The sequence below is a fragment of the Boleophthalmus pectinirostris genome, unplaced genomic scaffold (genome assembly GCF_026225935.1).
Source record: "Boleophthalmus pectinirostris isolate CB_2022bp ecotype Guang Dong unplaced genomic scaffold, ASM2622593v1 HiC_scaffold_10, whole genome shotgun sequence".
NCBI classification, from domain to species: Eukaryota; Metazoa; Chordata; class Actinopteri; order Gobiiformes; family Gobiidae; genus Boleophthalmus; species Boleophthalmus pectinirostris.
The window spans coordinates 27,863,140-27,935,228 of NW_026570971.1; the positions used below are offsets into that span (position 1 = coordinate 27,863,140).

The 72,089-nt window shown below is 37.2% G+C and overlaps 2 protein-coding genes across 4 annotated transcripts in view; both read left to right on the forward strand.

The window, feature by feature from the left end:
* Positions 1–16,259, forward strand: part of clmna (calmin a) — a 57,049-nt gene extending 40,790 nt beyond the window's left edge. The window contains exons 3-13 of the mRNA XM_055155387.1: positions 2,185–2,280; positions 2,383–2,466; positions 5,121–5,213; positions 6,891–7,084; positions 8,011–8,204; positions 9,278–9,360; positions 9,472–11,454; positions 13,077–13,228; positions 14,030–14,123; positions 14,213–14,268; positions 15,992–16,259. Of these exons, the coding sequence (XP_055011362.1) occupies positions 2,185–2,280; positions 2,383–2,466; positions 5,121–5,213; positions 6,891–7,084; positions 8,011–8,204; positions 9,278–9,360; positions 9,472–11,454; positions 13,077–13,228; positions 14,030–14,123; positions 14,213–14,268; positions 15,992–16,115 (3,153 nt within the window). The 3' untranslated portion in view covers positions 16,116–16,259. The remainder of the gene's footprint in view (positions 1–2,184; positions 2,281–2,382; positions 2,467–5,120; positions 5,214–6,890; positions 7,085–8,010; positions 8,205–9,277; positions 9,361–9,471; positions 11,455–13,076; positions 13,229–14,029; positions 14,124–14,212; positions 14,269–15,991) is intronic.
* A 5,697-nt stretch (positions 16,260–21,956) lies between these two features.
* On the forward strand, positions 21,957–52,307 carry dicer1 (dicer 1, ribonuclease type III). 3 transcript variants are annotated; one of them, XM_020930692.2, is made up of 31 exons: positions 21,957–22,096; positions 23,585–23,634; positions 24,257–24,355; positions 24,444–24,636; positions 25,099–25,261; positions 25,372–25,502; positions 26,600–26,734; positions 28,186–28,343; positions 29,135–29,303; positions 30,277–30,749; positions 31,613–31,745; positions 32,231–32,473; positions 32,878–33,032; positions 33,130–33,262; positions 33,371–33,446; positions 33,533–33,672; positions 34,034–34,213; positions 34,515–34,728; positions 35,038–35,191; positions 35,563–35,745; positions 35,817–35,922; positions 36,212–36,387; positions 36,538–37,183; positions 37,259–37,411; positions 38,503–38,654; positions 39,388–39,844; positions 40,932–41,196; positions 42,988–43,256; positions 44,616–44,778; positions 44,891–44,966; positions 46,428–52,307. In XM_020930692.2, exons 4-31 carry the CDS (start codon positions 24,523–24,525, stop codon positions 46,591–46,593), a joined length of 5,583 nt encoding a protein of 1,860 aa, XP_020786351.1. In that variant the 5' UTR covers positions 21,957–22,096; positions 23,585–23,634; positions 24,257–24,355; positions 24,444–24,522; the 3' UTR covers positions 46,594–52,307. The 3 variants fall into 3 exon arrangements, with proteins under 3 accessions (XP_020786351.1, XP_055012139.1, XP_055012131.1); XM_055156156.1 differs by lacking the exon at positions 21,957–22,096 and adding an exon at positions 22,240–22,302; XM_055156164.1 differs by lacking the exons at positions 31,613–31,745; positions 32,231–32,473; positions 32,878–33,032; ... (16 more) ...; positions 44,891–44,966; positions 46,428–52,307 and having other exon boundaries at positions 30,277–30,753.
* Positions 52,308–72,089: the final 19,782 nt, after the last annotated feature.

Consider the following 72,089-nt stretch of genomic DNA (forward strand, 5'->3'; position numbering starts at 1 on the left):
CTAAAAATATAATAAACCCATACATCCATACCTATACTAACCCTGGACTAACCCTAAACTAAACCTGGACTAAGCCTGCACTAAATCTGGAATAAATCTGGACTCAACCTGGACTAAACCTGGACTAAACCTGGACTAAACCTGGACTAAAACCTGGACTAAACCTGGACTAAACCTGGACTAAACCTGGACTAAACCTGGACTAAACCTGGACCAAAGACTAACACAAGACTCAATCTGGATTACGTCTGAACTAAAAATATAATAAACCCGTACATCTGCACCTATACCAAACCTGGACCCAACCTGGACCCAACCTGGACCCAACCTGGACCTGGACCCAACCTGGACCCAACCTGGACTCAACCTGGACCCAACCTGGACCCAACCTGGACCCAACCTGGACTCAACCTGGACCCAACCTGGACCCAACCTGGACTCAACCTGGACTCAACCTGGAAACAAAGCCAGAACTCAATAAGTACCAATTATTACGTCTATAGTGAAATAACCAATAACTTCATAGTGCCTTAATCTCCTCTTGTCCTTCCCTGTGTTTGACATGTAAATGAGCTGCCAGTGTCTCCCTCAAACAGTTCTGCAGATGATATATGGGAGCTGTTTGCCCCGGCATTAGGGTTATTACAGTCTGACGGGGGATAATAGCGGTCAATGCCCTGACAGGTAGTTTGATCAGCAGTGACAGCCCACAGCACCGGTGTATGAAGAGGATCTGTTAAAATGTATTTTTAGATGCTCACTTAATAATAATAATATTAAAGTTGGGCTGTGCATGGTGGTTGCGTGGGAAAAATGGGGCAGTTTGGGTAAACAAAAGGATAGAAAAGTAGCTAATTTTATTGAGACTTACGTTGGTATTTCAACATACACAAGTTTTAGAACAAAAGTTTTAGAACACCATAATATTTCCAGTTATTTATTGTAATTCAAGTCGTGCAAGTCCAATGAAGAGCTTGAAATGGTACAAAGGTAAGAACTGAACAGCCAGAGGTAAAAAAAAAAAAAAAAAGAAAAAAGAGAGATTACAAAACACAAGTCCAAGCTCTGCCAGAACTACCTCAGGAAAAAAGAACAAGATGGTAAACTTGAAAACATGGAGTGTCCTGCACAGTCTGCAGACTTAAACCCCATCGAGCTGGTTTGGGATGAACTGGACAGAAGAGTGAAGCAACCTACAAGTGCCTCACATTTATGAGAACTTCTGCACCAGACTTGGGAAGAACTTTCTGAAGAATATTTGATTTCTGTTGTAAAAAGAACGAGCCACGAGTGTGTCCAGCTGTTCAACTGCGAAAAGTGGACACTTTCTTGAATCAAAAGTTTAGAATATGTTTTGGTAAAAAACTAGAAAAAGTTTGGTGTTCTAAAACTGTTGACCGGTAGTGTATGTGTGTAGCTTTTCTGGTGGATTGTCCGTCAAATGCTTTTCTCCGTGCAGGTGTTATTTATCACTTTGTCTGGAATGTTTCGTAGTATGGTATTAAACCTTTCTATCTTCATGGTGACCAAACCAGACCAAGTGACAGGTCAGATCTGTGGAGGGGCAACCCCGCTCACAGTCAGAATGCCTGTTTTTCTAGGTATTTTTGAGCTATAAAACCACCTGTAACTGAATAAATGCAAGGTAGATCTGTTTAATGTCATACTGTGAAACATTCAAGGCAGATCAGTGGCGTACCCATAGAAACAAGCACGTGATGGACCCCCAACCAAAAAGTTACACAGTGCACCAAAAATATACTAATCAAATACAAGAAATACTAAAAAGTTAAATGTCCAAAGTGTCAAAAAATACTAGTTTGAACAAGTATCAATACTGGAAATATTGCTATACTGGACAAATATGAACTTTGTACCCGATTTTTTTCTATGTGTTTGAGCACAATTTGTCTTTATCTCAAATTATCGGCTATAAAACAGCTCTTGAGGTTAAAATAAGTGTGTTATGTACTATCTGTCCATCCAGTTTAAAGCGTTTTATTTTAAATTGTGTAAGAATGGTCTTTTATTTATCTTTGTCACTAATCTGCTGTCAAAACAATGGAACAATACTTAATCACAAAAGTGAAATAATAAAAAAAATATCTCAGTGTATAAAAGAAATACTGGATGGAATTTGGAAATAATTCTCAAAGCTTTATCATTGTTCTTCCTGTATTTTAGTGTAATCCTCCAATTGAAGTCCAAGATCTCTTCCGGGACATTCAAGATGGACACATCCTCATGGCTCTGCTGGAGGAGCTCTCCGGCTGCAAACTGGTACGATTTTTTATAATTTGGATGATTGAATTTTATTATTTCTAGCAACATAATTTATAAGGTTGCTCAGCTCGTAAATGTGCTTGTAAATTTGTGTTGCAGCTGCATGGATTCAAAAAGTCCTCCCATCGAATTTTCCGACTCAACAACATCGCCAAGGTCCTGTCATTCCTGGAGGAGAGAAATGTGAGTAAATACATAAAAGTTAGTGACACCTGAATGGCTACTGTTGAAGGGGAATAAATAAGGCTAGTGTAATCATCACCATGGCAACCTACAGGAAGAGACACGTAGTTCCAGCAGCCATGTTCTGACTGTAAAAATAACTCATGGGTTCTCTGCATTACCATGACAGCAAAACTGTCACTGTTATAATGATGTTTTCTTATCAAAAAATAGTGTGAGTTGTGTTTTGTTTCATTTACACATTAACACACAAACCCTGCACAAACCCTTCACTCAAACTGAAAACACTCTGTTCCACCTTGTGATGTCATGTGGTAATACAACTTTTTAACAGTCTTGATATTTACTAATATTTGGGTTTTCATACCTGCATGTTTGCCTCCACCCAACAATGTAAAAATATCATCAACTATTTCTATTTTTGCTTAGAAGGCCCATATTGCAATATTGTCTGATATACTAGTAGCTATGTTATAATGTTGTTTCATTGTCATAAACATGGAGTTGTGTTTTGTTTTAACACAAAAACCCTGCACATTTAGGCTGAGCTCTTCTCTCTTCCACCTTGTGATGTCATGTGGTGTTACAGGAAGTGCTCCACTGTGTTTTAAACTCCAATCACCTTCACTAGAATCACTTGGATAATTTCAGCCCTGGAATTGCAAATCTGTACTGAACAAAAGATAAAAGTTAGCTGACTTCCACTTCATGACATCATAAGGTGGAACAGAGCACTCTGAGCTTTGGAGATGTAGACAGACTAATAATAAAGGCTTACTCAAGCATGTGTGAATGGAACAAAACACAACTCCAGGTATGTTTTTAATGAGGTAACAACATTCTAACACGGTTTAAAGCTCACATGAATGCAGTTGGTGTAATACACGATCTTTAAAGGGACAGTTTGGAATTTTGGACATAGGGCCTCATTTCCTAGTTAGCCAGAGAGTTGGAGATGTGTGGAGACACTTTAAAAAAAATTCAATCCAGTTCTTGTATTTGCAGAGGTCACTGGTGCTAGACTAGCACATGTCAATGGCCATTAATGCCACTAAAAACAGTCTTACCCACTCCACAAAACACCCGAAGCAAATCTATTATTACACCAGACTGTCGATGTAAATGTCTGTATTGACAGAATAATGTTTGAAATAAAACTAACCTTGCATCACATGAATCGTCGCATGTTGAGGGACTATTTTCTCATATATCAATCCGCCGCTGCCAAGTTTTCTATCAAGAAGTACAACTCACTGCTGCTGCTCAGACAGAAATCCTTCAAATCCAAGTTTGGTTTTACTTCTAAAATTATTCTATCAGCACAGACGTTCACATTGACAGTCTGGCGTTCAGGTGTTTTGTGGAGTGGGTAAGGCAGGATAACTATGACCATTGACATGCACTAGCCTAGCACCAGTGACCTCTACAAATACAAGGACTGGATAGAATTTTGAAAAAAGCGTCTCCACACGTCTCTAACTCTCTTGCTCACTAGGAAATGAGGTCCTATGTCCAAAATTCCGAACTGTCCCTTTAAGGCTTTTTATCAATGACATTTCTGGCATTAACTTTATGAGACAGACTAATGACTTGCTGCTTGAAATATTCTGCAGTCATCATTTTGTTAGAAGGGAGGGGATTCTGTAATGGTGGGAGTTATGCAGTATTTCCAAAAATGAGTTCTTTTTCCATAATCCAAAATGAACTTGAAAAACTAGTTTGTCGTGTTTTGTGGTTCATATAAGCCATGTAGTCCCAGGCAAAAATAGATTTGTCCTTTCCATTTGAAATGCCACTGGGACAACCTATAAGGAGCAGCAGGCGATAATGCTGTACCCAGGGACCCTTCTCCCCTCACACACACACACACACACACACACATACACACACAGAGGGCATATAGACTATAACATTATACTAAATACCTAATTAACCCAAATTGACTATCTGGAGGATTAGCTTACTTTGCATGTTTAAAGTTGAAGGGGAAGCTGGAATATCCAAATAGGATTAGCAGAGTCGCCGTATTACCTGCACGTCATTTACGATTTACGATTTACGATTTACGATTTTTAAACTTGATTGGATAATTCTGGACATAAGACAAGGATTACAAACCAAGTCTAAACCCGGGATTTAACCAAGACTGAAATAGCACTAGCCTTGGACTTACTAAAACTGCCAAAACAGACACAAGGAAAGCACAAAAGGCCTCATTGTATTCTAATCAGACCTTTTGAATGTGAGATAAACCTCTAATCTTACAGCGTTTTGCTTAAAGGTGCACTATGTAACTTTTTGGTTGGGGGTCCATCACCTGCCTCTGTCTACGGATATGCCATTGCTCTGCCTGGAATGTTCCACTGTATGACATTGAACAGCTCAACCTTACAGTTTTTTCAGTTACAGGTGGTTTTATAGCTCAAAAATACCTTACATAACAGGTATTCTGACTGTGAGTGGGTCGCCTCTCCACAGATCTGACCTGTCACTTGGTCCGATTTGGTTTCCATGAAGATAGAAAGGTTTAATATATTCTCTAAAACATTCCAGACAAAGCAATAACATCTCCACTTTGAATAGCATTTGACAGACCCTCCACCAGAAAAGTTACACAATGCACCTTTAATAAATGTCTGTGTTTTTGTGTTCAGGTGAAACTGGTGAGCATCGATGCGGCTGACGTTGCCGACGGAAACGCCTCCATCATCCTTGGCCTCATCTGGAACATCATCCTCTTCTTCCAGGTAAATCGCATTTTCCAAACGCTCTTTTCATCCGACTTTAACTTCAGCCTTCTCCTCTAATCCTCTCTGTGAGCTCGGAGGAAGTGTCTGCACTGCACTGCAAAAAATTACTTTAAAATTAATACAGTTCAAGATATTTTATTGAGTAATTTTGAGTTGTTAAATTTATTTAGTTGATGGGCTTGATTAGGCTTCTGACATGGCTTGTTTTATATATATGACGTATATTACACAAAATTGACTCTTTAAGATTTAAGTCATTTTATAATGTCCTCAAAAACATACCTGGAGTTGTTTTTTGCTTCATTCACACATGCTGAAATAATCCTTTATTATTAGTCTGTCTACATCTTCAAAGCTCATAATGCTGTTCTCCTTTGTGATGTCATGAAGGAGTAATTTTCCAGTTAACAGCTACCTTTTACCTTACCAGTTCAGCAGAAATAGGCAATTCCAGGTCTGAAATTATCAAAATTATTCTGTTTGAGAGAACAACTCGGGGGTGCAGGGTTTGTGTGATAAACATGTGTGAATGAAACAAAACACAATTATGTTTTTGATGAGGAAACACGAAAAAACATCATAACATAGATAAAAAAAATAATACCGTAATATGGGACCTTTAAATCCAGTCAAAATCCACGTTCATTTTCGGAAATTGAAGTAATTTAACCAAGACTAGATGTAGACATTTTTGCAGTGTTTTCTTATCAGGCCAAATGAGGTCAAGTATTAGAGAAAGTATCTAATTCTCAGAATGTGTGTTTCATTCACATCAAAGCACAGTGTATTGGGTAATTGATGTAATTCCTCATATGGTTCACTGCTTCAAGCTAAGACCTCTCCACAGCAATTTATAATGGAATAGATTGGTTTTCATCCCAAATTAGGCCCAGGGCTGGTACTAGTAGGCTGTATTGATTTTGTAGCATCAGCCTTTTTGTTACTATCTCTGCGCTGCTACACATATTAAGACACGCATGAATGAACTTTGAAAAGGCAAGAAGCACTGGACATAAACTTATCCAATCACAGTTGAGTGTAAAATGACTTTAAAAAGTTATCTTGAACGGTGCGGTATAATATTTCTGATGTGGGTCAACTCCTTGGAGATCTTATGTTCAACAAGATAAACCATGACCACTTTCATCTCACATTTCATTCACACACTGTAACTCATTTGCAGTGTTTTATTGCTCAAGAATGCATTGAAGAAGTTTATCATTTTATATAGATTTTTAAAATAATTTTAATCCCATTCTGTGGAACATTCCAGGCAAGATAACAGTTTCTCCTTGGAGACAAGCAGGTGACGGACATCAAAGAGAAAATTTATTATTAAATTGTCTTTGGCAAACTTAAAACTTGAAAAACACATTCTTGCATTCTTACTGTGAGCAGAGATGCTGCACCACAGATCTGACCTGTAACCTAGCCCAGTTGTGTCACTTCCTTTTCTCAATGAAAATCGTGTAATGCCATAAAGTGGAATATTTCAGACAGAGAAATAGCATGTTTTTTGGAGACGAACAAGTGCTGCAATTTTCATCAGCCAAAAATGCATAGTGCATTGTTAAGTTTAGGCTGCATATAAATGGTTGATTGTATATTGATATATCAGGTATACAGTATGTGTTGTTTGTACTATTCATCTCTGATCACATGATGTTTCCTCAGATTAAGGAACTGACTGGAAACATCAGGAGCCAGTTCCCGTCCTGTTCCAGCCTGTCGTCTCTTCCCAACAGCTCAGACTCGGACACGTCCTCGAGCACCCCCTCAGAGGAGAGGCAGCCCCCTGCTCACCCAATGCGCGAGCACAGCAAAGCCATCAAGAAACTACTGCAGTGGGTGCAGAGGCGGACGCGCAAGTGAGTGTGGACTCGAATACTTAAACGACCGAGGCTGTGTTCACCAAAAGGAGCCCAATTTATAATGTTAAACTTCAGAAACTTCATATTTTATTCCTCAAGAGGAATTTATTAGTGTGTAAACTTCAGTGGCAGCACATTGAAGCTACTGAAAAAATCTTGGATTTGAAGTTTTAACAGCTTAGAAGGAGCAATTTAGCACTTATGGTGATAGATTCAAAACAGAAACAAATCATATTTTAAATCTGGTCAACAGATAAACAAATGGAGAAAGAAAAGTAAGAATTATACCAGCGTTATAATACTGTATGTTGAGGACACAGGGAGAGCAGTTAAAGCAGTTATAGCCGGAAGATTGGAATTCAACCCCAGTAGCCAAAAGTGCATTATGTTGTTGTGTCCTTGTGCAAGACACTTGTGTGAATGGTTATTGGTGCTGTTCACAATTTTTAGACTGTTCTCTAAAATGTTCTATTTTATAATGGAATATTCAACACATGAGGGTAGTTTAAATATAGAAACAAACAAAGCCAATCTTATAAGTTAAAATGCCTTTATTTATTATGGCATGTCTGAATAGAACTGAGCCCCAACATGTTCCAGCTTACTAGCCTTCATCAAGGGGACAAAACACCCCACAGAGTGTCTTGTTTTTTCTGTATTTTTACTATAACGGTGCCTTTATCAAAGAGCTCCATTATGACCATATGGATGTAGATTATGACCACTGTAAAACTATTCAGGAAAGATGTAAGTTTTTATTTATGTAATTTTTGTTTTCAGTACTGATACTTGTCCAAAGGGGTATCTAGTTTCAACTTTAGCTTCCAAGATTTTTTTTTAACCCTGCTCCACCCATCACCACATACTCTGACCAAGCTATTACCTGATAGACCCTCTTATAAAATATGTCTTTATTTTCTCAGGTATGGAGTGGCTGTACAGGACTTTGGTAAGAGTTGGACTAGTGGTCTGGCCTTCCTGGCTGTGATTAAATCCATAGACTCCAGTTTGGTGGACATGAGGAAGGCCCTGCTCCGAACGCCCAGGGAGAATCTGGAGGATGCTTTCCGGATAGCTCACTACAGCCTGGGCATCCCGAGACTCCTGGAGCCAGAGGGTACGATATCTGCTGCTACATCAGTAACATCTGAATGGGGTTTAATTTTTTATGCAGTCTCATTGGTGGAGTCATTTCTGCATAATCACTATTGGATTTAGCCCGGAGAAATAATTAGGACTTTATGAGGTGTGAATCCGCAGTAATCGTTTGCATTGCCCGGATCAAAATATTAGATTCGTGATCTTTGCTCAGGGGTAAAAATATAAATGAAAAGCTTTGAGCGTCAGGTCCCGATTTGTAGTAGAATGAGAGATATTAAAGTACGCATTTAATACTTTGCAGCTCACGTCATCAACATTCCCTTGGGGTGTGATGCTAACTGTAGACTCTACTCTGTCTGAGGCTTTATTAAGACTATAATCTGAGCTTTTTTTTAACACAATCTTACCACAAAGAAGCTGAAACTGAAACTATAACTAAAAAAAAGCTTGTGTTAATCACAGGCTCCTGAAAAAGTGCTATTTAAATCACTTTTATATTTTTTCTCAAGTTTTCAGACTATCTTAAAAACTTTTTTGACTGGTCGCTAATGTGTACATTGTGTCACCATGGTAACTGCTAAACATTTCACCATTAGAGATAAACGCAGAACACCCCCAGCATGATGTCACTGCAAATGATCAATTAGTGAGAATTGTTTGGAGTTCTATTAATCGGTTCAGCCACTTGCTTGTATCCATGGATTTGCTATTTTTTTGTATCTTTGTAACAATTTGTTTGGGGGTCCATCGCCAGCTTGTTTCTATGGATATGTCATTGCTCTGCTTGGAATGTTCCACAGTATGACATTAAACAGATTACCTTGCATTTATTCAATTACATGTGGTTTTATAGTTCAAAATTACCTAGAAAAACAGGCTTTCTGACTGTGAGTGGGGTTGCTTCTTCACAGATCCGACCTTTAACTTGGGCCTGGTTTGGTCTCCATGATGATAGAAAGGTTTAATGCCATCCTGTGAAACCTTTCAGACAAAGCAATAACATATCCATAGAGAAAAGCATTTGACAGAGCCTCCGCCATAAAGGTTACACAATGCACTTTGTAAATAAAATGCCTTTTGTCTGTCTAGATGTGACTTTGAACACGCCAGATGAGCAGTCCATTATAATGTACGTGTCTCAATTCCTGGAGCACTTTCCCGGCATCGAGGAGGTAGGAGTAGTAAAAACGCGAGCATGACTCATATCCACCTACTAGCTTCATTTGAAAAAGCCCTTGTATTTTCAACTGTATTTTTCTGTTTTCTTTCTTTGTCTCTCTTAGCCTGAAGAGCCTCTCCAAGTGATCGAACGCAGCATCTCAATGGGGAGACTGAACTTCAGAGAAACTGATGCAGACCACTTCAGGAATAGGGGAGGGAGAGTACGGGAGAGGTCCTATATGTTTCAAAAGGACAGCTCCGCGCCCCCTCCCAAAATTTTGATCTCTTCTGTATCCGAAGATAGAGGCATTGTATCGCCACCGTTCAGACAAGCTGCTACGCGATCCTGGTCTACAGAAGAGTTTTTATCCAACTCCTCGAATGTAGAAGAGAAAAGTGACAGCAAAACAGAAGATAAAACTGAAGACAAAATCGAAGACGGCTCTAGCAACGTTGTGAGTGAACCCCAAAAAGACACAATTGAAGAACTAAGCAACTCGGAAATAAGCAGCTCGGAATTGCAATGTTCCGAACTACGCGATAGCAATTCCCCGACTGATTCCGCCTTACCTGAATCGGTAATCGGAGATTCGGCTGTAAGCTCGCCGGATTCCTGGATGGAAAGCGAATACAATGTTACGCCAGAGAAGTTTTCCGAAATCCACAGCGATGGTTCTTTGTTTGATAGTGGAACCGCGTGGGATATTTACCGCGCTACGCCGGTGGAGATTACGAATAGCGATGAGGGACTGGCGCCGAGCGAAGATCGACTTTCGGACGAGCAGCAAGAATCGTACATCGACGAAGGAATTTGTTCGTTAAGTTCCTTAGAAAGTGCGCAAGAAAGGGTTGACGTACAAGAGATGAAGCAAAAAGAAGGGGTGAAAGAAACAGGAAATGAGAGCCAGGGAGTAAAATTGGAACAGTTAGATCACAATGAAGAGATAGCACAGATTGACAGAAAAGTTGGCGAGACTGAAAAAGCAAGTGAGTCAAATGGGCTTGACAATGATGGAAAAGTTATTGATTCAGTAAAGCAGCCAGAAACAGAGGAACAGACTATAAGTGTCACAGAAGTTAAAATGGAAGTCAAAGCAACTGCATTTGATGTTGATGGAGAAAATGGGCAGTCAAATGTTGAAAATGACACTGAAGTGAAAAGCAACTCCCAAGTAGCCCAAAATGAACGCCCCAAATTGGATTCGGAAGGTATAGAAGAGGTTAAGCAAGATGATGCAAGTGTTGAAAGTTCTGAAATTGTGGAACATGTTGAGCCGCCAAGTGATTTTAAAGATGATTTAGAACTTTGCGATGACGCTGAAAATGCACCGAGCACCAGCCAGGAATCTACCCCGAATTTGGCACCTATAGCGAGCATGACAATACCACTTATTTCAATTTCTAGCGAACCAGATGACCAGTGTCTGTCAGGGTCAGATTTAGAGGAAAATTTCGGAAGTGACTCAGAAATTAAGGAGCCCGAAGCTAGTGCTGAAAACGAATTTGAAAACCACGGCGTGATCGCGTCTTGTTTCATAACTGAGAACATAGACTTGATAGCGTCAGAGGAGACTTCAGATTTTAAACGTGAAAATTTGAATGAAGAATTTGAGATTGTGGAAGAATATGTGGAGATAATCGAAGATGTAGTTTCTCAAAATGTTGCTAAAAATGAATTGGCTTGTTCAAATTTGCAATCAGATGAGCCAGAGATGGTCATATTGGTTAGTGATCAACCAGGAGAACTTCGCAACACCATTTCTGCATCTGGAGAATCAAACACACAAGAAATATCAATGGGTACACTTACGTCCAATGGCAGTGCTGTTTCTATAACTAATGACTCTGCCAATACGCCTGGAAGCGATTTGTATAAAGATTATAAAGAGGAGCTTGTGGATCTAGAGCCTATGGACTTGTTCTATCCTGACAAAGACGTGCCCCCATATTTAGAACCAACGGAGGATGTCCAAAGCTGGCCTTCTGTTTTGAGTGTATCGCCCTTGCAGCCTGCCCCAGCCTCTCAGGACCCATCAGAGGAACAGACTTTCACCCAGCCAGACGAATACTGGAGCGGGGAACACGGGAAGACTGAAACGGCGCAGGTAATTTCTGTTTCAGACGAGTTTATTAATCCCAACAGGGGGCAGTTAGTTTGAGCAGTAAAAAACACAACCAAACATAAAACACAGTGCTGTTATTCGGAACAAAAGGGAGCTCATGGGGTCAATAAATAGCAAGCTATAGAAGGCTGTTGCGTTTACATTATCACAGAATTGAAATTGAAAGGCAAACAGCAGTAGGAATAAAAGACTGTTTGTTTTAGAATAGGGAACTACATAGCGACGGTCTGATGGCAGTAAAGAAAACTCACTTTCTAACTTACTTAAAATATGACCCTGTGAGCCAAGAATAACTTGTACTTGTAAATGTATATCACATTTTAAAGGTGCAATATGTAACTTGTCATTCTGTGGAACGTTCAGATATTATATTCTTATCTATCTCTGTGGAGACCAGCTGCACACAGATGTGATTGTATTTTTAGCAATTAAAATGAGCTAGATAAATTCATATTAAATTTCTAAACCTTTATCAGTTTGGTGTGTCTATGTCAATTACTGTGCACCAAGGAGCAGATGTTTTGATTTGATTTTCCACATAAGGAAAAATGTAAAAATAAATGAAGACACTAGACCAGAAATGTCATGTCATGTCTTGGAAAATGAAAGGATGTCTAATGTCTGCTGAACCATAATCACACACAGTGATTAGTACAGACAGTTCTTTTGACAGATCCAGATTCACAGTTTGAATACAGCAGTTCTGTCTGTGACAATGTCCAGTGACACAAAGGAGATTCATGTTTTACAGATTCACAGCTCAGACCTGCAGACTTTCACAAGAACAATGGTGTGTCACTGAACGCGTCTGGACTGTCTCATTTGCCCCTAATTATGTTCTTTAAATACTATCAAGACAAAAGAACAAAAGTATTATTCTTTTTTTCTGAATGAAGAACAGCTAAGATGTTATTTATAAAGTGAATCAAACTTCAACAGTGGAAAAGACATAAATGATTCTTAAGCTGCCAATTTCAGGATATTTTAGTTAGTCTGATCTTGGATAGTGAATAAGTAAAGGTGCACTATGTAACTTTTCCAGTGGAGTCCCCACCTTCTTCTGGGAGATGTCATTGCTTTGCCTGTAATATTCCACAAGCATTGAACTTATTTAATTTACTTACTGTGAGCGGATCACTTTCTACATATCTCATCTCTAACTTTACCTGGGTTCGTCACCTGGTTGTTCTAGTGGATATAGATAAGTTAAATGCCACACTGCGGAACATTCTAGATAAAGTACCTCAATGAAAACAAGCAGGTGGTGACCCTCCACCAGAAATGTTACACTGTGCACAAAAGTCCAAACACTGGAGAAGTCATATTTGGTATATACTTTAGTTATCAGGATATGTTAGTTTTGTATGAATTACTATTAATGTTGCATGTTTTCATTTATTCATTTCTTCCTAATGTTTACCTGACCTGATGTGTTTTGCTAATACAGTACTTAAAATGATGGCATTTTTTGAATTACCATGAATAATTATCAGAAATAATTCCAAACAAACAAATTCATGTTCTGTTTGCACCAACAGTATAATGTGTCCCACATTCTTTTTGTGAGGTCTGTTTACACCATTGATCTTCTTGTCCTCTTTTAGATGCCCTCAGAAACCCAGGTTCAAGTGCCTGACCCGACCTTTGACCCTCAGGACTGGTTTGGTGATGTCTCTGTTAAACCTGAGTCTAATGAAGAAGACATCATTGATCTGAGAACAGCTCCTTCTGCCCGAGAGACCACAGACCCCATGAGGTATCAATCTATTCTTATCTCTCTCTCTTTCTTTCTCTCTCTTTCTTTCTGTCTTTCTCCTTCTCCTCCCCCTCCAGCTCTCTTCCTCCCTGCTCCCTGGTCCTGTGAGAAACATACTGTACCCACCGGGAGCTGCCCTGACCTGGCCTCTCACTCCAATACGCCCGACATCTCCTTAAATGTACAGCCCGTTTCTCTATAAAAAGGTTTTATAAGATGAGAGAGAGCTCTAAAGTACACTGTGATTAATTTGACTTTATTTGGAAATAAAGTGATTTGATTGCGACTCTCGTGTGGTGACATTTTGAACTAAATGTCAAGCTTACTGCACTGAAAAAAACACCTGTAACTGTAACTTTATATTCAAGAGATAATTATGTCATGGAGTTATATAACACCTTTACTGTTACTTATTTCATTCACACATTGTCTGTCTATATCTCCAAAGCTCAAAATGCTCTGTTCCACCTTGTGATGTCATGAAGCAGTAGTTTTTAAGTTAACAGCTAATAATAATATCGGCCCCTTAACCACATTTTCTTTTACAATTATTTGTTATGATGGTCACATGTTAATTTTTTGTGACAAAGTTACAGTGAAATTGCTATTCAGTTGTACGAAAAGTATTGATTGTAATATTACCCGCAGATATCGACTCAATGCATATTTTTTACTTGTACATTTTTGTTCAGATTTTCAGCACTTTGATCAGGAGTTTGTAAAAAAGTGCATAAGCCAGCTCGTCCTGTACTTCCCTTGATCCGAGTTAAATCTAAATTATTTATCTTTTTCCCCTTTTAGAAGTTACATTAATAGCTGCAGCACCGGACTGGATGGAAACCAGATCCCTACAGTTCTCCGCCACAGAAAGGGACTGTGCTCCTCACAACACACGGTCAGTTTGAAGTTGTATTTCAGTTTCTTTCAACAATTTACGGTAAATATTGTGGCTAAAAGTCTGTGTATTTGTTTTGTTTTTCTCAGGACAATCAGAGGAGCACTACATCAGCTGCCAGCAGAGACCACATCTCTGATTATGGGTATACACTCTTTCTATTTTTGAAGCTGTTTTGAGTTAGTTCAGTCTTGATTTTAATTTTACCGTTTTTGGGCCACTTGATCTTTTGGTAAACGTGAGTTGGACCTTTTACAATGTTGTGATGCCAAGGCTGATATAACTGTACTTTAACCTTCTGATACATCCCATTTCACTAAGAACAATATAACATAAAATCAATTACATAAAATCTATTAGGAATAGCTTGAAGTATAAATATATTTTTAACTTGAGTTAATAATATATTTATACTTGACTATTAACTTGATAGTCTCGATATTTACCAATATTTGGGTTTCGATACCTGCCAGTGTCCTACCACCCACAAAAGTAGTAATACCATCAAACAATTTCTACCCATATTACACTATTGTCTGATATAATACTATGTTATAATGTTGTTTCCTCATCAAAAATATACCTGGACTTGTGTTTTTTTTCATTTGCACATGTTTAACACAAAAATACCTGCATATTTAGGCTGAATTCTTCTCTCAAACAGAATACACTCCACCTTGTGATGTCATGTGGTGATACAGGAAGTGCTTCACTGTGTTTTTAAACTCTATACACCTTAACTAGAATCATTTTGTATAATTTCAGACCTGGAATTGCTAATCACCACTGAAATAAAGGTAAACGTTAACTTGAAAAGTGACATCACAAGGTGGAACAGAGCATTTTGAGATTTCGAGATGTAAGACTAATAAACAGGGATTACCCAAACATGTGTGAATGAAAAAAAAAACACAACTCCTGGTATGTTTTTGAGGAAGTAACGGCATTAACATGGCTTAAAGCTCACAAGAGTCAATTTGGGGTAATATAGGACCTTTAAAACAAAACAAACAAACAAATATTTAGAATTTCAACTTTTTTGATTGTCCTTTTAAATCTAACCTTTGGTGTTCATGTCTAAAACAGATTGCCAAGATGCTCTGGTGAATTAGGACACCTCTCCCAAAATAAAACATCATGAATATTTAACTCACTGTCCAAGTTAAAAATCTGCTCATTTTCAAATACACCCTCAGTCTGTTCATACTATTCACCCTTACATTTCAGCAGGTACACTGTGCAACTAGGGGGGAAGCAACAGCTGTTTGTCGTCATGGAAATGTTAATTGCCTGGAATGTTCCATAGTTTGTCATTAAGATAATCTTACATGTATTCAACTATAGATGTTTTATTGATACCTTGAAAAACATTCTTACAGTGAGTGGGGCCATCTCTCCACAGATCTGACTTGTAACTTGGCTTGATGGAGTCGCCTGTTTTTCCATGAAAGTAAATGAGTGTAATGCCATACTGTGGAACATTCTAGTCATCGCAATAATACATCTATGGAGACGAGAACAGTATAGCGACAGTAGCTCAGTTGGTAGAGTGTCCACTGATCCGTTAGTTGGCGGTTCGACTCCCACTCTCAACATAAACATTATTGTCGTTGTGTCCTTGGGCAAGACACTTACCTCACCTCACTTTTAGTGGCTGCGTACACTAGTTTATGAATGTGTGTGTGAATGGATGAGTGGTTTCTTGATGTAAAGCGCATTGAGTGCCTTGAAAGTGGAAAAGTGCTATATAAAGATACAACAATTTACCAAGAAGATGACACACCCTGCACCAGAAAAGTAACACTGCGCGTCTTTAAATTGCCTTCATTTTACCCATTGTAATCTGTCTCTATCTCCTTTTGTTTCAGGCTCGGGGACAGCTGGGAGCCATATGTTCTGCTGCTGCTGTGGCTGCTGCTCTATTGCTTCTGGGTTTTGCCGCAGTTGGACCTGAAAGCAGTGCCCAGTCTGTTCTTCAACATCAGACACTAGACAACACACTGTAAAAATAAAGAAATCTACATGAGTTAAAGGTTCCAAATTACACTATTTTCTGATCTCTGTCATAATGTTGTTTCCTCATCAAAAACATACCCAGAGTTCTGTTTTGTTTGATTGACTCATGTAGAAGACACAAATCCTGCATATATGGTTCTATTTGAGTTCATCTCTCAAATACAAAACACTGTTGCACCTCGTGATGTAATGCGGTACAGGAAGTGCTCCACTTTCACTAGAATCATTTGGAGAATTTTAACCCTGGACTTGGCAATCTTTACTGAACTAAAGGTACAAAACATCTGTTAACCTGCAGCTTCATGACATCACAAGGTGGAACAGAGCATTTTGAGGAGACTAAGAATAAAGGATTAGTCAAGCATGCGTGAATGAAACAAAACACTATGTATGTATGTGTGTTTTTGAGGACGTAACAACATTATAACATGACTCAAAGCTCACAAGAATTCATTTTGTGTAATATAGGACCTTTTCAAATTTGGCTTCTGAATATTAAACTAGACTTGTGTAGTTTTGATTTTAATATAAAATCAGTAGAAATGGATTCAGGACCCTCCTTCGACCTATCATGGCAAGACATGGCATAAATTTGAATTTTATTGCAATAAACCACACAAACATTGACCACTGTTAAGTAAAAAGAGTATTTCCTCACCAAGTTCTGTTGATTCAGGCTTCGATCAAAGAGCAGTCTAGTTACATTACATATTTGGTTGTTTTCAGTATAATTTAGCGTGAAATAAGAAACTAAATCTGCCAATGTTTTTATTGGCAGACCATTTTGCTTGAATTAAAGGTAAAATTTGAAAGGTAAATTGCTGTCTATTGCGCCTTTAACTGTTTCCATCACTATTTTAAATTCAAAATCACAAAACATTACAAATAACATTACAAATGACAAATAAATATATATGGATTCACTGTAATTTGTAAGTAATTAAAATATTATTAAAAATCCTTCAAATAAATAAACCTGAACTAGTCAAAACTACACAAATCAAACTTAATATGTTTCATTCCAGTACATCACCTCATGTAGATTACTTTTTGCAGTACATGTTACTACATTACTGCAGTACATTCACTCACAACTGAACTGCCAGCCTCTTGTCCTCGTCGCTTCCTCTGCACCAAGTGAAGACATTAATTTACCTTGTATATTTCAGCTTTTTAGATTTCGCTCATTTGAAAGTAACTGTGGTTTAAAAAGATCTGTGTGGGTGTTAATGAAGGTCACTGCTGAGAATATACAAGTCTGTATTACATAATCATTATCCTTAAGTGTTGGTTAAATTTGAGTGCAAGTCTTCTCTACAAATTTGAGCAGACATTGCACTTAATGGTGAAATCTTTTTTTTTTTTTTTTTTTTTTTTTTTAGTTAAAGGTGCGGGGGCAGCAGTCTGAGTCCCTGCTTAGACTGCTGCCCCCGCGACCCGGTCCTGGATAAGCGGAAGAAAATGGATGGATGGAGTTAAAGGTGCACTGTGTCACTTTTCTGGCAGAGGGCCCGTCAAATGCTTTTCTCCATGGAGATGTTATTTTATTGTCTGGAATGTTTCACAGTATGGTAAACCTTTCTATCTTCATGGAGACCAAACCAGGCCAAGTTACAGGTCACATCTGTGGAGAGGCAACCCTGCTCACAGTCAGAATGCCTGTTTTTCTAGGTATTTTTGAGCTATAAAACCGTCTGTAATTGGATAAATGTAAAGTTGTTTAGTGTTATACTGTGGAACATTCCAGGCAGGTCAATGACATCTCTGTAGAAACAAGCAGGTGACGGACACTCAACCAGAAAAGTTAACGTCTGCCATTTTTCACAAAGTAATTTCTAATAAATCAGCTTACAACTGTAATACAAATTTGACGACATACTGTATATTAGTAACTTGTATTACACACATTGAACAGTGCAGAGTAGAATAAAAAAACAGTCTTTTTTGACTGTCACAGCAAAATGTCTGCCATCTCCAAATATACATATACGATTTGGGTTTTAGTTTAATTCAGATGCCATTCTAGCCACAACCATTTGTATTTATGAGCGTATACTGACATGCATAGTAGTAGTAGTAGTAGTGAGTATACCCCAAGTGTAGTTTATAGTTTAGGTCATTACATATCTTTGACTGTAGTTATTATGTTATCCAGTTTCAGACGCCATTTTGAAGACCTGTTTAGCATTGTTAATCGCTATGGCAGCAGTATGTATTTTTCATCACTCTAAACCCCACAGATTAGCACAGACCTTTCCTTCTCCAAGCAGTGTCCCTCATTTTCATTTTCACAGATTTTGCTCCTATTTATAGACATAATACATGAGTTGTGTTTTAATGCTGTATAAAGCTGATTAAATATTATTCTAACCTATACACAAATGTACAGGCCACACTAACCTGTAGATATAGATGTATACTGGATTACGAATGCACAGTTGCCTATTCAAAAAGCCATTTTGCCCAGCTGAAAGAGATGTTGTATTTTCAAAGTGCTATGGGTGTCAATGCAGGTAGTTAGAAATATAGTATATGATTATTGCTTTAGATCTGTTTAAATGAAGGTTAAGAAATTGCACTTTTAAAATGTATAGGTAAATAAACTGCCAAAGATAGATGCGCTATATTGCAGAATGAACTCATCGTGACTAACATAGAAACACATGCTACATTCAGCCCTTCATTATGTAAAATAGTAAAGTCTATTTGTAATATTTTGTCTGATAAAGTATATGAATGGATTTTTGTATAAAGGTTTTATGAGAAATTCTATAAAATGTTGCTTAAGCTTGCCCACGCCTGCCTGTAATAAGAGAATGCGTTACAGCTCTATTATATTTCTATGTTTTATTTTTTGCAGTGTCTTAATGAAGCACTATGACTGACACATACACACAGCTTTACCGTGCAAAGGTTTTAGGCAGGTTTGAAAAAAAAAACTTACGGCAATTTTTATTGTTAGAAAATTGTTGTTTGAAGCTCACTACATTATACATTTTTGGTGTGTTTTTAACTTTAATATATTGCCAACTATGACCAGTCAGTGGTGAATAAAGTACATCATTTTGAGCCCTGATGAAGACTAAGTAGTCGAAATACATTGGCATGACTATCAATAAATACACCGCAAATCAGAGTGTCTCTGCCATCCTTTTTTCTACTCCACAAGAATTTAAGCCCTCCAATTTGATGAGCACCTGTATGCGCAAGTTTTTGATCCAGTGCAGCACTCCAATATTGTTATTTTTTACAAAATTTAGTTACTTAAGTAAAAGTACAGATACAGGGGCAAAATAATACTCAAGAAATACTCATGAAAAAAGATCTGCTTAACCAAAACTATTCAAGTACCTGTTTAAAAATATATTTTAAGAGTAAAAAGTATTTTGCTGAGATTTTTAGAACAATTAAAGCATCAAATGATTTGAAGTGATTCAGTTGATCTCTTATTTTTTCTAGCTGTGTATTTGTTTTGCTCAAAGTTGGTACGTTAACTCAAATTAAATATACTAAAATAAGTCTCATTTCAGCAAGTCTCAAACCATACAGAAAAGTACTTTTTCTTTTGCGTCTTAGAATCGAGTAGTGGAGTAGAAAGTATAGAAACCTGCTCTCAAATGTAATAAAGTAAAATTAAAAAGTACCCACAGAAATTGTACTTACTTTATTGATGCACAAGGGAAACTGCCCAAAGTTTTAAGTAGTATTAAAACCATCAAACATTAAATCACAACAATAAAATACATACATCTTGAGATTCTTAAAAATAGTAGGATATTGTATTTTTTTGTGTCTTAAAGGTGCACTTTGTAATTTTTTTTGATAGGGGGTCCACCACCTGCTTTCTCCATGGAGATGTGATTGTTTTGCCTGGGATGTTCCACAGTATGGCATTAAACGTGCCTGTTTTGCATTTATTCCATTACAGATGTTTTTACTGATTAAATATACCAAGAAAAACAACCATTCTTATGAGACGCCTCTCCATAGATCTGACCTGTTTCTTGGCCTAGTTAAGTTTTTAATGCTTCATTGTGGAACATTCCAGGCAAATCAAGAACAGCTCGATGGAGACAAGCAAATGGCAGACGCTCCACAAGCAAAGTTACACAACGGAGGACAGATTTTTATTCATGTATTAATTAGGCAAAAACTGAAATTTAATCCAGACCTCTTTTTTTTTAGATGTATATTAAACAGTTTTTGTCAACAGCTTTTCTTAAAATCCTGCCTTAACTCTTTGCACAGTATTCCAATCAATACCCATCCATAAGCACAAACAGGGGTCATCGCTGTCCAAATTGGGTTAAGCTACTGTTTACTGTTCATAATACAGACTTCCTCCAACCACAACACTGAATCCATTCTTTCCAGTTCGGTTCAAACTCAATGGCCGTAGGATAAGTGTCCAAGAGTGGATGAGTTTTGTCCCTTAATCCTTGTGAGAACTGCAAGAGCTGTGTCCCACTTCTATGCCAGCGTATGCAAAGTAATGCTAAATAGCCAATTAAATTCGATCAAACCATGACATGAACTGCTAACAATGTAATTCTGTGTAAAATCAACAAGACCCTGTTGAAATTGTATGTCCCAGTTGTTCTATTGTGTACACTGCAGCATGCGTACCAAGGGTCAGTTGTCATTCTTGGTTAAAAAGGACTGTATAGTTGGCCTTCACAGTTTAAAATAGGAACAAGTGGAGATAGAAAGCAGTTCAATGTATTTTCAAGGATGTATTTGAATGTGTGATTGTCAGTGTCTGCAATTATTTTAAGACCACTGAATAAAACTATTGACAAATACCCCCATTGAACACTACAAGGACTGACTGACCTAGCAAAGTATATTGTTTTTTGTATCTCAAATCGCAAATGTTTTGATTGTTTAACAGCACCGCCAAGTGCAATAAATGACTTAATTGAATTGCTTTGGTCTGTGTCATTTTTTATCATATATTTCCTAATGCATAACAGTGTAATTGGAGAATCAATAAAACATTTATTACTTTGTTTATTCCACTGAGAAGTATCACCAACACATGACTGATGTTAATAATGTTATAATGATAAAGCGCACATTTAACTACACTGTGTTTTTTCCATTTCAACTTGCTAGTTTATGTTATCTGAATAGATCCATGACCTATTGACTCTGTAAATCCAGGCTCAAAATAATTCTGTTTAGCTGTGGATATGACTGAAAGGTTTTCATTCTGCTACTGCTTACTCTCTCATTTAATGTCTGTCTCTCTTTTTAATATTATGATGATTATATATGTTTTGATTTGTTCATATTGTGATTTTATTAATGCATTTCTTATTCTGTAAAGCACTTTGAATTACTTAAAATAACTTGCCTTGCCTTACTTGTGTGGTAATGCTGTCACCTAGTGGACACAGTGTGGAAGTGTCCCTGTAATTAAATAAGGGGGACAAACTTTATTTTGAAATTTGTGAATAAATATATGCATTGGCATTGTTATTCAGGAAAATACACATTTGGTTGAATTTAATCTAGCCGAAATAACCTACATTTAAGATATTTACTGTTGAAATATATATAAAATATGCTTGTTTTTTTAACTGATAAGAATTATTTGAATGTCTAGTAAAAATAAAACAATTTCCAAGCAATTAAAGTTCAATAAGTGTATAAAATGGGAAGTATTTGGTTTCTATTTCAACGAGGTCAGTGACAGATGACCACTGCACATTTCTTAGCCTTGGTATTCACAAAGAAAATGATTTTACACGTGCGTTACGGCTTTCAACGTGAACAAGCCGGCGCTACGCAAGTTACGTAGCTGTTTTTGCGTAGCGGAGGCCCAGGTGAAAGGAAGTGGTCCCACCGTGCAGCAGTGAGAAAAACGGGACAGCCTCAGTGAATGGCAGCGAGCAGATCCACGAATGTATTTATTCCTATTCACCCAAGACGATCAATTAAACAGCGAACGTAAGGTAGGAGCGTGTTTCGACGTATATAATTTGAGTTTCCCTTATTTCTGCAGCATGTGTTGGCCTAGCGTGCTGTTAGCTCTGAGGCTAGTTGGCTGAGTGACATGATGGTGCATGGTAGCTTCCCATTACGCGCCGTAAATTTCAACCAAAGCCGCGGTTTTTACTGGTCTATCCTCGATCACAGCATAAGAATCAGACCGACTTGGGTAAAAATACGAGCGTTTGGACCTTGATGTTTGGTTTAACTGAATAAATGAATTAAAACGAGCTGATTTTGGTTTAACATTAGCTGTCTATGCTAAGTCTTGTATTTGCAGGACGATCAGTAGACGTCTGGCTTACTTACTGAGTGTAATAGGTTGTAATTTGATCATTTTACATTGGGGAATATCAGTGTTTGCTTATTTATAGCCTGTTTTGTCGTAACAATATCAAATGCTAGGTTTATCCATTGGTATGTTGTGTTCCTGCTGCAATTATTCTTAGGCCAAAGGATACTGGACCTCATAATCTTTTCACAGTAGTGGCTAGATATTGTTCTATGCCTGGTCATATTACTTGTGTTCATTCATTGTATTCTCATCTGCTTGCTATAAGTGGGTAGCTTTATGAAAAGTCCTATATATATAAAGCTATACACAAAATTAACTCTTGTGAGCTTTAAGCCATGTTGCAATGCTGTTACCTTAAAAACCGAGCTGGAGTTGTGTTTGGTTTCATTCACACATGTTTGAGTAATCCTTTATTATTAGTCTGTCTACATCTCCAAAGCTCAAAGTGCTCTGTTCCTCCATGTGATGTCATGTAGTGGTAAGTTTCACGTTGACATGTACCTTTTACCTTTTGTTCAGCATGTCCAGGGCTGAAATGATCCAAATGATTCTAGTGAAGGTGTATGGAGTTTAAAAACACAGGGGAGCACTCACAAGGTGGAGCAGAGTCTTTGAGAGAAGATCTGAGCCTGAATATGCAGGGTTTGTGTGTTAAACATGTGTGAGTGAAACAAAACACAACTCCAAGTATGTTTTGATAAGGAAACAACATTATGACGTAGAAAATTGCATAATACGGGACTTTAAACACACCACTGAAGCTCCAGTTGTTGGAACTGTAGACATTTCCCATGTTACTGGCTGGTGCTGAGGTCAGGTTGATAAGTTATCAGGTGCTGTGTCTGGCTGGAATGCACTTATTGACCTAAAGGCAGTTATTTAACTTCTCAAGCTCAATGTCAACACTATGTGAAAAGCAGGCAGGTGTGTCTATGTTAGTTGTTAAATTATATTTATAGTTGTACAATTAATTACGTTTTAATTGAGTTCCATGTTCAGTCATTTCCAATTGTCAATAATCATCTCACTGTCAGTATACGCATGTTCTTTATCTTCAGAATAGTAGTATATTGGAAGCAATTTTATGCTTTTAATGAGACAAAAAAAGTAAAATAAAATCAATATGAGTTGTAATAATGTTCTTTCTATTTTGCAGAGCTGTTGAAGCCATTCACTATCCACGCCACATATGATTTGTTATAGGAGGTGAGCCCTTTGAGCTTATAACACAGTTATTTTGTAATGAAATACATAATTTACAGACCAACCTAAAACTTGTTAGTTCAGTCCCATCTCTGACAAGTGCTGTTGGTGTGCTCTTCGGCAATACACTTCATCCATCTTGTTTGTGGTGTTTGTCAGTGGAGGATGGTGTAGTATTTGGCAGCCTTATTTCTGTCAGTCTGCCCTAGGTCATGGGGCTGTACGATTTGGGAAAAATATCATTTTCAAAATTTTCTGAAAACATTGCAATTGTGATTAGTTTTGTTCACAGAAGAATTGACAAAAAGACTGAAATCTGAACTGCTAAATCTTACACTAAGAATCACTTTTCAGAACATGTTTGTACAGCTCTAAGGCGCAGGGTTTTTATGTCGAATAAGACAGGATATTTTGTTTGTGGAGGAAATCATGGTACTTTGTGATTTGCTAATTGCATCCCTTCTAGAACAGATACACAGAAATATCTTACCATCATTTAATGTAGAGAGAATAAATAATGCATGAAATTGTAAACAGACTTTGAGTGTCTGGATAGATTCTATATGCGACTAATGCATTGTTATTAGTTATTATGTAATTGATTTAATACATTTTGTGTTTGTAGGTTTCATCCCAATCTAATGTCTAATGTGCTAAAGAGACATTAATCATGGAGTGCAGATTCTGTGTTCTCTGCTCTCCCAGGAAGCCTCTGTCATATTCTGTGAGTATTTATCAGTAGTAAAGGATAATAATTAGCATGTGTATTATTAAAATTTCTAATAAAAAATAATGTTTATATTTGACACCAGTGAACTTCTCCAAAGAGGTGCACGATGAAATGAGATAGAGTGGCCGATTGGAGGAGCACCTCACCTCCAGAGTTTGATCATGGCCGGCCTTCAGCTGGTCACTCCCGCCTCCTCACCCATGGGGCCGTTCTTTGGGTTGCCATGGCAGCAGGAGGCTATCCATGATAACATCTACACACCAAGGAAATATCAGGTGAGATCAATGACAGAAGGGAAGGCACAAAGTCAAACTTTACTCTAATGTTGTCATTGTATGCTACAAAAGTAACATCTCAGGAATATATATATAACATTGTGCTGCAATGTGATTCATTCATAGATACAATGGATGAATATGATTTGGGACAAAATGTACATGTTTCATAGACAGTAATATTGTGATCCAAATATATAAAATTTTCATAACAGCATTTCAATTGTCCCTTCATCAGCATTAATTACTGTTATATTAAATATTGTGATGTCTCAGTCTTCAATTTCGTGTCTACTTGTGAAAAAAAAAAAATCTAAAGTCTCAATTCTTATGTGTCCTGTTGTCAATAGAAAATATGATTTTTAGATCCCTAACTGACAAAAGGGGCCTGTCTATAGAAAGTCCAAATAATGAATAAAGTAACTTTGTGTACTGATAATGTGTCTGTTTTGTATTTTCCAGGTAGAACTTCTTGAAGCAGCTCTTGAACATAATACTATCGTCTGCTTGAATTCTGGCTCAGGGAAGACGTTTATTGCAGTACTTTTAACAAAGGAGCTCTCCCACCAAATCCGTGGACACTATGATGAAAATGCAAAGAGGACCGTTTTTCTTGTGAACTCAGGTATTGCTACACAAGAGAAACGGTTTCACAATGGGAGATTATAGTGCTTGTTATCAGGATTTTTTTCTTTAAAATTTAGTCATATTTTTAAACTGATTTCTGTTTTCCAGCCGCATCTGTGATTCACCAGGCAGCGGCAGTCCGAACGCACTCTGACCTCCAGGTGGGAGAGTATATTGATGTGGAGCAGACCTCAGAGTGGAGCGATGAGCGATGGAGACAGGAGATCAGAGAGAATCAGGTGGGTGCAATAAGCCTGTAGTTAGAGCCAGATCCAGATATTAAAGGGCCCAAGATACAATATTTTCAAATATATTATGATGATGTTTTCTCATCAAGAACATGGCTGGAGTTGTATTCTATTTTATTCACAATGTTTAATTCAGAAATCCTACTTGTTTAGCGTTCTTCTCTCAAACAGAAAACTCTCAATTCCACCTTGTAATGTCATGTGGGAATTGTCTACAGGAATACAGGCTTACAAGAATTGTCAATCTGCCAAACTTAAGATAAAAGTTAGCTGTTAAGTTGAAAAGTGCATGACAAGGTGGAGAGAGCATTTTGAGTGTTGGAGATTTAAACAGCCTAATAATTCAGGATTAATCAAATAAATGAAACAAAATACAACTCTGGGTATATTTTTAATGAGGTAACAACATTCTAACACGGCTTTGAGCTTTTAATGTATTTTCTACATATTATCAATTGGAGTTAAGTAAAAGTTTGCTGTATTCACATAGCTATTTCCATTTGAATACTCTTAGCAGCTTGATTTGTCTGCTAGTTTCTCCATATCTCCCACCAGGACTAGTTATAATTAATTGAGTGATTTTTGAAAATATGTCATATGTTTTGAGAAATTACGCAATATACTCTTCTAAAATTTTCTGAAAATGCATACAAAAATGGGCATTTAACATATAAAATAAATGCAGATATTGTCAGCCAGATATGTTTTGGTGTGAGATTTCTGCCTTTCCCAAACCTGAAGTAACATAAACTTTTGGTCTAGAGTTTACAAACGTTCAGCGATCAGGTTAAAATTGTAGGCTTCCCCTTTAAATGTTTCTTTTTGAGGAGCGAGGAGGTGTGGCTAAATCTATTTGACCCGCCCCCTCCTGTAATGATGTATTTCCCTCAGGTGAGCCAGCCTCTGCATGGTCCACAAGTATTGGGTTTATGCTCATACACTGCTTACAATATATAAAGCGTTTTATTGTTTGTTTAGATTTTTTTTTTAGTACTTGAATCAATTTTTAAGATCCCTCCTCTGATTGTCACTCTTTTTAAATAAATTTAGTTTTATTTTTTAAATATGTTTTGTTTTATTTTTATCAGGTGCTGGTGATGACATGTCATATATTCCTGCACATCTTAAAAAACAAAATCTTACCGCTGTCAAAAATCAATTTGGTTGTATTTGATGACTGTCACCTGGCTATCACAGAGCACCCATACTGTGAGGTGATGAAGGTAAGGCTCTATCTAGTGTTTTATTCTGTTTAGAGTATTTGAATAGATTTTGTTCAAACTATGATGCAACAAATATTTTCTTTCATACAATTTGGAATTTTAATGTCTGTTATGTATGCCTGTATTTCATATTTTAACTCTTTCCCCCCTGGACGCCTACTAGGAACAACCCATACATATGTTACTAGGGCTACCCATAGAGCATAATTGCATAAAAGAAAACAGACTTCCACGAGTGATTATAAATGATTTTTACACTCATGAACTTAATTGTAACACAGACATATTTGGTATGTCTGGAAACCTTAGACTCTGAACTCTTCATTTATGGATGTTTAAATGTGATTCAACTCATTTATAGGTGTATAACAGCTCACTGAAAATGAGAGTTTACCTGGTCAGGTGCAAACTCGAAAACAAAAAACTACATTCAGCATCTGATATCTGCATGTTCTGAGTACTATATTCATAAAAAAATAAAAAATATACTTTGTCAAAGTATTTAAACAGATTTCATATCACCAGATACAGTATAGCCAAGTGTACACCTGTTTTTACCTGTTGTACACCTGTGTGCACCCAATATTTTTTTTTTCCATTTAACTTATTCAACTCATTTAGCTTATTCAACTTATTTTATTTATTCAACTCATTTAGCTTATTCAACTAATTTAGCTTATTATAATATGATAATATAATAATAAAACTCTTCCCCGTCAGTGTGTGTCCAGTATTTGTCATCTTGGCTATTTTCTCGTGCGCAGAGCTCCGCATAAGCGTTTTTTCTGTAGCGATTCTGTTATACATCGCATCTTGGGAAAAAAAGACTGAAATATTTTAAAGGACTAGCCTGGGCAACATCCAGATTTCAGGGCAATTTTGGTTCATAATCGAGTATAAAGCTCAGATAGTTTGTTCGGATATCGCAGGACTCCACACAGACGCATCAGCGGCATTCTCATCTTCTCCCCGAAGGTCCGTCGCTATCGCTGTTTTCCACTTTATAATCAACTTCAACATCATCACTTTGAAATCTATAAAAGTCACTTTCTCTAAACTTATCCATAAAATACGTCCGCTCCTCATTATTTCTAAAACTGTGCGCCGCAGCGCCGCGATCTTTCCATTGCTCGTGTTTTGTGTTGTGTTTTTTTCCGGAAGCTACCATCGTCACTATTTCGATTAACTTCGGAAAAAATCGGCGAAAACATATCCTTGAATCCTATTGGTCAGTCTACTGTCGGTTGTAGTGGCCCCCACCTATCACAGTCTCTGTTTAAATGTGAAAAACCGAGCCATTTCTAAAGGTCGTCAAATCTCGTCTTTAGTGATACGGCGGAGGTGTCAAAAGTCGTCATTAAGGGTTCAGGGGGGTCGTCAAATGTCGTCTTCATGGGGGAAAGAGTTAAGGTACATTATGTAACTCTTTGTATCCTTTATTTTGTTTTTAGCTTTTTGAAGGCTGTGGAAGCCCTCGTGTCCTGGGTCTAACAGCCTCTATTCTCAATGGGAAATGTGACCCACTGGAGCTCGAGCACAAAATACAGAATTTGGAGCAAATCCTCAAAAGCAACGCTGAAACTGCCACAGACCTTGTTGTCTTGGACCGGTACTACATTTTATAGTTATAAGCGCTATGTTTGTGTAAAAAAAAAAAAAAAACTTCTGCGAATCTATACTAAAAGTAGTCTGTTGTTTCATGTATCTCGTTTTTAATGCATGCCCTTATTTGTATTTTTATTTTATCATAGTGTTTATTACTAATATTATTCATTGTTTTATGTTGCACCAAACGCCAAGTTCTGAGTGTGGATTTTATTCACTGACAATGGCAATAAAATTGATTTTGATTCTCAATAGTCGTTTGAACAAGTCTTGATACTTGATAAAATATATTATTTAAAGGTGCACTCTTTTCGGTTTAACTTTTCGGTTGAGGGTCCGTTACATTCTTGTTTCTAAGACTATGTCATTGTTCTGCTTAGAATGTTCCACAGTATGACATTAAACAGATCAACCTTACATTTATTCTGTAACAGGTAGTTTGTTGCTCAAAAATACCTAGATAAACAGGCATCCTGGCTGTGAGCGGGGTTGCCTCTCCACAGATCTGACCTGTAACTTCGTCTGGTTTGATCTCCATGAAGATAGAAAGGTTTAATACCATACTGTGAAATATTCAAGATAAAGCAATAACATCTCCATGGGAAAAAAGCATTTGACGGACCCTCCGCCAGAAAAGCTACAAAATGCACCCTTTAGGAAAAGAATACTTGGACATATATATTTTTTTTTTATTGTAATTTTGATATCACAAGGCTTATCAAGACTTTAACTTAGTACAGATATAGAGTTTGACATTTGAATTGTTACACTAATGTATGTTGTGTGTATTTGTAGATATGCCTCCCAGCCAAGAGAGGTGGTTCTGGACTGTGGCCCGTACGTGGACAGGAGTGGGCTCTCGTCACGTCTGCAGAAAGAGCTCAATGAAGCGCTGCATTTTCTCAACGACTGCAACATCCCAGTGTCCAGAGAGGACCGGGACCCCACCTTCATTTCCAAACAGGTGGGGGCAGGTTCAGTTTATATTCAGATTTATATGAATTTAAAACACAGACTTAACTTGCAATATAGTATTCACAGATTTCCCCCTTCTCTTATAAGCAGTATTTTTCATCATTCTGAAATTCTTGGATAAGCTTGTTCTGAAATATCCTCAAAATATCAAAGTCCTCTCCTGGGTGTTTGTAGTAAGGAGTATTTGTAACTTGAATTTGTGATATGTGTTTATTCCAAAAACTTGTCCAGTTGACAGAATTACATGTTCTATTGAATGGAACATACGTGGATGACTTGGGGATTACACAGACACTCCTAATTATAGCTATTTTTGAAAAATTTCACCAACTGTCATAATTGTATAAATATGTCTTCTCTAGCTTGGCAATGTTCCTTTTTTCCTTTTTAAGAGCTGAAGTAACAAGCACTTCTCTATTATTTTTAAAACTGTTTGAAATATGGGCTCTAAAGCGTTCACTGTGGCTCTTTCGTCATCTATCAGGCTTAGACAACCACCCCAAAAATCAATATATGCTTGGCTTTAGCTTCATGGCGTGATCTGTTTATTGAGAAAAACGACTTTTTTGTCTGGTCTTAGCCTTAATGGTGCATTGCGTAACTTTTCTGGAGGGTCCATCAAAGACTTTTTTCCATGGAAATTGTATTGCTTTGTCTGAAATGTCTCACAGTATAGCATTAAACCTTTCTATCATCATGGAGACCAAGTTACAGGTCAGATCTGCAGAGAGGTGACCCCGCTTAGTCAGAATGCCTGTTTTTCTAGATATTTTTGAGCTGTAAAATCACCTGTAATTCGAATAAATGTAAGGTAGAGCTGTTTAATGTCATACCTTGGAACATTCCAGGCAGAGCAATGATATATCCATAGAAACAAACAGGTGACGGACCCCCAACCAAGTTACATAGGAATCCTTTTTAAATAATTTTAGTCAGTCAACATCTGTATTCACCATCTGCAGGTGTTGGGAGACTGTCAGGCGGTACTGCAGGTGCTGGGGCCCTGGTGCGCAGATAAAGCTGCTGGAATTATGGTCCGCGAACTCCAGAAGTACATCAAACACGAACAAGAGGAGCTGACGAGAAAATTCCTCCTCTTCACGGACACCATCCTCCGAAAAATCCACGCTCTGTGCGAAGAACATTTCTCCCCCGCCTCCCTAGACCTCAAGTTTGTCACGCCCAAAGTACTGAGACTGCTGGAGATCCTACACGAATACAAGCCTTTCGAGAGACAGCAGTTTGAGAGTGTGGAGTGGTACAATAATCGTAACCAGGATAATTACGTGTCCTGGAGCGACTCGGAGGATGAGGACGAGGATGAGGAGGTGGAGGCCAAAGAGAGACCAGAGGCGAACTTCCCCTCGCCCTTCACCAACATCCTGTGTGGGATCATCTTTGTGGAGAGGAGATACACAGCTGTGGTCCTAAACCGGTAAGTACGCTCTGTTATCTTCATTTGTCTTCATTTCTTCATTGTGGCTAATGCAAAATCTGGACTTTTGTCATAGAACTACTTATTGGTATCTATCAAATGCTCTAAAGCTGTGAAAATGGTCATAACAAAACTGAGTCATGTGGCGGAAACATAACAAGTTACTTCCTACAGGGTTCTATATTACTGAACTTGTATTTTTGAGAAAGAACAAATACTGTTTTTGAATGCAGCACTTCAAAAGCATGAACTAAACCTCAGAACTAATGTATGGAGCTCAACAGTGACCACCAGTTTTAGTTTCAGAAGTAAATTTTCCATTTATTTTTCACCATAGAATTCAAATATGAAGACCAGCCACGTTGTAAAAAATATTCAAAATGTGTTTCTTTTAAGTTCAAGGAGCACATTTAAAATGCAAAATTCAGTGAAATCAGTTTTTAAGTTTAAAAAAAAATGTTTTATTAAAATTATAGTGGTGATTAGTGTAGCCTATGAAGCCTATTAGCCATGAGCAAGATTTCTAACTTGTAATATTACATTTGTTTCGAAAGTATGAGAAATTTCCTCTATATCAAGTCCTGGAAAGGGTCCTTGGATGCTGCACGGTTGTTCCCCACTGCTTTTGCCCCATCTAGCACTGAAGGATGGGTTAAATGCATAAGACGTATTTGCCTACGAGGAATAAATTGTACCTTAGCATACCAAATTAAAGACTATCAGAGGCTTGGATTTCCTTTGTGTGAGACGTGATTTAAAGGTGGTTAGTGTTGGTTTCCTGTAGTCAGTGGGTGAAATTGAGTGCATCTGTTAGCTTTTTGCTTTAAGCCAAAATACGCCTTACTATTTATTTTTCCTTTCAGTCTTATCAAAGAGGCGGGCAAACAGGACCCCGAGCTCGCCTACATCAGCAGCAACTTCATCACAGGCCACAGCATCGGCAAGAACCAGCCTCGCAACAAACAGATGGAAGTGGAGTTCAGGAAGCAAGAGGAGGTACAGACCCTGCACTAAATCTGTTCTTTTCCTAAAACAGAAATCTCTCAAATACAGTAATAATATAAATTGTGTAATGTTTTCTAGATATTTCACACATAAAAACAACATTGATCCATATATTTTTACTTGTATATGCTGTAGTAGGTTGCTCATAACAAGCCTCACAACAGGAATCTTAACTTAAGAAAGCAATTGCAGCAATTCTAGTCTTCCCCTGCTGTGTATTGTATATATGTATTCAGTATATATATATATTTTTTGTTTGTTTTGTTTTGCATTAATTGAACAAAACAAAGGTCAGTTGTTTGAAGTTGCATTACTACTTCATTAAATAACTTCTTTATATTATTTTAATCAATTCATTGTTTTGCTATCTAACCTTATAAAAACTAAATGTCATCAGCAATGTTTATAAAAATGTGGGGCATGTTTCCACCCACTTATGTCACAATCATTTCTTAAAATGTTTACTCATTCTGCAGGTTCTCCGAAAGTTCAGAGCTCATGAGACCAACTTGCTGATCGCTACCAGTATCGTGGAGGAGGGCGTAGACATCCCCAAGTGTAACCTGGTGGTGCGGTTCGACCTGCCAACGGAGTACAGGTCCTACGTCCAGTCCAAAGGAAGGGCCCGGGCACCTGTGTCCAATTACATCATGTTAGCAGACAGCGAAAGAACCAAGGCTTTTGAGGAGGATCTCACCACTTACAAGGCCATAGAGAAGGTGTGTGTGTTTTTTATTTACACACACACAAAAGAGTTCATGCATTTTGTTGTAAAGTGGTAATTTGAAGTAAATCTAAAATAAAAATTTGCTAACCATTGTAATAAATGAATTAAGCTTTTTATTTTAACTATTATTCAACGACACCACGAATTCCTGTTTCAGCAAGGGATTTTGTGTCAGTCAAACACAACTGCAAAATGGGCTTAGACAAACTTTATTGATCCAGGCAAAATAATTGGACACAGTATCTAAAATGTAAAATAAAATCAATATAAACTAATACACTTGGTAACACAGAGCTTAACAGAAATGCTGTGATGCAATTTTATAAAGGAAACTTTTTTTTTAACCTCATGTTCCCATTATATTAAAATTTTTAACACTGCTATTTTACTTTTTAGATCTTGAGAAACAAATGCTCAAAGTCAGTGGAAGTTGGAGAGTTTGAAGTGGAGCAGATTCTGGACGATGACAACATCCTCCCTCCGTATGTGCTGCGGACTGAAGACGGAGGGCCCAGGGTCACCATTAACACGGCCATCGGGCACATCAACAGGTAAAAATGCAATAAAACATAATTTAAAGGGATTTTTGTGATTGGAAAATTCAATTTGATTTGTTTATTTCATAACAATTTGAACATTTTTGCTCAGATATTGTGCGAGGCTGCCCAGTGACCCTTTCACACACTTGGCTCCCAAATGTAAAACAGTAGAGACAAAAGATGGGCGCTTCCAATCAACTCTGTTTTTACCCATCAACTCCCCTCTCCGTGCCCCAGTGAAGGTAAGAAAACTTATAATTTCCTATTATCTTAATTTCTATTGGCAGTCTGATTTCTGTTGCGAGGGACTGTTACAATCAATGTATAATCTACATTATATTTTGTGTCAGGGCCCTGTGATGAACTGTGCTCGACTGGCAGAGAAAGCTGTTGCATTGATGTGCTGTGAGAAGCTTCACAAAATAGGTAAAGAACATTTTATTTTGTGCAATATTAACACACACGGCATTATTGTTTTCATTAAGATCTCACATACACGTTTCTTCTCTCAGGGGAGCTGGATGATCACCTGATGCCTGTGGGGAAGGAGACTGTGAAGTATGAAGAGGAGCTGGACCTTCATGACGAAGAGGAGACCAGTGTCCCAGGGCGACCCGGCTCCACCAAGAGGAGGCAGTGTTACCCAAAAGCCGTAAGTTTTGTTGTTCGTTGGTTCCATTTTATTGAAAATATTGCTTTAAGATGGGGCCCAGTGGACAGTATTCCTGTGTCAGTTGATAAACTGGGCTACACAGTGCCCAGCACAGCAAAAACGTCCTGGCGTAAGAGGCCAGGATGGATGTGTTCTTTATGCTATGCCAATACTAAAATTGGCATAATTCTTGTTTTTGTATTTTTACTAATTAAATTACATTTTGGCTGCCCCGTTTAAGTGAAGCGCTACAGGCCATAGATCTATTTGTTGTGATCTGAAGCTCAACAATGACTATTAGTTTTTTGCTTTCTTCAGATGTTAAGTGTTTCACCGTTATCTTTTTTTTTTCTTTTTACAGATACCAGTGTGTTTGAGAGACAGTTATGCTGTGCCAGGACAGACCTATTACCTGTATGTGATTGGGATGGTCCTAACGACACCTCTGCCTGATGAGTTAAACTTCAGGAGGAGGAAGCTGTACCCCCCAGAAGACACCACCAGATGTTTTGGGATCCTCACCGCCAAACCTATACCTCGAGTAAGGATCACATGGTCATGTTTTTCAACCATTCTTTGTGGTGTTACTAAGATACTAGGCATGCAACAGTATCTAAATGTCAGTATTAAAAATAGGTAGTAGCTTTCAGAAGAAGCAGATGAGTATTTGAATGCTATAGAAATATAATAGTTCATAAATGGTTATAAAATTATAATCAACATGTCTTCAAAAAAGTCAGATTTTAGCAGCAGCCTTAACTTTGCAATATCACAGTTTTGGCCTGTATTGTATTGTATTGTATTATATTATGTTACCAACTAACCTCTCTGTTGTCCTGTAGATCCCTCATTTCCCTGTGTACACTCGCTCTGGAGAGGTGACCATCTCCATCGAGCTGCAGAAGTCCGGCTTCACTCTGACCCCGGGGCAGTTGGATCTGATCACGAGGCTGCATCAGTACATCTTCTCCCACATCCTGCGTCTGGAGAAACCCGCCCTCGAGTTCAAACCTGTACTCGCCGACTCTGCTTACTGCGTTCTACCTCTGAATGTTGGTGAGTCAGTGAGCAGCTAAAATTTGCTCACAAAAATAATTTATGTTTTATTTTTTACTTTATTTTATGTTTGAACATTCTTTATTAAATTAATTCTTCTGCATTCAAGACACCATTGCTTCAAAAATTCTTCTTGACTTCTTCTTGAATTTTTTTATTTTCTAACCTTATTTTAGTTACAGTAAACAGTTCATTTAGAAAGTGATTTGTTGCAATTAAGAATATTTTTATGGCTATTATAAAGTGGTCTTTAGTTTAATTCTTTTATTGTAATATTTTCTGAGCCCTCTTTTCATCTTTTCTTTTTAGTTGGTGAGTCCAATACTCTGGATATGGACTTTAAGTTCATGGAGGACATAGAAAAGTCTGAGGCGCGCACTGGCATCCCCACTACTCAGTACACCAAACAGACCCCCTTCACCTTCAAACTGGAGGACTACCAGGATGCCGTCATCATTCCAAGGTATGGATGGGACTGGAAAAACACATATGGGGAAAATGTATAAGAAAAACAGTATTAAAGACCACTGATCAAATGATAAAGGGTGCACATTGTTCATTACAAAAAGCTGTAAAAATGGATTTGTCACTGTATCTAAATTTATTGTGGGAAAAGATATTACTGTTATTCACAATGAAAAAGGTAATGCAACATAAAATGACTAGATTAAAAAAAAGTTATTTTTGTTGCAGTAAAGATTGAAATGTATATATTTTTTAAGTTATAGTAATTGCCTGAATACTCTTGACATCATTAAGTGGAAACTAAATGTTAATATGGGAAAATGTAATATAATAAATCACTTTTAAATTATTTGTGACTTCTTCTTTCAGGTATCGTAACTTTGACCAGCCTCATCGCTTCTACGTGGCCGATGTGTACACAGACCTAACACCCCTGAGTAAGTTCCCTTCACCAGAGTATGAGACATTTGCAGAGTATTACAAAACCAAGTACAACCTGGACCTATCCAACCTCAACCAACCACTGCTGGATGTGGACCACACCTCCTCCAGGTCAGAATATCAACACTTTATTTGATAGATTAGCTTTTGTGCCATTATTGATTGTCATTGTGTTTCTGTAGATTAAACTTGTTAACCCCTCGACATCTGAACCAAAAAGGCAAAGCTCTGCCCCTGAGCAGTGCAGAGAAGAGAAAGGCCAAATGGGAGAGTCTGCAGAACAAACAGGTAATCGACCACAGCAATAATTTTTTTTAAGTTAAAGCTGCACTATGGAACTTTTTGGAATTGAGAATCTTCCACTGTATGGCATTAAATGTATGTATCTAATGGAGACAATCAGTCAAGAATGTATGTTTTCAAGATATTTTTGAGCAGTAATAACTCATGTAACTGAATAAATGTATGAATGACTAGTTTAATGTCATATTGTGAAATATTTCAGGTAAAGCTCTAACATCTCTATGGAAAAGTTAAATAGTGTTCCTTTAAATACTCAAAAATGCTGTCTTTGTAGATTTTGGTCCCCGAGCTCTGTGCCATCCACCCCATCCCCGCGTCCCTGTGGAGGAAGGCAGTGTGTCTGCCCAGTATCCTGTACCGCCTCCACTGCCTCCTCATCGCAGAAGAGCTGCGCTCTCAGACCGCCACTGAGGCTGGGGTGGGCTCCCAGACTCTGCCCCCAGACTTCAGGTATTTAACTGGAGCACTACACAAACATATACTATATTTAGTCCTATACATAATGTGCATCAAAACCAATGACCTTTTTGTCTTCCTGGTGGATAAACTGAGTTAAGCTGTATTCACTCTTTAAATTAACCCTCTGTGTGTGTCTGGCAGATATCCAAACCTCGATTTTGGCTGGAAAAGATCCATTGACAGTAAGACGTATATCTCCTGTTCTGAGTCATGTGAGGGAGATGACGAAGGTCACTGTAATCACCAAGAAACTGAAACCTCCGACCCTCCAGTGAACTCTGACCCTCAGATGAACTCTGACGAACCCTGCACCAGGAACCTAACAAATGGCACTGCCACCGTCACCCCGTGTGACAAAGGCCACCCACAAGAGCACCTTCACCCACATGACAATTGCCAACGCTCCCAGCCCAGCGCCGCTGAGCGGGCCAGCCCTGAATCAATACAAATCACTACCTCAGTTCCTGTGCAGCCCGCTCCTCGCTCCTGTCCTGAAGATGATTGTACCCGGAGGACCTCAGATCTCCCAGATAAAGCTACCTCAGTCTGCCCCCGGGCCCTCACAGCACCTTGTCCTGCTCCGGCAGGAGACTCTCCCAAAAGCCTGGGGCCCAACCCGGGGCTCATCCTGCAGGCCCTCACCCTGTCCAACGCCAGCGACGGCTTCAACCTGGAGCGGCTGGAGATGCTCGGAGACTCTTTTCTGAAGCATGCCATCACCACATACCTGTTCTGCACCTACCCCGATGCCCACGAGGGGCGCCTCAGCTACATGCGCAGCAAGAAGGTCAGATCACAACCCTATGTGCTTTTTTAGCCTTTGCCACACATATTTTAAAATAAGCTGTAATATATCCTTTAGGTGAGCAACTGTAACTTGTACCGCCTGGGGAAGAAGAAGGGCCTGCCCAGTCGGATGGTGGTGTCCATCTTTGACCCCCCTGTGAACTGGCTGCCCCCTGGATACGTGGTCAACCAGGACAAGAGCAGCACCGACAAACTGAACTCAGACGAGGTGGGCAAAGTCTGAAATACTCTTCTGTGGCCAGTAGAGGGCAGGCAATAACTTTGTCTGCCTTTGTTTTGATTAGAGATCCTAGACTCCTCTGGTGTAAATGAAAGGAAAATGGATGTAATGTTTCTATTCCACAAAATTGATATAATATGCCTTTAACCCAAGAAAAACATATTTAAGACAATTACATGATTAGCTGAATAGGCAAATGGAGAGGGCGCATTTATCATAACATCAAGCTGTGGAAACAAAGATTGTAAGTGTCTTTGAGCTACTTTGTGAGTTCAGAAGCTACTGGGATTGAAGTAATTTAGCCAGCAACTGTAGAATTCCTGTTTGTTTGTATGGTGGAAAGACTACATAATGACGTCTAATATTATGACCAAAAGTGTGGAATTCTTTCAAGGTAAACTGGCTAAGACTTGGACAGACTTTAATGATCCATGAAGGAAATTACTTGGACTCAGTAGCTCAACAAATACAAAAGGAAAAACAACATGGAGCAAATAGAAAAAAAGATACAATTTGATAAAAATAGTAGAACTTTTGTATGTTTACAGGACTCTACCAGATTGTTGTTTTTTTTTTTTGTATTTGAGGAAAACGTGTCTTGCCTAGTACTGATATATTGTATAAGCAGCTGTGTGTATTGTCTGCATCCAATTATCAAGTTTTTTTAGATTCTTGAAGTGTGTGGTTAGCTTGCTAGTTGATGTTGATGCATTGCTGTGAAGGCAAAAATCCACTCTGGTCTCTCATGAACTCATCGTGGTCAATAATTATGATTGTTGGAATGCATAAAGGAAAGTGAGGAATAACATTGGACCACAGCAAACTGCTTAAAATCAACAAGTCTGTTTTTCTCATTTTTTAAGACTATAAAAATCAGGTACCGTTTCTTTTAAGTATAAAATGAGGGTAGTTATTTTAGGGTTTTTCCATAAATATTCAATTACTGAGTTTCCTAACCCTAAGTACAATGAAAATGTTTAGCTTATGGAAGTTTACACAACACTTAAATTGAACCCAAATTACCCACAAGAGATTTTTGTTATCCGGTCTTAAGCATTTCTGTTTTTGCCATTTCTCAGCCCAAAGAGGAGGTCCTGTCCAACGGTCAGCCCGGGATGGACTCTGACGACGAGTGTGAAGAGGAGGAAGAGGAGGAGCTGCTGATGAAGGACGAGCCAAAGGACGAAGTCAACATGGAGGACGAGCTCGAGTACTACAAGGAGCACATCAGGTTCAACATTTTGAATTTGAATATCGAGTTTTCTACATTTACATAAATTATTTTATTATTATTATTTTAATTTCTATAACTAGTCCAGTACAACCCCCTGTACAGGTGTTGCCTGAAGTTTGTGCTTATTGTTCCTCCCTTATTATAGTTCATATGTCAACTCCTTTATTATAATTGATTAAAAAAGTAAAAGTAAAAAGAAAACCAGAAATAGATGTATTACAGTGAGTGTATGCACAGAATAATTCATCCATAAGTATTTGTTAAAACTATATAGTGTCACTTTTAAACTTCCCATTTGAATGAGGGGTCGGTGGAGGAGTTAATAAAATTTTCCACGGAATTTAAATTTAGCATTTTCATTATTATTTTATTTTATTATTATTTATTATTTCAAATTTTAATTTAGCATTTTAATGATTGTTGTCTTAGTTCTACTTTTTGTATATTTAATAAAGATGAAACACAAAACTAAAAACATATAAAAACACAGAGGAAGTGAGAGCTTCAGGGTATCTTGGTAGAAGTCGAAAAAAACAACAACTTTCAAATACCATGTTAAATTGTGAGTGAAAGGTGAATCATTTGAGTTCGAGTATTCACTGCAGTCACATATTAGTTTTATTTATTTATTTTTCATTAAACCGCCCAGTTCCTTCAAGCTCAATTGTATAATTCTAAAAGTACGACGCTTCAGTGAAATCATATTTTTTCTTTTATTTATTTTCACCAGGTTTATCGACAACATGCTTCTGGGCTCCGGCGCCTTTGGCAAAAAGATCTCTCTGAGCACCTTCACCCCCACCCCCCCTCCAGGCCCCGGCCCTGACTCCCCGTACGAGTGGAAGACCCCCAAGAAGCCCCCTCCCCACAGCTCCGCGCACTACCAGTCCGAGTCTACCCACAGCGGCCCATCCGAGGAATTCGACTACAGCTCCTGGGATGCCATGTGCTACCTGGACCCCAGTAAGGCGGGAGAAGAGGACGATTTCGTGGTGGGCTTCTGGAACCCCTCGGAGGAGAACTGCGGAGCGGAGCTGGGGAAGCAGTCGATTTCGTACGATCTTCACACAGAGCAGTGCATCGCGGATAAGAGCATAGCGGACTGTGTGGAGGCGCTGTTGGGGTGCTACCTGACCAGCTGTGGAGAGAGGGCAGCCCAGATGTTTCTGTGCTCACTGGGCCTCAAGGTGAGATCACTCGGAGCCTGTCTGATTTAACTATATTACAGAGATGTCAGTGCGTTTAGTGGCGCAAGTGTAGCAAAAATATGTCGTTAAGTAGGCCTGTCACGATAACAACATTTGAAGTGTGATATAAATATAGCTATTAAACACTAATATTGCAACTCACTTATGCCATAATTATCCAAGAGCAGATTTAAACCACTAAAACTATTCTAAATGTACAATATTGAGCTCCAATAAAAAAAGGCAGAATAAAACACTTTAGTACTTAGTTTTCATCTGTACAAGGAGTCATAGAAGCGATTAGTTCAACTTTTTATGGCGCAAATCTTGTCGTATAGCCAAAAAATATCAACAAATTTCCCAGTAATGCAAAGAAAAAGTTGAGTATTTAAAAGCTGACTGTTTATAGTGACAGAATTACTTTGACATTGAATCTGAATGAGTAGAAACTTTTTTTTTTAAATAATGAATTATCAAGCTACAAATCTGTGAAACAGCATATAAATATACTCAGTAATATTAAGTAACCCATGACACTGTTGTAGGATATAATTCATCAGGTATCAGTTTTTTTAGTACTTTTTAAAAAAAATATTATTTTTTTAACTGTTATATGCTATGGCAACAGTGCTAATTTTCCATCAGTCTAAAGCCCATAGAGTAACTTTATGCAAGGTTGTATTTCTTCAACTAAACTGCAGATGGTGTACTAATTTAATTTAAAAAAACATGTAAAAATAAACTCTTACAAATATGTCTGGACCATAACAACAATGTATATATTTAGCTTCATTTAAATAAGTGTTGTCTCTGAAAGAGTAAAGTATGAAATCGGTTATCTTCTGGTGTGATTTTGATGTAACATTAATATACTGAATGTTTACTGCCTTAAAAAAGGGATAAATAAAAAATAACTGGATGGAGAAACCATCAGAGACAGGGGGTAAAGGGTTAAGAGGATAATATTTCCAGAACAGCTTAAGTTACAATTATCCCTGGATGGAAAATCACCACCGATCTCCAAATCTGAAATGTCTTAAACAGAAACAGCTTGTACATCTGCTCCGCTCTGTTGTCTTGTCATCAGGTGCTACCACTGGAGAGGAGCATCTTGGAGAGCCGCCCCACCTCCCTCCTCCCCTCCCACCACATCCAGGCTCTGGACCTGGGCTACGGCTGGCTCAAGATCCCCCCGCGCTGCATGCTGGACCACCCCCACGCCCAACGCACCCTCCTCCACCTCATCTCCGGCTTCGAGAACTTTGAGAAGAAGATCAACTACACATTTCAGAATAAGGCCTATCTTTTGCAGGCCTTCACCCACGCCTCCTACCATTACAACACCATCACAGGTTTGTGTCCATGTTATATTTGGACAAGCTAAAGAGAAACAGCTGGGTCCAATGCTCCCACTGATCTAAACATTTGGAGCTCATATTTTGATGTACGGAATTCACTGGGTTTATATAATTGCATAAGTATGTTAAAATGCAGCTGGATATTCCCTTGTCTTTTTAAATCCATTATTTATTGAGGAAAGAAAAAAAGCAAAACCCCTATCGAAGGCTCAGGGTTCACATACAACGGGTTAGGATCTGTTTTGATTATAAATTTGGTAGAAATGAAATTATATGGTGGGAATTTGCTTATGGAATCCAATTGGGCGTTGGGTGTTGTCTTCTATAGAAAGCAACTGAAAAAGTCCATTATCACGTAATATTTCAACCAACCAGCATGTCACAAAATCTGGTAATAAAAATATTAGTTTTATGCAACTCGTATAATTGGATGCATTTAATGTTGTAATTAGGAATGTAACGATCACTGAAATATCGTGATATCGTATCGTCAAAGTTCTCACAATAATATCATGGTCCATCACAATATATCGAGTTACAAGTCTCTGCTTAAATTAAGAGTTATGATGCAGCAACAGCTAGAAAAAGACAGAGGGAACTACATAGACCATGATCCTTTGGTCCATTTCAGTGTAGTCTACAAGAAATAACAGTTCTAAGCACTTTTAAGTCTTAGTTCTTTGGATTAAGTCTTGTCAAGGCATTTTAAGAGGAAAAAGTAGCATATTCACAGTTTTAGCTGTTTAGTCTCCACAAAATATCGCAATAAATATCGTACCATGAGATGTATATTGTGAAAATATCGTACTGAGAGATTTGGATATTGTAACATCCATAATCGTGAGTCTCCCCATCATATTGTGAGCTTTCCCACGATAGCGCAATAAATATCGTACCGTGAGGTTCGTACCGTGACGATATCGTATCGTGAGACGTGGATATAATTACACCCCTAGTTGTAATACTATCTGAAACTGAGAAGTAGTTGTGCAGATTCAACTGAAATACAGCTTCATTCATTTCAGTTTTTAATTTTACACAAACGATAGATCGGTATCTTCATTGCAAACTTGCAGTCCATAGTAAAAAACAGACAATACCAATCAGGGTAATTACTAGGCGTGTAAGAAAAATAAGATTCAGTGATACTGTATATATCGTAATACTTCATTGCACAATTCTCGAACCGTTTCAAAATGCATTCAAATTGATTTTTTTAAGTAATATTTTTCACAAAAATGTATTTGTTACATTCTCTGTTTTCATGATTTAAAAAATATACAAATATATTTCATACAGTTTTCTTCTCATGAAGGTGTAGCTGACTATATTAGTAATATTGATAAATCTCAATATTTCATCCACTTTGTAATGTTTCACAGTATGGCATTAAACCTTTCTATCTTCATGGAGACTAAACCAGACCAAGTGACGGGTCCAATCTGTGGAGAGGCAACCCCACTTAAAGTCCGAATGCCTGTTTTTCTAGATATTTTTGAACTACAAAAACACCTGTAATTGGATAAATGTAAGGTAGAGCTGTTTAATGTTATACTGTGGAACATTCCAGACAGAGCAATAACATCTCCATAGAAACATGCAGGTGACTGAACTCCTAACCAAAAAGTTACATAGTGCATCTTTAATAATAAGTAAATCAATATTATATCAAATGAATGAATAAATAAATATAAATTAGCTCCAACATAAACAACGGCTGTAAGTGTGCCATCATGACGGATGTAATACCAATGATCTTACTGCTTTCCCTTCTCCCCTCTTCAGATTGTTACCAGCGGCTGGAGTTTCTTGGCGATGCAATCCTAGACTACCTCATAACTAAGCACCTTTATGAAGATCCACGGCAGCACTCGCCCGGCGTGCTCACAGACCTGCGATCCGCCCTCGTCAACAACACCATCTTTGCCTCTCTGGCCGTGAAGTACGACTATCACAAGTACTTCAAGGCCATCTCCCCCGAACTGTTCCACGTCATCGATGACTTCGTGCAGTTTCAGCTCGAGAAGAACGAGATGCAAGGGATGGACTCTGAGGTGAGATTAATAAATTATAATGCATCACCTTTTTTCCTAATAATACTTGGTCTAGTTTTTCATGTAGTTTAGAGTCTTACATTACACAAAATTGACTCTTTGTGAGCTATAAGCAGTATTAGAATGTTTGTACTGCCTCAAAAACATACCTGGAGTTGTGTTTTGTTTCATTCACACATGTTTTAAGATGTAGACTGACTAATAATAAAGGATTACTCACTCAAAGCTCAAAATCCTCTGTTCCACCTTATGATGTAATGAAGCTGTAATTTTCAAGTTTATAGCTACATTTTATCTTTAGTTCAGTAGAGAGTGACATTTCCAGGGCTGAAATTATTCAAATGATTCTAGTGAAGGTGTATGGTACTGTACTATGAGCCCTTTAATCTCTTATAACATTTTGTACAGTATTTATCCAATGGTACTTATTCTATTTTAACTGTACTACATTATTGTGCTTCTCATGGTTAAACTTTTCTCTTTATAAATGACCTGATGAGCCTTTTTTGCAGCCACGATCATATTTAAAACATCTGAGACCAAAAAATAAGGTACAGGAAATCGAGACAGGAGGTAGAAATTTGCACTTTTAGCAAAACCTGAACGTTTTTGATCAATGCGGGTTGAGTATAAATTGTCAAGTTTCATCGAATCTGAAGTACTATTCTGCGAAATGGTCCCACAATACGCATTAATCCTCAACAACAAAGCCATAAGAGGAGAACTAGTAACCTAACCTTTGCTCTCTTTTTTCCCATTAAATGATATTCCACATTCAAAAATGACCTCTGTGTAACGGGGCTGTCAGCTTGTATGAATCTGGTTCATATTCACATGAGTTCACGACTAAAGAGAAAGTCCAGTTGGATTTAATTTGGCTGGAAATGTCGAACTTGGCTCAGGTCTGATTCAGTTCTGGAGAAGTACTGTTATGCCTTCAGGACAGAGCGTATACAACTATAGGGGGGAAACAGAGAAATGGGGAAATATGCTTTACTAATATGGACCTATTCAAAGCTATCAACACAGCTTTATAGTGTATTAAAGTTTTGCTTTCTGATCTATGTTGTTGTTTCCTCAGCAAAAACATGTCTGGAGTTATCTGTTTAACGCACAGACCCTGCATATTTAGGATGAGTTCTTCTCTGACTCTGAGATGAGAACAAACTAATAATAAAAAGATTACTCAAACATGTGTGAATAGAAGAAAACACAACTCCAGTACGTTTTTGATGAGGTAACAACATCATAACATGGCTAAAAGCTCTCAAGAATCAATTTTGCGTAATATAGGACCTTTAACTAATAGTAAGAAAAAATGTACTTTTCTACCAGCGTTCAGTTGTGATTTGTTTTCAGCTGCGGCGCTCCGAGGAGGACGAGGAGAAAGAGGAGGACATCGAGGTGCCCAAAGCGATGGGGGACATCTTTGAGTCTCTGGCCGGAGCCGTTTACATGGACAGCGGCATGTCCCTGGAGACTGTGTGGCAGGTGTATTATCCAATGATGAGGCCACTTATAGGTGAGAGACAGGGTTATGAATTGAATCAGCTGCTGAATGAAAGCATGCTCAGATGTTTGATAGAATGGTTTGGGTGGAAAATATACAAACTTTGTGATTTGTCTATTTACAGAAAAATTCTCTGCCAATGTGCCACGCTCTCCCGTGAGAGAGCTGCTCGAGATGGAGCCAGAAACTGCCAAGTTCAGGTACTGAGTTTTGATTTTAAAAGCACAACTAGGAAAACTTGTCCCCCTATTGAGCATTGTGTCATTATTTTGAAAAAGTAATACACGTTCAGTTACCTTTGGATTAAATTCCTAAATTAAATTCACACATTTTATTTCTGTTCACTCTTTAAGGTTGATGGCAAACGGAGAAAAGGCTACTTTAAGCCAACATATTTGCATAGTTTTTGTCAGTGTAGTAATTTTGTGAACAAAAACTTGAACTGAATGGGAAATAAACCTTAGATTAAAGACACAAGTATTCTTAGCATCTAAAAAAAGTGAATGGAAATGACAAGATTCCTGATAAAAATTAAACTAATTTACTTTATTTACTCAATCTGGACTACTACCTTGTAATAAGTCTAAAACTGATTTTAAATGCTGATGCTTTATTTTTTTTTTCACAAATACGTAACTTCAGATGGATTGTGTCACAGTTAGAATTAGGGCTGGTTATCATTCAGTTGTCGATACGAGAAATACGTCGATACATAAGCCACGATATAATTCATACTTCGATGCAGTGAGTTTATGATTCGAGGCGATTCAATACAGTACATTTCAAATTGATTTGATATGGTTAAAAAAAACGAACAACAAAAAAACACTTCTTTTGCAAAGATAATATCAAACACAAACATTAAAACATATTAAAACTGTGAAAATGTCAAATGTGTTGCATAAATGAGTTTCCTTCCTCTAAACAAGCAACAGAACTGTTGCTGTAACAAAATAATTCAGTAAAATCAACCAAAAAATACTCTTGCTGATATATCAATACAGCAGTCCATGATATCAATACTGTATCATCACATTAAACGATATATCGATATTTCTGCTTAGTTAGAGTGTAATCAAACACACTTTGCATAAGATGTACAGGTAAACTGTGTAGATCAGATTTAGAATTGGTCAATTAAAATTATTTGCGTTAATTCCCTCACAAGTTTCTCGCTCACTCCACACTTTCTTTCTGCTGCTCAATTACCGTTTTCTGCAGCTTTTTCTGCAGGAGACATGCGCAGAAAACTAATACACAAGCCTAGAGTGCCCTCTCGCGGCTGTCACTCTGAAAATTTTAATATATAAGTTGCACCGGAGTGTAAGTCGCAGGACCACCAAACCATGAAAAAGTGCGACTTATACTCCGAAAAATACAGTACCTTTTTGCTAATGAGAGTAAAAATAGGCTTGTCTGTATGAATATAAAAGTTCAGCAGATATAAGTATATGTCATTGGAGAGAGACATGAGGGTCCTCTTCAGACGCTGGAGTAACTTGAGAGTGCACAGCTCAGTCACGTCTGTTTAAGTATAGATCCAGTCAGAGGGCTGTCTGTGACTTTTAGCAAAGAGAACAACAATTCAACTACATTACTACATGCCTTTTATCTTGGTATGTTCTGTTTTCTGATTGCGTTCTGTCTCTGTCTCCCCACAGCCCTGCAGAGAGGACCTACGACGGAAAAGTGCGCGTGACGGTGGAGGTCGTGGGGAAGGGCAAGTTCAAGGGCGTGGGGCGGAGCTACCGTATCGCCAAGTCCGCCGCCGCCCGCCGTGCCCTGCGCAGTCTCAAAGCCAATCAACCTCAGGTCCAAAACAACTGAGCTACACCACAGCTCACTGCATTAGCACCTAAGCTAACGACGCACTTCCTGACACGGCGCGACGCTAGCTAGCCCCGTTAGCCTTTTTCGATGGCGCAACCAAGGCAACCAGTCCGGAGGAGAAGAGACGAGGAGAAACACGGAGACGGAGCTCACGCAGATTTCATTACTATCATCGGATTATTTACATTTTTAATTTGCGCAGACACAATCTTTTTACTTTCCTTTTCTTCGTTAATCACGTGAGTGCTTTATTAACGTTTAGCAAAAGTGTTTTAAAAAATGAAAATAAGGTCAGGTCGCTATGTCTATTCCGCATTGTTTTCGGTAATGTCCGTGAGATGAGGCTTACTGTTGCTTTTTGTGTAGTATTAGATTTGTAAATAGTTCAATCAAAAAAAAAAAAGTGTAAATCAAAAGATGTAGGAAAAAAATATACAAAAAATGTGAAAAAGACAAAAAAACGAAACGCTAAACTCCTCAGCCTGTGCACTAGAGCCAGTCCGTTTTGAACCTGGCACACAGAAACCACTGGAGCAACTCAAAACCTGGTGGCACCTCCTTCTCTTGAAATGGTTTCCTGAAATCATTTTGCACTTACTCCATCTTAGGATCTGTTATTTTGACAATTGCGTGGTCACGTTGACACCAAAATCATATAAGTAGCAAAGTATATAAATCTATTTAAAAAAAAAAAAAGAATTATAAGTGATAGTCCTGAATAGGAATTTTCAACATTCCCAGTTACTGTAATTTAGTTTTTAAAGCGCATGTTCTTGTAGCTATAATGTAAAAACCATGACAACTGGATGGCTTCTATTATAAATGTTGAAATCTATGGATATATCTAGACCGTGTGTGAGAAAGCGAGATCTCTATGGCATTATCTTGGTGACTTTTGGTTTCTCGTGTTTTGATACTAGAACGAATGGTGACAATATTATATCATTTTGCTCTGTCTTTCCAGTTTTTATATATATATAGAAAGACATCACATGTAAAAAAAAAAAAAACAACAAAAATAATGCTGCAGACTTTTTTCTAAACAATTGGAAATTTTTCAGATACCGCCAATCATTTCAATCGCACTAGTTACTTTGCATCCCATATTTACCAAAGCAACCGTATATGACGCTATATAAGGCTCTAGACTCCTTGATAACGCAAGGAAGCCAGACTTTCATACAAATTCTGCTTTTTTTTTGCCTTTTTTTCTCATCAGTAAGCCCTTTTCACTAAAATACCTCAGTTAATTGCATGCATTTTCTATCTATATATTTTGTTTTGTTTGGTGCTATGTTTTTTTTTTTTTTGTATTAAGCTTGAATTTCTCAACCTTTTTGCACTGTAACTATAATACCTCTTTTGACTTTTTTTTTTTTTTTGGAATCTGTTTTGGTTGTCTTGTTTGCCAGCCATCAAAGCTGCAAAAGAGCGCTGCGTCCGTGTCCCCCCGCCCCCCCCCACCCCACACCTAACCCTCCCCCTTCCCATACTTGAGGTTGATTTAAACTTTGGGGGAGATGGCGAAATGTCTACCCTGCACGAAAGCTTTTATATCATTTGGATAAATCGGTGAGCAAAAAGTTTGATCAAATTAATGCTTGTATAGGTAATCGGATTGCACTCTGAAATTTTAAGCTACAGTTTTTGTATTTCTGAACTTGACGAAAAATATAAAAAATGTCTGCCGGTCAAGTAGTCCCACCCAAAGGTGCCTCTACCTCATGTGACGGTGCACTGGAGTCGTATTATAACTGTGGCAGTGGCAGGTCCGTGAGCTCTAGGCTGTAGAATCACTAACTCTGAATGCTCCAATGGTGTGCCTTTTCAGTGAGCAACCGGCCTCAGCAAAAGTGAATGGAAGTAACAGGATAATGCTTTTGTTTACTGAGTTATTATTATTATTATAATATATATTCACACTGTTATTGCAAGTAATTATAAAATTAGAGCTCATACTGTTATACTTTTTAAATGCTTTTGGACACATTTGGTGTGGACCTTTTTAACTTCAAATACAAATTCAAAAACTTACTAAATATTTGAAGGTACGATATAGAATTTTTTTATTTAAAATTTGGGAAACATGACCTATCTGTTACCCCTGATGTGTGGTACACGTTAAAATCAACTATTGACTAAAACTATCAACTATTAATGCAGATTTATTCTTAATTACAAAAACAGTGGACGTGATGGACAGTTGCTTATGTTATAATTTGGTGATTCAGGTCTGAAGACGATGATCCAATCAGAAAGCAGAATGAGCCTCACATGAGTCTCATTTCGGTTGCCAGTTTCAATCCAGTTGGTTTAAAATCTAATGCCTCAGATCTGAATGGTCATTACGTAAACCCCAGCATTAAGCAGTGCTAGTGCATCCTCTGCCGCTCATGGAGGGAATTCTGGAGGTTCTGAGCTTTCCTAAAAGGTCTGTCCGTATACTGAGAATGAGAAAAACTTGGATGTTTTCTCTAAATGCAGGTTAAGCCACTGGCAGCCTAGATTCAGTTGTGATTGTGCTTCCTTTTTAAACCAGAAAGAGCGCCGGGTATGTACTATAACTTTTAAGCTACAACATGTTTTAAATTCAATCTTTAAAGTAGAATACTGGATGTAAGATCTCACAGTCACTCTTTGCTGAGCCTGGTTTCCTACTGTTTGCCAAAAAGCTTGTTTAATTTCGTGTGCCATACCTGTCCATCTGGTGCACCTATTCCCCCATGTGAATTCGAGATGTGAAAAAAAAACCCAATGTGAATCCACTGCTGGCTTAGAGCTTCAGTAATCCTGTCACTGCCCTCAACAAAGTGCAGTCTGTCAGCAGTTCTCAAGCCCGGTGTCGCCCCCTGTTGTCCACGAGTATAACGACACCTCGATATGACTTTCCCCTGTCACAAAAAAAAACAAAAAAAAAAACAATGGTGGAGTTTTGAGTGCATTTGGCTTTCAATGTAGAGGGAGGGATTTACGAAGCTTAACGAATGTGAAATTGAGCATACACAGTGCCACACCTATAATAATTTTGTGTCTTGATTTTAATTATAACAAAAATACATGTAAGCCTAATGTGGCGTCTGTACCCAAACTTGTATATTTTTAAATTGTTTGCAAAAAGTAGTGTCATTACAATTAACTACTTTCAGGCAATTTTACTTTCATTTTCTTTTATTATTTTGTACATGTAGCACAATCGAGCATTGCACTTGGGCGCCATACGTTACCTCATGTCAAGAGTGTGAAAGGGAGAGAGAGGATAGTCGGAGAAAAATAAGATTTGTAAATACAGTTTTAAGATGCCGTGACGTCTGTAGTATTTGTCCGCTGGTATTATTTGACAAATGTGTTTTTCAATGGACAGTAAAGAGCTGTGTGAGTATACGGACATGCAAGATCAGACAGTAAAAGTGCATTGTGTAACTTCTCGGTTAGGGGTCCGTTACCTGCTTGTTTCTATGAATATGTCAGTTCTCTGCCTGGAATGTTCCACAGTATGCCATCTACCTTACATTTATTCAATTACAGGTGGTTTTATAGCTCTAAAAATCTAGAAAAACAGGCTTAACTTGGTCTGGTTTGGTCTTCTTGAAGATAGAAAGGTTTAATACCGAACTGTGAAACATTCCAGACAAGCCAATAACATCTCCATGGAGAAAAGCATTTGATGGACCCTCCACCCGAAAAGTTACACAATGTACCTTTAATGTTTCATCAGTGGTGCATGTTTCTTATTGTTTTGCACAGTCCTTTGTTGAAAACCTATTAGGAAAGATCCCCTCTAACTGCTGCACTAACTATATGGATTCATTTAAACTAAAACTATATAAACTTATTCATTTACGCTATGTATTTTAACTGCAAATGTTAATTTAAAGCTGCACTATGTAACTTTTCCAAATGGATACTTTTTTTATAGCTTTGCCTCAGATGGTGCCACCTAGTGCCTCCGTTCAATTTCATTTCTCTCCAGCGACTAGGCCAGGAATCAAAATACAATAGACGGTTCGCAAAAACCCCGGAAGTGCAAGTTCGGGCACCAGCCAATCTGCGACGTGTGATACATTCAGTGTTGTCAACAATTCCCGAGATTGAGGATTTAAACAAAGAGCATGTTTGGTGAATTTTATCAAGGGGAAAGACGTTCTTTCTCACACGGGATTTGGGAAAAGTACATCACGACCAAATAGCAGCGATTGGTTAAATGATAAAAAGTACCCGCCTACCGTCGAGCGAACGAATTCTAACACCGCGAGGTCAGACGGTTTGTACGAAGTGAAACAAAGTAAAACCGACTGATGAATCAGGCTAGGGATGTTCCACAGTACGGTATGGAGAGCCAAGCTCGCTCAAAGTAAGAATGCATGTTTTTCAAGGTATTTTTGACTAATGAAAACACTGACTAATTGAAAGAGATTGCTCAAAGTTACATAGTGCCTCTTTAAGTTGTGTTTCAAAGTTGTGTTCAGATTCAGACATGCAAAACAACACAAATAAATGCATTGTGAAATTATAGGATGACTTTTTCTTAACACCTGCCATTTACAGAGCAGTATTTCACCTATTTGCCATAGTTTTGTATTTTTGCCCTTCCTGCAGGGTCGGACTGGGGCCAAAAAACAGACCTGGACTTTTCCCCCACAAATCGGCCTACGGTGGAAATTGAGCCGTGGTCTGAGGTTGCCCACCAGGCATTTTCCCAGTTCGAGCCTGCCTTCCTGACACAGCCTTTCGTTTACCTGGTTTTAAAAACTACTTACAAATTTAAATATGCAAATTATTTTACTTTGAGGACAAAAAGTTGCTTAAAAAAGTTTTCATTTTAGCGTTTAAATATTGTAGTTTCTCTTGATACGTTACTGCCCTTTTTATTTTAAATACTCTTCCAAAATCGTCCTCTTTTAAATTGTTACGTAGTTGTATTTGAAAGCCTTGACAATTTATTTTAACTTACCAGCAAATAATAGTGGGGATTTTTCCTTATACGTTTGAAAGTGTTAACTATAACGACAATGATTCAAGTCTGAGTTTTGAAGGCATCTGGATGAGTAAAAAACTTGTAAAGCCAGCATGGATTTTAGAGCGGTGACAAAGTGGACGGAGCGTGTAGTATTTCAGTCACCAAGCAGCTAAAAACACCAGCAAAACGAATGGATCAAAATGAACTGTCAGTGGAGGAAAAATGGGCCATCGTAATCTGCAGCAAATGTTTAAAAGTGCGTTGTGTAACTTTTCAGGTGCAAGGTCTGTCGTCTGATTTTTTTTCTTCCATGGAGACTATCGCTTTGCGTGAAATGTTCCTCAATAGCATTAATCTTATCTATCTTGCTTTTATTCAATTACAGATGTTTTTATTGCTTAAAACACAAACAGATCTGACGTGTAACTTGGCTTGGCGGTGTCACTTTTTTTTTTTTTTTTTTGTCTACATCCAGATAAGACGCGTTTAATGCAATACTGTGGAGGATTCTGCAACATCTCCATGGAGACGAGGAAGTAACAGACCCTCCACCAGAAAAGTTACACAGTGCACCTTTAAGGGACAATGTAAAGGACTCCTCACTCATACTGTAATACCGTGCTGCAGTGGTTTGCGGTCTGCACCTTATGGATCACAGATACCTTTATTGTCTTTTATTATTATTTTTTCCTTTTTTTTTCTTTTGTAATTGTAGCCCAATATATCTACAATAAAAGTAATGGTATGGTCATTACATGGGTTTGACTGGCTCTTTTGTTTTCCAAGTTAAATAGTGCTGTTGTGATTTTTTTAATGTAATAATTATACTTGAAAAATTATTGGCTATTTTTTATTTATTTGCTATGATTTTACAGATTTTTTTGGATAATTTAAGGATTTTCTATATCACATTTTAAACTGAGAAAAAAAGGAAAATGTTATCTTCTCTTTTTAAGTGTCTACATATTTTTTCTCTATTTATACATATGACAAAGAATAATTATAATTATTTTGTTTTAGAAGTTTTACCCTGTTGAGATAGAGCTATAAAGTCGTCGGAATTGGACCCCTCTGGACACCAGAAAACACAATCAGAAAGTGGAAATTGGGTAAGCTTTTGAAGAATAAACAAAAGATCATGACATGCTAAGAAATCAAAAATGTTATGTAAAAGCAATTAAAAATGTTATCGTATTTCAATTAACATTCCATTAAAAGTACGTGATTGTAGATTTATATTGACCCGTTAAAATCCTACGTCAGAATGTTCAAAATTCTGGGATGGAGGCAATTGGAGCCAAAGAGAAGCAGACATAATATATTTTCAAAGATCTGTTTATCAGTTAATCAAAGTGCGAATGATTTTACAACATTATAACAGAAATAAACAACAATTTTACATTTCCTGAATAGATTTTGGTTAATTAGCTTCTCTGTTAAAAATGATTAGAAAGAAGAATTAAAAAATCTGCATTTCTAACCTCAAAGTTGTATTCGAGCTTCACAAAAAGTATAATTTATGATGAAATGTGAAATGAAGTGACAAACTGTAGTAGGTTCTGGATTTTTCCTTTGTCAAAAATACTTAAGTGTTTATCATAATCTCTTCTTCTTTTAACAAGTAACGTAAAACACTATTGTAAATATTTTTAAACACGGCTCTGATATCACTCACATGTATCGGGTGGTTTTCATTTGCCAAATTTCCCTGGATTTTTCATATTTTGTGACATTCTGAAATTAATCCCGCAGTTTATCCAGTGAAATCACATTACGCTCCACTTCACTTTTGCCTCCAGTCGCCTCCATTCTGGAAGTTAGTTCATTTTTGCTTACAATTTTTTAAAGGATCTGTATGGGATGAGGAAAAACTCTTCTCGCCCTGTTGTCCAATATGTAATTTGCAGATGTTATAATGCCAGAGCGACCCCCCCCGTTTATACTGAGCCTGGTATTGAAACGAGATAATATAAATACAACATAATGGGTCAAAGTTGGACTGTTTCTGATTTGTTTAAGAAATGTTGTTACAGTATATCAGAACTAGTTTCAAACCACAGGGTAATAATAAAGAAATCTATCATTTTGATTTGAAAATGTGATTCAATTTTAGAAACATGTTTTTATTATCATTGTTGTAACAAAATCAATATTACGCCTTTTCCTTAATATCAAAATTGAGTTAGAAATTGCTATGAATAGACTGTTAGATAGATTATTAAATGTCCAATTACTATTATTTCTAATTATTATTCCAGTTATTATGCAGCTTTATCTCTGTTGTATGTAAAATTGAGTCAGAAATTCTACTATCTAGGCCCAGTCCTTTTATAAGTACGTGCGATGTTGTAAAGTACAGTTGCGTTCAATAAGACCCTTTATTCTTCTCCCTATTTCCAGTCTAAATCCATCTGATCCTGACAAACGGCTCCTGCTTTCCCTCTTTTCGCCTGGGTTAACGCGAGCTGTCCATCTCTCCCCGTCTCTCACTCGCCTCCATCGCCGCGGCTCTGGCCCTCGTCACCCAGCACCCACTATATTGGCTCAGCTCGAGGTGCCTTCTGAATACGGCCCAATGCAGTTTTAACGCACCCCGGGGAGCAAACAGCAGGTTCACCAGCAGGACTTAAGCGCTGAATTTTTACTGCTCGTTTAGACTCAAATTTATGGTCATCGAGCGAAAGTTGGGTCGGAGATTCGGTGGTTCAGTGGACAATGGGTTTTGCAGAATGTAAAGTAAGTAAGTTGGCAATACAGTAATGGAAAATAATGTTGGGCTTTAGTTATGTTAACATTTTGAACTTTAAATCAGATCATTGTCAATCACGTATATATTTTGAAACAATCTGAAGTAGTGTTGTCAGAATACATAAATTTCAAACCCCTCCCCATACTGTCTGAATAAAAGTCTTGATACAATTGTACTGATACACAATATAATAGAAAAAAATGAACACGTTTATTTAATATTATGTGTTCTTATACTGCTTATTATCTATATCAAGACCACTTTACTTCAGTTTTAAACTTTTTATCCCCCATACTGTCCAAATGTAAAGTCATTTGGTGATACAGTAATGGAAAATAATGTTGGGCTTTAGTTACGTTAACATTTTGAACTTTAAATCAGATCATTGTCAATAACGTTACATGTTGTATTTTTGAAACAATCTGAAGTACTTGTCAGAGTACTTCAATTTCAAACCTTTTTTTTTTCCCCCATACTGTCTGAATAAAAGTTGGTAATGGTACACTATAGTCATACACATTTTGAACACATATTTATTTAATATGATGTTCTTATACTACTTATTTTGTATATCAAGACCTCTACTTCAATTTCAAACTTTTTATCCCCCATCCTGTCCGAATGTAGAGTATCTGCAGTACTTGTCAGAGTACTTCAATTGCAACCTTTTTTTTTTTCCTCCCTGTACTGTCTGAATAAAAAATCTTTATAATGGTACACTATAGTAATACACATTTTGAACACATATTTATTTAATATTATGCTACTTATACTACTTATTTTCTATATCAAGACCACTCCACTTCAATGTCAAACTTTTTATGCCCATACTATCTAAATGTAAAGTAAGTTTGTGATACAATAATGGAAAATAATGTTGGGCTTTAGTTATGTTAACATTTTGAACTTTAAATCACATCATCGTCAGTCCTGTTATATGTAGTACTTTGAAACAATCTGCATTAGTTTTCTTTTTTTCCCCCCTCCATACTGTCTGAATAACAGTCTTGATACAAGGGTTATAGTACACAATATAATACACATTTTGAACACATATTTATTTAAAAACGTGTTCTTATACAGCTTATTCTCTAAAACTGCCCAGTGAAGCTTTAATGTTTAGCAGCCTAATTACCTAAAGATGCTTTTTTGTGTTAGTGTTTATAATTCTAAACCACGTAAAAGCCATACTTTATAATTTAGTAGGTATTTAGTCCAAGAAATGTATAACAATTCATTTCAAATCACAAGTTCACCAGCAGGACTTAGGCACTGAATTATTACTGCTCGTTGCGTCTGAAATTTATGGTCATTTATTGAAAGTTTCATGGGTCGGCGAGTCGCTGGATCAGTCACGAGCGGTGGACAGTAGGTTTTGCAGAATGTAAAGTAAATTGGCAAAACAGTAATAGAAAATAACATAGTGCTTTTAGTTATTTTAACATTTTGAACATTAATAAATCCAAATCATAGAGTTTCAATACTGTTTGATTAAAAGGCTTGATACGATACTAAGTCATTTACGTGTTTACATGAGTTTCTAGTTTCAATATTAGTATCAATTAGTATTAGACTTAAACTTTATTGATCCACAAGGAAAATTACTTGGACACAGTAGCTCACACATCACAATATATTCTAATAACAAAGAAAAAAATAAAATTGTCATAATAAATTGTAAATATATACTAAAAAAGATAAGAAACTGGAATCAATAAGGCAATAATTATATAAATGTATATATAGTAGGCAAAATAAAATGGAAAATAAGTAATAAAAATGTCTGCTATATACAAAAGGCTGTAAGGAAAAACAGTGCAAAATAATATGATTGACGGGACATAGGACAAGTTGTTGTACAGTTGTGTGGAATATGGTATGAATGTAGTATCCGGGTACTGATCAACCCTAATCTATAGTGATCCTAAAGATGTATTATAATACTTTTTATGATGCAAAACTATTACACTACAAAACAAACTCTTTTACATGTATTATTTTATATACATATATATCATTCATTTCATTCATTTACGTTCAATTCATTTAAATCATTTTTGTTTTCATATCTCAGAACTCCATGTTTATGTTTTTAGTTTGTCATTTTTCTTTTTACAGTTAGTTCTATTATTATTTTTCCATTTGTTTATATCATTGTCATAAAATGTATACTCTATTTTTTATAAATCAAGTACGGTTGCAGGAGTTCAGGGAGCAAGTCTGTTTGTGTGTATTTGTGTGTGTGTGTGTGTATGTTTTGTAATGTAAACCTGTAAGTTTTGTATTCTGTCTATTGTATTGTACTGTTTTGTATTGTATTGTGTATTACTAGTGTTTTGTGTTTTTTGGACTCCCTCAAAAACAAAGACGACACATCTCAAGGGGCATTCCAATAAAACAAAATAAAACATAATTTTTGACATTTAGGTTTACCAGTAGTAGTGGAATATGTGAATATATTTTAAGCTCATGTAGTAAAAGTCTGCAACTGAACCGTAACTCGCAGCAACTGTAAGACGTATAACTTTGTGTGAGAGTCAATTATCGTCTGTAAAAAACGAAGAACTGCGAGGAAAACTTCTGAGGAAATGTGAAGCAGAGCAGAACCCCACAATGGAGTTTGTAGAATGTAAAATAAATTACCAGTATATACGGTAATGTGCAAAGTTGCATGGGGTTGAGTCTTTTTGTCAGATCTTTGCCACTTCCTTTGTACAGTTAAATGCGTTTTCAGGAAAGATTTGATTTAAATTAAAAGAATTTAGCCTTTTTTGATAATATCTTTATTCAGTTGCTTCATTAGTTTTAGTGTTTTTAGGTTTATTGCGAGCATCCAGTTAAGTCCTTCAGTGACCTAATCGAATATGTAGGTAGAATACTAAGTTGCTGTTGATTTTTCAATATTTAAAATGTTTTTTTCACAGATAAAAATGTATTTATTGTACAGGTACTTAAAACATTTGTCTCATTCTTCTGTGAGTGTCCATATGCATTGTTTTTCAGAAATTTGGAGCACAGATCCACAAGTTGAAATGGTCACAACAGCACATATCATTTTATGCAGAAGTTGAACAAAAAGTAAGTTGTATATAGATTGTCCAATGGCCTCTTAACCCAGTATATGTATTATGGTCAAGGTTACAAAAGCCAGTGTGTACATCAGCTCCTTCTACCGTACCCTGCTTCTTCTCAAATTTATTTTACATGGGTTTAAAATGTTTCCTATTATTCTTCCTGCAGGTTGGAGCACAGATCCACTAACCGAAAAGAAATACTTAGATCATAACAACAGCAGGTACTTCAGAATTTCAAATTGTTCAAATTAAACAAAAAAGTAAGTTTGATTTTTAGGTTTAAGCCACACCTCAAGCCTAGATAATACTTTATAAATTGCCCTATGACCCTTTGACCCAGTATATAGATTTGATGTTCAAGGTTACAAAAACCAGCGCATATACTAATTTACTTTTTTTTTTTTTTTTTTTTTTTTCCTTACGACTGCTACAATATTTTTAGATGCATACAGAAAATATTTAGAATTTTTTAGTAAGGAAAAAACATTAAAACAAGTACAAAATATTTTTCAAAAAAGCAAAAAGTGGGTAATTTGAGGATTTGGTTATAACGTATCTACTTACACTAATATAATAATAAATATATATACTAATACTGATTTAACATTGTATTTCTTTGCTTCATAATTCCATATTTGTTTCTATATATATTTGATGTCCTCTGTATGTATATAAAATGTAAAAAGTAGAACATATATGTAAAAAAAAAAAAATTGAATGAGAAGGTGAGTCCAAACTTTTGACTCGTAGTAGGTCGTCTTTTTTCTACCATGCCCTGGTCCTTAAATATAGTGGATTTAAATGCAGTTTTAATGACAGTATTGTACTCAAGTCCGCGTATAAATAATCTGGGGCTCTGGTGGGGTCATGCACAGTGGAAGGTCGTGGGGCGGGGGTCTTTGAGGAGGAGGAGGAGGAAGGGAGTTATAAGGAGGAGGGAGGGAGGGAGGGAGGTGGGGGGGGTCTCGGTTTGGGAATGAGCCGTAATGGTGACTTATTGCCTGTGTTGATAATGTGCAGGCCAGCGCTGTGTCATTCTAGCCATTTATTCTGCGCTGTAAAAACAAAAGCGGTCAAGTATAAATACGCTTTTCTTTCTCTCCGACTCTGTTAGTGTGACCAACCTGAGCCCATGTCCCCAGCTAGTGATAAAATAGGGATCACTCAGCATGCGCAGCCCCGTGCCCTCTATACGTAAACTGGAGTGTACTATTACGACATGTTAATATCGTTTTTCATGCATATATTAAATAAATACGCCGTGTCCAGATTTGGGTTAGTGTTTGGAGCTGTGATGGACATTGACAGACTGCTAATACTGATGGTCTGGGCTTCCTCATGCGTAACCACATCCAGGTGTGTGTCTATGGGAGTCTATGGAGCTATGCGTTTGGATACAAGATAGACTAAATTCAGACTAAACCAGGACCAAACCACGACTAAAACGAGACCAAATTACTGCTCCTATGTTAGTTTAGACTAATTTTACTGAACCACGGTTAAGATCATTATATTCAGAAGTGCTATATTATACGGAAATGACTCTTGAAAGCTTTAAACCATGTTATAATCCTGTTACCTCATCAAAAACATATCTGGAGTTGTTTTTATTTCATTCATACATTTGAATAATCCTTTATTATTAGTCTGTCTACGTTTCCAAAGATCTAAATGCTCTGCTTCATCTTGTGATGTCATGCGGTGGTAGTTTTCAAGTTCTCATCTACATTTTACCTCTAGTTCAGTAGAGATTGGTAATTCCAGGGCTGAAATTATCCAAGTGATTCCAAGTGAAGAAAAAACATATATAAATTGCACCAGACTATAAGTTGCACTTTTTGGGGTAAATTTATTTTATAAAATCAGAGACCAGGAACCGCCATTTCATCTTGAAAGATCTTCTACTTCTAGTAATAATAATAGAACAGAGAACAACAGACTGTTAACGTCACATATGAACAGTTCTTCAGATAAACTATAACATAAACAACAGAACAGAACAAGTTTACCAAACTCTCCATCTCACTTCAAATCACTAAATCCACTGAATTCTTCATCCTCGGTGTCATTTCTGAGCAATTTCGGTTGTCACTGAAGTCCAGGCACAGCACACCTTCCCGGTTACCGTGAGGCTGTGTTCTCCATCCCCGCTTTCCACCAGTCCCTCACAAGTTTTTCGCTCGCTCCAAACTTTCTTTCTGCTGCTCGATTACTGTTTTCGGCTGAATATTTCACTATTTGCATAAGCTTTTTCTGCACGAGACATGCGTAGAAAACTGACGCCCAAGCCTAGAGTGCCCTCTCGTGGCTGTCAGTCTGAAAAATTTTATATATAAGTCGCACCAGAGTGTAAGTCGCAGGACCACTCAAACCATGAAAAAGTGTGACTTATAGTCTGAAAAATACAGTAATAATGATGTACTATTGCCTATTTATTCATGTTCATTTTGACTAGGGGGCTGAGGAATTTTTAACCTATGCTATTACGCTGACTGCTTCTGTGTTTTTGCAATGTGCTGTTTATTTATTGCAGCCTCTTTTATTCAGGATATGGTTCACTTCAGTCATTTTAAGTAGGTAAGTAGGGTAATAAAATTAAATCTTTTCTATAGCAATATATCACACTTCTATTTTCATTATTGTGACAGGCCTGTATGTTAAAATTGAAATCTAAAATGTCCCCAGTCGTCAGCGCACTTGACAAGCAGTGATTTAGCTTGTAAGAGTGGGATGATAATGCTTTTTTATGCAAATTAAAACATGACACTGTGGACATTTATGCAAGAACGAATCAAGGAAATGAGCCCTGACAAAATGTGATGGTAATAGGAGAGTGGTACAGTGTAAGGGTTTAATAACAGCTCAAATCTCCAAGTTAAAATGGATTCTGTACGCATAGAAATGAGTTTGAGTGACACAAATATGTTTCTTTTTGTGGGAAGAATTTAATATTTTGTGGGCACATTCAATACAATTACAATTTACAATTACTTTAAAGGACCCATATTATGTGTTATAATGTTGTTTCCACATCATAAACATAAATGGAGTTGTGTTTTGTTTCATTCACTCATGTTAAACACACAAATCCTGCATATTTAGGCTTCTTCTCTTGAATGGAAAACACTCTGATCCACCTTGTGATGTTATGTGGTAATACAAGAAGTGCTCCACTGTGTTTTTAAACTCCATAAACCTTCAGTAGAGTCATTTGGATTGTTTCAGCCTCAGAATTGTCAATCTCTACTGAACAAAACGTAAAAAGGGTATCTATTAACTTGAAAACTACTACATCTTGACATCACAAGGTGGAACAGAACATTTTAAGCTTTGGAGCTGTAGACAGACTAATAATAGATAAAAGGGTTACTCAAACATGTGAACGAAACAAAACACAACTCCAGGTACAGTTTTGATGAGGTAACAACATTATAACATGTTTTATAGCTCACAAGAGTAAAATTTTCCAACTGGACTACATTAGTACATTACATTACATTACATTACATTACAGGCCAGATCTGTGGAGAATCGCTCCTATTCACAGAGTGAATTATTATATTTTTGAGCAATATAAACACCCGTAATGAATACATTCTAGATCAGAGATGGGCAAACTACGGCCCAGGGGCCATATGTAGCCCTTTAATCTGTTTAATCCGGCCCACCAAATTTGAATAATGATAATAAGAAGAATTTTCAGTGTTTTAAATGTCATTTCTATAAATAGTAACTAGCGTGGGACTTGAAAGACAGATATTTTTGTTCTAATGCTTTGCAATGATTTTCAATTATGGAATATGTTTTCTACATATCCTCATCATGTGTTTAATGTCATACCATGGAACATTCCAGGCAAAGCAGTAACATCTCCATGGATACGGGTAGGTAATGGACCCTCCACCAGAAAAGTTTATTGGAATGCCCCTTAAGCTGTGCTATCTTGGTTCCGAGGGGGTCCAAAAAACACAAAATAATAGTAATACACAATTCAATACAATAGACAGAATACAAAACTTACAGGTTTACATTACAAAATATACACACCCACACAAAAGTTATGCAGTGAACCTTTAAGCAAAACAAAATATACTGGAGATTCAAGGCCGATAGATGATACGCTAAAATGTCCAAATCTCTCTGAAAACTGAATTCACAGCCTAGAGGTCAAAAGGTCACACAGTCAGTTCTCCATCTGGTAATCTCACTGTAAACACAATTTTGGATTAGTATTTATGTAATTCAACATTTTCTATTTATAGTTTTTTATAGTTTGTTTTGTTCTTTGTTTTCCAGCAAGAAGACTACAACATCTGGATGGAGTCTGCACATTTTCTGTATTACTGTGAGTTCTGCCCATATACAGTGACTTCCTCTGCTCGTCAGTTATACATGATGGTACATGCGGCAGGGGTCAGGGGTTGTCAAAACGATAAAAAAAGATATACAGATACTAATCAATGCTAAATACAGAATTGGACAATTATGAGCAGGTAGTGATACTGAAAAAAACAAAAAAAAACAAAATATTGGTCTGTATTAGTAGTACTCAATCCATAGACTGTATAAAGAAGTGGACTAAGGGAGTGTGGCATCACCCATAGCCTTCAGCTCCAGTCAAATGAAGCTCACTGAGGCCTGCGGTTATAGCGGCAAACTCGGAGTCAGTCCCATGTTAGGAATAGGAATTTATTTATGGTTAAAATAGCAAAATAAAAACACTAGAATCATATAGAGCAGGTTAATATGAACATTTTAAGAACAAAATGACGAAGCTCACAGTAGCAGCTACAGAGAGAGGAGTGACAATTTTTCAATGTAAAGTCAATTGGAGCCAGAGTGGATGGATCCGGAAACGCTAGGCTATGTCCATTTATATATACAGTCTATGGTACATGGCAAGGCAAGGCAAGTTAATTTCTATAGCACAATTCGTAAACAAAGTCATGCAAAGTGCTTTACAGAATAGGAAATACATTAAAATCACAATAAAAACAAATCAAAACAGACTGTTCCAGGTTTTAGCTGCGTGAACCTGAAACGCTGACTCCCCTTGTTTAGTCTTGACTCTGGGCACCAGCAGGAGGCCGGTCCCTGAGCTCCTCAGAGTGCGAGATGGTTCATATGACACTAACATGTCAGAGATGGACTTTGGTGCTCGGCCATGGAGAGACTTGTACACAAGCAGAGCTGCTTTAAAGTCTGTTCTCTGATACATGAAAATATGAAGGAACCTCTAATTTGTGTTCAAAATTACTTACTGTTAGCGAGGCTGGTGCTACCTAGTGCCTCCTCTCAATTTCATTTCTCTCCAGCAACTAGGTCAGGAATCGGAATACACTAGACTGATCGTAAAAACCCTGGAAGTGCGAGTTTGGGCATCAACCAATCAGCGAAGAGCCATATATTCTGTGTTGGCAACGATTCCCGAGATTGAGGATTTAAAGCCAGAATAAAGAGAATGTTTAATGAATTTTATCAAGGGGAAAAACGTTATTGCCCTTCCTCCTACGAGATTTGGGAAAAGCTTAATGTACCAGTTGGCCCCGTTAACAGAGCATTACATATGTCAAGACCAAATAGCAGCGACTGGTTAAAAGTATCCACCTACCACTGAGCAAACGAATTTTAATGCTGCAAGGTCAGACAGTTTCCACAAAGTGAAACCGGCTGATGAATCAGGCGAAGTTACTGTGTACAAAAAAATATATATATATTGCTCAAGAACAGACTGATCACTGTTTTCGTAATATCAGGTGAAAAATTACCAGAACTTTCTTATGTAGGCATTCTGAAAAAAGCTGGTTTTGTACAGTAATTGTTCAAATATAAAACTATTTTCTGATCTATGTTTAATGTTTCATGATCACAAACATACCCAGAGTTGTGTTTTGTTTCATTCACACATGTTTAACACACAAATCCTGCATATTTAACCTGAGTTCTCTCAATCTGACAGAAAACACTCCACCTTGTGATGTCATGTGCTAATACAGGAAGTGCTCCAATGGGTTTTTAAACTCCATACACCTTCACTAGCATCTTTTAGATGATTCCAGCCCTGGAATTGCCAATCTTAACTGAACAAAAGGTAAAAAGTAGCTGTTAACTTGAGAACTACCACTTCATGACATCACAAGGTGGAACAGAGCATTTTGAACTTTGGAGAGAACTTTGCAGACAGCCTAATAACACAGGATTACTCAACCATGTGTGAATGAAACAAAACACAACTCCAGGGATGTTTCTAATGAAGAAACAACATTCTAACATGTCTTAAAGCTCACGAGAGTCAACTTTGTGTAATATAAACCCTTTTAAATATTAAATGAAATAATTCTGACATATACATCATAACAAAATCATAACATCTGATTTACTTCTTTGCTAGTTTTCTTTTGAACAAAGTTATCTCCTAATCTAGCCATAAACAGCTTCCAAGTCCACTAAACAACATCTTCTTTCCTTGTATAATAAATATGCAAACAACATTGACTCATAACGAGCTAATCTGCCTCTAGATCATGCTCCGTAATCCATTTATAATTCCCTACTGACACAACAGACATTTAACTGTGTAACTTTGTAAAAATTCAATCTTCCATCTCCTTACATCTTTGCGTGTTATTGTTTTTCAGATTAAGCTTCACGCTGCGGTCTTAGCCCCTTCTAATGAACCAGACCGCGCGACAAGTACATTGGAATCAAGCTTTATACATGAGATGACAGCACCTGCTTAGCCTGATAATCAACCTTCTACCAACTTGGCTTCTTGCTGTTTTCTATCATTTCTACATTCGCAGGTCAGTGACGCCCCACGCACCTTGTTTTTATTCACTCTCCAGTTCTGATTTGATGAGAGGCAAATATTGAAATGAGTTTTGGGGCGACCGAGGCTCACCGAACAGCATGGGTTTAGCTGCAAGGGAGGCCCACATAATTAAAAGCATCATTTCTTCTTCGGCGCTCGCTATTCCGTTTGGTATTACACTTTCTCCGCAGGTAAATTGCCGAGCTGTATTCCTGCAATGACCATAATCAGTGGTGGTTAGGTTTCGCACCACGCCTGCTTGATTTAAAGGTAATTGAGAAATATGACATCAACATGGGGAGAATTCGCAATATGATGAACAGACCTAGAGGGGGTGCAAAACTGATATTAGGTTGCTTGATAGATAGGGAGAGGTGGTTGTATTTTCCAGGTATTCCAACTCAACTAAAAGGAGAAAAAAAGTTATTATACGGTAATAATACATAAAAAATATATCAATCTTAACCTTGGTTCCTCGGCTGTCACTCCATGTCTCATTTTGGTTAATTGGGCACTTCGCATGAACGTGTGGTTTAAAAAAAAAAAGTGTGATTTGATTCGATCTCCTCCCACTCAAAGTATTCATTTGCGAAACTCATTTTATAAACTCGGGAGCGATGTCAAAACCGCCATTAACCAGAAATCCATCAATAATAGGAAAAGTAATCGAAGTTTTCCGAGGTTTTCTGATGAGAAGGTCTTAAATGTTTTTCAACGTTTTTTCAGTTGGTGTTTAAAGGGACTATGTTACACTTTTTTCTGATCTGTGGAGTCGAGTTCCAGGAGTTGTGTTTTATTTTATTCACACATGTTTAAAACACAAAGCATGCATATTTAGGCTGAAACAGAAAACACTCTGTTCCATCTTGTGATGTCATGTGGTAATACAGGAAGTGATCTACTGTGTTTTTAAACTCCATACACCTTCACTAGAATCATTTGGATGATTTCAGACCTGGAATTACCCATTGCTACTGAACTAAAGGTAAAAAGTTAACCGTTAAAGCTGTTAACTCAAAAACTACCACAAAAACTATCACAAGGTGGAGCAGAGCATTTTGAGCTTTGGAGATGTAGACAAATTAATAAAAGGATCACTCAAACCTATGTGAATGAAACAAAACACAACTTTAGGTATGTTTTTGAGCATTATAACATGACTTAAAATTCAGAATGAACTTTTAAAACTTTGTGTAATACAGACTGAAGTTTTGATGCAAACTTTATCAAACTTTAGGTGCCATTTTGAGGACTTCTGACCATAGATACAACATCAATTTCACAGCTTTTAAGTTGCTCTTTACCTTAATTAACCTTAACAAAAGCAATAAAAGCAACAAAGCAGTAACATCTCCATGGAGACAAGCAGATAACAGACCAAAAAAGTTACGCAGTGCACCTTTAATGACTAGAAAAATGCCATGGATAAAAAAACAAACATTACAGTACAACGGATATAAATGTTTTAAATTCAAAACATAAAGGTGCACTATGTTAGCCTGATTCATCAGCCAGTTTTACTTTGTTTCACTTTGTAGAAACCGTCTGACTTCGCAGCATTAGAATTCGTTTGCTCGACAGTAGGCGGGTAATTTTTATCATTTAACCAATCGCTGCTATTTGGTCGTGACGTATGTAATGGGGCTAACTGGTATATTAAGCTTTATCCAAATCCCGAAGGAAGAAGGGTAATAACGTCTTTCCTCTTGATGAAATTCTCCAAACATTTTCGTTGTTCCGGCTTTAAATCCTCGATCTCAGGAATCATTGACAACACTGAATGTATCACTCTTCGCTGATTGGCTGATGCCCAAACTTGCACTTCCGGGTTTTTTACGAACCGTCTATTGTATTTTGATTCCTGACCTAGTTGCTGGAGAGAAATGAAATTGAGCGGAGGCACTAGATGGCGCCAGTTACTATGTAACTTTTTGGGTAGGGGTTCGTCACTTGCTTGTTTCTATGGATATGTCATTGCTTTGCCTGGAATGTTCCACAGTATGACATTAAACAGCTTTACTTTACATTAATTTAACTACAGGTGGTTTTATAGCTCAAAAATACCTAGAAAACAGGCATTTTGACTGTGAGTGGGGTCACCTCTCCACAGATCTGATTTGTAACCTGGTCTGATTTGGTCTCCATGATAATGAAGGGTTTAATACCATACTGTGAAACATTTCAGACGAAGCAATAACATCTCCACGGAGAAACGCATTTGACGGACATCCCACGAGAAAAGTTGCACGATGCACCTTTAAAGTGGTAAAGCAAATACTGTATTTTTATTTTTTCCCAGCGTTTTGGACTCACATTTTTGCTGATCAGAGACAACACCCATAGAGAATATTTGATGCCCTTAAATTAGGACGGACCTCTAATCTCAGATATTACCTCATAAATGACTCTTTAAGCAGCTGGGTGGTTCCATTCGTCTTGGCTTGGGTCAGATCTGGTGACAGTGGTTGAGCCTTTACATGCCTAACAGATGTAGTCGATATTGGATAAATCGTAATAAAACATCTTAAATTATTCCAATAATTTTGCCAGAGGTTTGGGCTCGAAATTGCAGTCTCTTTCCTTGGTTTCAGAGTCATGAGTTTTAATGCCAAAAGATGAGCTAACTTCTATCTCCTATTTTGATGATACTTTTGACTGGCAGTTTCTATTCTCCAAGAGGCTAATAGGTATTTAACTGCATTTTATTACATTATACACGCAATGCCAAAACTGTATTGTGGTTCTTTAGTGGAGGACATCTGAGCTTGGTCGTGCTTTATATTTCCACTATTTTAGCCTGTTATTAGTAGTCATTAGTAACTGAAAACCAACCTTTTAGCCTGATTGAGCCCGGGTTTCTGCAGCCATTGCACGCTATAGCAGATACGCAAGATTACAAGAGATGTGATTGTTATATGCTTTGCTCAATGGACCGCAGATATTTGTGTCCTGGTTTAAGTTAGACTGATCACTGGAGAGGGGCTGGGGATCAGGTTTAAAAGACATATAAGAGGTAATGGTGCCAGAACTATTTGAATGTCTATAATGTGAACGGGGATAGTGTGTGATTGCAAATTGTGATGGATACAAGAGACTTTTGCCTATATAGAATGAATTAAGTTTTTTTTTTTTTTTCTTTCCTATGGACTTTGATTGACAATAGTTATTAGTGTCCCAGGCCCCCCATGTTGGCCATTATAGCAAACTGTCCAATAGAATGAACTTGTTTGCATATTGATTTAAAGGGCCCATATTACGCTATTTTCTGATCTATGTTATAATGTTGTATCATCATCAGAAATGTACCGTCAGTTGTGGTTTGTTTCATTCACACATGTTTAAATCCTGCATATTTAAGATTCTTTTCCACCTTGTGATGTCATGTGGTAACACAGGAAGTGTTTCGCTGTATTTTCAGACCCCATACACCTTCATCATCAGTAGAGATTGGCAATTCCAGATCTGAAATCATCCAGATTTCAGCTCTCGAATTGCCAATCTCTACTGAACTACAGGTAAAATGTAGCTGTTAGCTTGAAAACTACCACTACATGACATCACAAGGTGGAACAGAGCATTTTCAGCTGTGGAGATGTAAACAGCCTAATAACGCAAGAATTCTCAAACACGTGTGAATGAAATAAAACACAATTCCAGGTATGTTTTTGAGGAGGTAACAAAATTATAATACGACTAAAAGCCAGGGTTCCCACTTTTTTTCACTGACAAAATATCAAAACTTTTCCATAACTTTTTCATGACCTAAAGTGACTTCACGGCACCTACATGTGTAGAATTGAGCATACTTTTAGGGCTAAATATGAAATGTTATTATATGGTATTATAGCTTTATAAGATCCAAAATACTGTCAGTGTGTTTATTGTCGTCTCTTAACCTCCTGACACCCAGCTTATTTATTTGTGTCCTTTGTAGTGGACCTAAAGTGAATTTTTTGGCACCTACATTTGTAGAACTGATCAGACTTTTAGGGCTAAATGTGAAATGTTAACCCTTTTCACTCACCTTATGGTTTGGTATTATAGTTTTTTTAACGTTCAAAATACTGTGAGTGTATTTATTGTTGTCTCCTGAGACCCGGCTCATTCATGTGTGTCCTTTGTATTGGACATTGAGTTAACCAGTTTATCTTTTAAGTGTTTTGAGATAGACTCTTAATGGGGGGCTAGGTTCTTCTGCCTAAATAGGACTTATATATAGGGATTATAGCTACTCTCATGAACAGGATACAAAATTTCAACTCAGTAGGAGTTAGTTTATGCAGCACTATGATATGAAATTAAGAAATTAAAAGGGAGCCTATACACTTTTTGAGGCAACTGTAGAAGCTTCTCAGAGATGTTCAGAAAAGTTGTTTTTGTTCGGCTGTCAGCTTCACATGAATTTAACACCCAAATGTCCATTACAGAGGACATGTTACAGAATTATAAATAAATATAAAATTAACAAAATCTAAATGCTATGGTGTTCATTTACTTCCAAATATATAGAAAATTGCAACAAAAATATATAGATCAGGGTTCCCACTCTTTTTCGCTGACAAAATTCCCAAAAATGTCCATGACTTTTACATGACCCTAAGTAAATTTTCCATGACTTTACGCCACCTGCATGTGTAGAATTGATCAGACTTTTAGGGCTAAATATGAAATGTTAACCTTTCCACTCACCTTATGGTTTGGCATTATAGTTTTTGAACATTCAAAATACTGTCAGTGCATTTATTGTCGTCTCTTTTAAACAAAAAGCGCATACATTCAGAAATAATCATAAAAGCCTAATGAGAACTTAACAGAACATTGTAGAAAGAGATACTAAAATTCCTTGATTTTTCCAAAACTTTCATTGAATTTACAAATTTCCATGACTTTTCCAGGATTTCCATGACCATGAAAAGCTCACAAGAGTCAATTTTGTGTAATATAGAACCTTTAACTACAGTATATTTCATTTCTCCGTGTACTCCGCCAAGCAGCAAACACATGCACCGGCTATGTTCTTTTTCATAGTGCGAAAAAACATCTAACAATATCTCGTGTGCATGATAACAGAGCGGGACAGTATAAGCCCAGCTCTGCGTCCCTTTTATGTGGTGTATGTCAAATCTGATGAAACTGACGCAAACTTCTCACCAGATGTTTTCTTTGAGCATCTCCGCGACATCGATCCCAGCGCCGATAAACCCCAGCCCCTCCGCCCCGACCCGAAAACGCGCCGCTGTTGTGATTGGTAATACTCCACAGCTGTAACCATGAAATCTGGAGTTAGCATAATTAGCCACTTTGAAGCGGAGATCTAATACCCAAAATCTCGGACAAAATACCAGAGGATCGCTCGCTACTTGATGATAATCTGATATTCAAGACGTCCCGAGCCTTTTCATGTATTTTTCCCCCCCTAGAAACCGCGCCATTTCTGGGTTAAATTAGCGGCTCAACTCTTCGCGAGCCAGACTGAAACGCCGCAACGCAATGTGCTCCGTTTCTATTTGCAGGAGGCAGTCCAATGAGACACATGTACTTTGTGAAAGAAAAATACTGCGCTCGAGTTTAATATTACAGTACTATTAGCGTGGTTGGTTCTGCGCTGTAAAAGAGTCTATATTGGCCCCATAGAGGTTCGGCGTTGACTTGAGTTGCGTTGCCGTTGTGTGCGTGAGGGCCCTGACAGATGGTATGCCAGTTGTAACAGCAGTCTAACTTGGTGCATGGTCTTTACACAGCTTGTTTTGGTAACATTTATGACTTTTTGCGGAATAAAAAAGATTTCAAATATGGTTTTAATACAAGGCAGACTACGGTGTCAGATGGAGTATGCGAAGCGGACAGCCAACCAAAACATCTCTGCTCAGAAAATATTAGTGTTCGGCAATTCCAGTGTTTTTAGTTTCAAAAGCGAAGGCTAATTTGTAAAATGCATTGATCTCATTTAGCGTTTTACTTCGGACTGCTAGTTTCGTTCATAGCCAGCTTGAACTGATCTAAAAATTGAATATACATGCAGATGCACAACGTATTATTACTATTTATATTTTTGCGAATTATATTATTTTCTGTTGTGATGTGCAAGCTACTGTGTCCAAATAATTTCCCTTGTGCATCAATAAAGTTTAAGATACACTAAAATATATATACAAAAAAGCATTTCAAAGAAAACAAAATTTAAAAAGCATTTCCTTGAGACAGTTTAAGTATTGATTTTTGTCTTTTCAAAGTATTGACACTTTTCGATGCCTTGTCAGTATAAAAATATCAATGTTTTTAGCTTAATTTATTTATCTATGGCTACTGTAGTGGTTAGAGATGATGTTATTTGTTGTGTTTATGCACATAAATCTTGTCCTGTCTTGTCTAATTTCGATTCCTTTGTACGTCAAGTAAATGTGAAGAAATTGACAATAAAACTAACTTTGAACTTCTAGTACTCATCAGCACCTCATTTAAAATACTAGTAATCCTAATTAACAAAATATATGTGCATTTGGTACTATATTATTAAATTCATTCTTTGAGAAATCTTAAGAATTGATGTATTTTTTGCATGATAACTGATCCTTTTCGGTACCTTGTGAGTATAGAAATATCAATGTTTTTAGCTTAATTTATTTATCTATGGTTACTGTAGTGGCTAGAGATGATGTTCTTTGTTGTGTTTATGCATGTAAATCTTGTCCTGACTTGTACTTTAATGTTTGTCCTGTTTTGTCTACGCACAGGATAGAGAGAAATGCAATTTTGATTCAATAAAACTAACTTTGAACTTCGAAATTTGAACTTCTAGCACTCATCATCATCGTCACTCATCGTCATTGAAAATAGTGTAATACTCATTAACAAAATGTATATGCAGTTGTTACTATATTAAATTATTGAATCACTACTTTGTAATTTTATGCAAATCAGTTTAAAAGCCAATGTACATTAAGTTACACAACTCATACAATGCAATAAACTGTTGTAACTTAAGATTTTTCCAATTATCTACTATCTATTATCTATTATCACTATTTACTAGTACAATGTTTCTCTCAGATGGCCACTAGAGCGTCACCAGCCTATACTAAATGAATTCTTTGAGAAATCTTAAGTAATGTATTTTTTTTTGCATGATAACTGATCCTTTTCGATACCTTGTGAGTATAGAAATATCAATGTTTTTAGCTTAATTTATTTATCTATGGCTACTGTAGTGGCTAGAGATGATGTTATTTGTTGTGTTTATGCATATAAATGTTGTCCTGTCTTGTTCTTTAATGTTTGTCCTGTCTTGTCTACGCACAGGACAGAGAGAAATGTAATTTTCTTTCTTTTGTATGTCTAGAATATGTGAAGAAATTGACAGTAAAACTTTGAACCTCTAGTACTCATCACAACCCCTCATATATAAAATAGTGTAATAGTGTAAAATATATGTGCGTTTGGTACTATATTAAATTATTGAATCACTGTTTTGTAATTTTATGCAAATCAGTTTAAAAGCCAATATAGAGTAAGTTACATAACTCATACAATGCAATAAACAGTTATCTTACTAGTTTCAGTGCAATGTTTCTGTCAAATAGCCACTAGAGCTTCACCAGCCAATATTAATTTAATTATTTGAAAATCTTAAATATTGATGTATTTTTTTGCATAACTGATCCTTTTCGATACCTTGTCAGTATTGAAGTACTAGTGTTTTTAGCTTAATTTATTTATCTATGGTTACTGTAGTGGCTAGAGATGATGTTATTGTTTGTCATGTGTTGTCAACATATGGAAAAGAAACGTAATGTTGATTCCGTTTTATGTCAAGTAAATGTGAAGAAATTGACAATTAAACTAACTTTAAACTTTGAACTTTGAACTTCTAGTACTCATCAGCCCATCATTTAAAATAGTGTA

Coding starts and splice junctions, on each gene's coding strand:
- dicer1 (XM_020930692.2), top strand. CDS start 24,523: ATGGCCGGCCTTCAGCTGGTCACTCCCGCCTCCTCACCCATGGGGCCG. Junction 24,637..25,098: donor ACACACCAAGGAAATATCAG/GTGAGATCAATG, acceptor TGTATTTTCCAG/GTAGAACTTCTTGAAGCAGC. Junction 26,735..28,185: donor CATACTGTGAGGTGATGAAG/GTAAGGCTCTAT, acceptor TTTTGTTTTTAG/CTTTTTGAAGGCTGTGGAAG.